The sequence below is a fragment of the Cricetulus griseus genome, unplaced genomic scaffold (genome assembly GCF_003668045.3).
Source record: "Cricetulus griseus strain 17A/GY unplaced genomic scaffold, alternate assembly CriGri-PICRH-1.0 unplaced_scaffold_14, whole genome shotgun sequence".
In the NCBI taxonomy this organism is placed as follows: domain Eukaryota; kingdom Metazoa; phylum Chordata; class Mammalia; order Rodentia; family Cricetidae; genus Cricetulus; species Cricetulus griseus.
The window spans coordinates 101,270-173,358 of NW_023276853.1; the positions used below are offsets into that span (position 1 = coordinate 101,270).

A 72,089-nucleotide genomic window follows, 5' to 3' on the forward strand; every position below is an offset into this window, starting at 1 on the left:
TAAGGGTCATTAAAATTGGAGACTCCACAGATCTCTTGTATCTGTTTTTAAGAGTATTTTTTTTATTGAAAATAGATTTTCTCATACAATACACCCTGATTATAACTGTCCTCCGTTTACCCCTCCCAGTTCCTCCCAACCCCAGATCAACTGTCTTTCTGTCTCTTATTAGAAAAGAACAGGCTTCTAAGAGATAAAAACAAACCCTATCAAGATAAAATATAATAAGACAAAACAAAAAACATCCTATTGAATTTTCACAGCCAAGCCACTAGATAACAAAAAGAGCTCCCAGAGAAGGTAAAGGTACTGATACCCACTCATTTATGTATTCAGGGTTCCCATAAAAGCAATATGCTATATATATATATATATATATATATATATATATATATATATATGAGTTCATGTGCCCCTTACTTAGTTGATTCAGAGGGTCTTGTTCTCCAGTTGTTCTTTATGCTCTCTGACTCTTAACAACATTTATGTCTTCTCTTCCACAGGATACCTTGAGCTCTGAGGTGACGGAGTTGATGGAGACCTCCAATGTAGACTCTCTCTCAGCATAATGTTTGGGTGTGAGTCTCTCCATCTTTCTCCATCTGCTGTTGGAGGAACCCTCTCCTGTAATGCCTGGATCAGGCACTGAATTATGAATATAACAGTATTATGAGGGACCATTTTAATGATTTTTTTAGACCCATAGTGTTTGTTTTTTTTCTTAAGATTGTGGGCTGTCTAGGCTTTGGTTCTTGGTTTCCTAAGCAGGCTCATCAGTTTCAGGTGTGTGTTCTTTGTCATGGAGTGGACCTTCAGTCAAATCAGATGTTGATTGGCTATTCACAGACGGTCTGTGCCACCCTTGCCCTAGCATATTTTGGAGGCAGGGCAGATTGTAGGTCAAAGGTTTTGTGACATGGTTGGTGTCCACATTTCTGTTTTGGAAACCTGCAGAGTACCTTTCCACCCAAGGAGACTAGAATGTAGGGCTTAAGGCTCCAATTAGGCACCAGGATGCCTATCCATGTTCAATGAGTTGTGTGGGTGTGGTCCTTGGCAATGAGCTCCCACTGTCACTTTTTGAAGAGCAACAACTCTTTGTGTTAACAACAGCCTGGGTTGTTTGGGAATTTCCACAGGACCCCCTTGGCCAACAACTCAACTGAATTTTACCCAGTTCTGCCACTGGAAGCCTCTACTGGGTACAATAGAGGTCCTGTTGAGACTCCACATTTTCTGTTACTTGGAGTCCTTATTAGGACCACCTTCATAAATTCTATAAAGTTTCAACTGCACTAGATTTCTACACCACCACCCAAATACCTCCCAATTCCAGCTGTTTCTCTCCACACTCTCTCCCTCCATCCATCTCACCCCCAATCCAGTACCCCCTCACTCCTGTTCTACCCTCTCCTATTCCACCTGAAAAAACTATTTTATTGCCCCTTTGCAGAGAGATCCATGTATCACCCCTTTGGCCCCTTCTCTTTACCTGGTATCTCTGGGCTGACAGATTGTAGTTTGGTTATAATTTACTTAGTGGCTAAGAGCCACTCATTAGTGAATACACGCCATGTTTGTCTTTCCGTGCCTGAGTTACCTCAGGATGATTTTTTTCCTGCTTCATCAATTTGCCTGCATATTTCATGCTATTGTTTTATTGCTGCTGTGTAATAATCTATTGTGTAGATGTACCTCATTTTCTTTACCAATTCTTCTGTTGAGGGATATCTAAGTTGTTTCTTTTTCTGGCTATTGTGAATAAATAAAACATGTGACTAAATAAAACCATTGAGTTCTTAGAATTTGAGTTTTCTCAGAGGAAATCAACAAACACAAACACTGACATATACACAAAGATGAAACATAAATGTGCACTTACAGACACACACACACTCATACCACACAAACATACACACAGACTCATACCACACACACACACACACACACACACACACACACACACACACACACCATACACTCCACACACACAGAGGCCCATACATAATACAGCCACAGTCATTCACACATATGTATACAGACACATGCATTCAAATAAACACTCAGACACAGAAACACACACAGGCACATATAGACACAAAACACACACAGCGACACACAGATACAAACATCCACAAAGACAAGCTTGCTTATATCTGCAGGAACACACACCGGAAAGATATAAGACATGGTCATACACACACACACACACACACACACACACACACACACACACACACACACACGCACGCACGCATGCACGCACGCACGCACACATGCACACAAAAACATATATAGACACTCACAAAGAGGCAATCCACATACACAAAACATAATACAAAGAGACACAGAATATCAGATACACACATACTCACATACACAAGTCACAGGCAGGTATTGAACTAAGTCTCAGCATTAATTCCTGTGCTATTACTCTCAGAGAATGAGAGTAAGATCCTCAGAGCCGAGGGTTTGGTCCGAGTCAGCTAAGTATACTTATATAAACCATCTTCCATAGCTAGAGGCCATCACAATATGACAATTAAAAAAAAGTCATGCTAGGAGGTGGTGGTGCACACCTTTAATCCCAGGACTCAGGAGGCTGAGGCAGATGGATCTCTATGAGTTCCAGGCCTAGCCTGGTCTACTGAGTGAGTTCCAGGACAGACTCCAAATCTACAGAGAAACTGTATCTAAAAAAGAAAACAATGTCACAGCTAGGGGTAGGAGCACAGTCATTTAACACCAGCAGCACTCAGGAGGCAGAGATGGGTAGAACTCTGATTTTAAGGTGAATTTCTACATAGTGTGTTTCAGGTCAGCCAGAGCTACACAGTGAAACCCTGTCCCCCAAACAAGATAAAAGAACAAGTCTCATCTTGGAAGGATTTTATGAAAAAATACTGATTCATTTTGCAATATTGGGATAGGTCTGACCATGTTGAGGTCATATGTAATAAAACCACTCAACTTGTCCATTTTGTTCATATTATCACTCCTCCCCCTCTCATGCTGGGCACATGGGAGCTCTGTGCAGTGCTTAGCTGTGGATCTCTGCATCTTCCTCAATCAGTTGCTGGATGAAGGATCTATCATGATAATTCAGGCAGTCATCAATCTGATTACAGGGAAAGGCTAATTCAGACACCATCTCCAATAATGCTTGGGGTCTTACTTGTGGATTGCGGGAATTTCCTTAGGGTCAGGTTTTGCACTGGCCCCATAATGACTCCCTCAGTCAAAATATCTCTTTCCTTTCTCTCCCTCACTGAACTTCCTCCATCTCCACCATCCAGGTCCCTCATGTCCTTCTCCCCCTTTCCCAATCCTCACTCTCCCCTTCTGCCTTCTCTCCCTCTCCCTCCCCCCCCTCTCTCTCTCTCTCTCTCTGTGTGTGTGTGTGTGTGTGTGTGTGTGTGTGTGTGTAGCTTTGGGCCTATTGTAGAACTTGCAGTGTAGACCAGGCTGGCTTTGAACTCACAGAGATCAAACTGCCTCTGTATCCAGAAGGATGGGATTAAATATATGCACCACCACTGCCTGGCACAAGACTTACTCTTAAGACATGAGAATGGCCATCTTCTGTCCTTCCCTGTTTCAAAGGAGAGTCTCAGTCTTTCTCCATTTGATGTAATGCTGGACATAGGTTTTTCTATTTAGCCTTCATCCCACTGAGGTATTTTCCTTTTATCCCTAGTGTTACAGGGATACTGTAGATTTCCAGATGCCTTGACTGCATCTTTTGAGATGATCATGTAGATTCTTCCCTTGTCTATTAAAGCTTCCTCTAACACTCACTGACTTTTTTTGTTAAACCATCTTTCCAAATCTGTATGAAAGTTACCTAGTCCATGGTGAATGATCTTGGTGATACTCGAATTAGGTTTTCATGTAATTTCTTGGTTCAGGTTCATCAGTGATATTTGAATATAAATTTCTCTTCCTCTTTTCTTGCTTTGATGACTTCTTATCTGGTTTTGGTGTCAGGGGAATACTGACTTTCTAAAATGTCATTGTTTGTTTTACCTTTCTTTGTAATTTTGAGATTGTTTGAATTGTTTGAATGAGGTTCTTTTTGTTTTTTTTTTGTTTTTCCTGAATATATCTGGTAAAAAAATTAAACAAAAATGCACAGGCAAATGGATGGAATTAGAAGAAACCATTCTGAGCAAGGTAACTCAGTCACAAAAAAGACAAACATGGTATGTACTCACTCATATATGGACTTTAGACATAGAGCAAAGGATTACCAGCCTACAATCCACACCGCCAGAGAAGCTAGGAAACAAGGACTCGAAGAGGGATAAACATGGTCTCCCAGAGAACGGGAAAGGGACAAGATCTCCTGAGAAAATTGGGAGCATGGGGGAGGGGTGAGGGAGCTAGGAGAATGAGAAGAAGAAAAGAGGAGGGGTGAGGAGGACACAAGGGAGCAGGAAGGTTGAGTTGGGGAAAGAATAGAGGAGAGCAAGATAAGAGATACCATGATAGAGGGAGACATTATAGGTTTAAAGAGAAATCAGGCACTAGGGAAATGTCTGGAGATCTACAAAGACGACACCACTAATAATCTAAGCAACAGAGGAGAGGCTACCTTAAATGCCCTCCCCTGATAATGAGATTGATGACTAACTTATATGCCATCCTATAGCCTTCATCCAGCAGCTAATGGAAGTAGAAGCAGACACCCACAGCTAAACACTGAACTGGAATCCAGTTGCCGAGAAGGAGGAGGGATGAGTAAAGGGGTCTAGACCAGGCTGGTGAAACCCACAAAAACAGCTGACCTGAACAAGAGAGAGCTCTTGGTCCCCAGACTGAAAGCTGGGAAACCAGCATGGGACTGATTGACACCCCATGAATGTGGGTGTCAGTGAGGAGGCCTTGGAAATCTATGAGGCCTCTTGTAGTGGATCAGTACATATCACTAGCATAGGTGTGGACTTTGGGAGCCCATTCCCCATAGAGGGATACTCCCTGAGCCTAGACACATGGGGGAGGGCCTAGGCCCTGTCCTATATGATGTGACAGACTTTGAAGATCCCCCATGGAAAACCTCACCCTCCCTGGGGAGTAGAGGGTGATGGGATGAGGGATTGGTGGGGTGCATGGCAGGATGTTAGGAAGAGGGAACTGGGACTGATATGTAAAATAAGATTTTTCTAATTTAAATAAAAAAGGAAAAAATAATTGGGAAACAGAAAGAGGTTAACCATACTTAGTAATAAGATAGAGCAATAATGATAGTGAGTATAAGAAAATCTACTTAAACAATGACAAAACATAAAGTACATTAAAATTTGTAAGAGAGAAAAAAAAAAAACTCAAGTCACGTGTAGAGGAAAACTCACCAAAATAGTAATTAATTTCTCAGTGTAAACAACGAGAGATGGAAGAGCCTGGAGCAAAGCACTCCAAGTGACTCCTAAAAGGAAATACTCAATAAAACGATCTTCCCTCTTCATCCCCCAACTCAATATTCCTGCTCCTCCATTTTTTCTCCCCCACTCCTCTTCTCCTGCTCTCAATCTGGCAGCTCCCTCTCCCCTACCCTCATGCTTCCAATTAGCTCAGGAGTTCCTGCCTCTTCTCAGTCCTGGGGTCCATTCCTTTTTCCCTTAGAGTCCTTCATGTTTCCTAGTTTCTTTGGAGAGCAGGACGAGAGATACCATATTAGAGGGAGCCACTGTAGGTTCGAGGAGAGATCTGGCACTAGGGAGATTTCCAGAGACCTACAAGGATGACACGAACTGACAATGTAGGCAATGGTGTAGAGGATAACCTAAATGCCCTTCCCCTAAAATGAGATTGATGACTACTTTTTATGCCATCCTAGAGTCCTCATCCAGTGGCTGATGGAAGCAGAGGCAGACACCCACAGATATACTCTCATCTGAACTCTGGAACTTAGTTGAAGAGAGGGAGGGATGAAGAATGAAGGGGTCAGTACCAGGTTGGAGAAACCCACAGAAACAGCTGGCCTGAACAAGGGGGAACACATCAACCCCAGATGCTGTGGGGGAGGCCAGTACAGGACTGATCCAGACCCCTGAACATGGATGTCAATAAGGAGGCCTCTGCACTCCAGGGGGCCCCTGGTGGTGGATTAGTATTTTTCCCTGGTGTAAGAAGGGACTTTGAGAGCCCATCCCACGTGAAGGGTTACACTCTGGCCCAGCCCAGGATGATGTGGTGGACTTTGCAGAGCCCCCATTGAGGGTCCTACCCTGCCTGGGGAATGGTGGGTGGATGGGGTGGGGATAGGTAGGGGGTGGGGGAGGAGGGATGGGGCTGAGTGGAGGGAGAGGGAGAAGGGATCAACATGTGAAACAAGATTGTTCCTAATTTGAACTAATAAAATAAAATAACAAAGAAAAAAAACTATCTTCATGTTGAAAGAGAAACAAGTGATTCCACAGTATAAACACCATTTTAGAAAGTTTTGTCCAAACCTAAAGAAATACAGGCTGGATTATATGGAACTGAGTAGAAAAATGAGCATAGTAAAGAGACTGTGGAAAGAAACATGGAGCCACAGCTAGTAAAACAGGCAATACCACTGAGAATACATACAAAAACACCAAAATTCAACAACAGGATGACCACAATTAATGCACACATTTCAATAATGCCTATAAATATCAATAGCCTCAATTGCCCAAGCAAAAGACACAGACTGACCTAGTAAATCAAGAAATGAATCTATCTCTTTTCTATAAAGAAAAAAAAACAACATAGTGTAAAAGATAGACCTGGTCTTAGATTAAAAGGACAGACAAATGTGCCCCAATATAATGGGGCCAGGAAGCAAGCCTGAAAGAACAGTCTAATAGCTGACAAAATAGATTTCAAACTAAACTAAGCCGAAAAGAAAAACAGGGATACTTCATTCTAAACAAAGGAAGTTAGCCTAGAAGACATCGCTATCCTACACATGTATATAGCAAACCCAGGGGTACCCAATTTCATTTAATTCAAGCTACTGCTTGAATTAAAGACACGGATTAACAATATTCTACTAATAATAGGCCCCTTCATTACCCCCACTCTTTCCAATAAACATGCTATCAAGACAATAAATAAGAAGAGAAACATTAGACTTCATTGATATCATACTTCAAATATACTTAATAGATACTATGGTGGTTTGAATAAAAATGGCACCCACAGGCTCATAGGGAGTGGCCCTATCATGAGGCATGTCCCTGTTGAAATAAGAGTGGCCTTGTTGGATGGAATGTGACACTTGGGAAAGGCTTTATGATTTTTTTAAAATCAAGCCATGCCCAATGGCTCACCCTCTGTTCCTGCTGCCTGCCAATCCAGATGTAGAACTCCCAGCTACCTCTCTAGCACCATTCTGCATGCCTGTGATGATAATGGACTAAACCTCTGAACTGTAAGCCACCCTAATTAGATGTATTCCTTTGTAAGAGTTGTTGAAGTCATGGTGTCTCATCATGGCACTAAAAACCCTAACAGGTGCTGACAGAATATTCTACACAAACACCAAAGAGTACACATTGTACTCAGGAATACATGAAAGCATTTGTAACACAGAGCACATCCGGAGGCACAAAACAAACCTTTCCAAATACAAAAAGATTGAAATCACTCCATGTATTTTCTTTCACCACAATGTAATAAAACTTAAAATATACAGGAAAAGGATTCTAGTAAATACATCAGTTCATGGCAAATTAAGCCACTCTTTACACAATGATGAATGAATTACAGAACAAATTCAGAATAAAAAAAAAAACCAGATTTTTGGAACTTAATAAACATGAAAAATACCTCAGTAAAACCTTTGGGACACACTAGAAAGTAGTTTTGGGAATGAAATTAATAGCTCTAAGTGCCCACATTTAAAAATCAGAAACAATGAAAATGACAGGCTTGGGGATGCTACTCAAAACGTAGTGAAAACAAGAAGCACGTGTTGTGGAATATCACTTTAACTATACAAAGTGTGTAACATTTTTTGTGCTGCTTTTGTTTAATGATGTAAGGATGTGTGTTCAATTACGTAAAGATGTGTTGCCTTTGTTTCGCCTTGCCTACCTAAGGCACCTGATTGGTCTAAAAAAAGGGTTGAATGGCCAATAGTTAGGTATAAAAAGGATAGGTGGGGCCACCATGCAGAATGAATAAATAGGAGGACGAATCTAGGACATGAAGAAGAACAAGAAGGAGAAGAGTGAAAAGAGAATGAGGAGAAAGAGGGTGACACTCCCGAGGAAAAAAGATAGGCAGGTGCCAGCTAGTCTAACTGCACAAGCAGTGAAAATAAGATATACAGAAGGAAAGAAAAGTAAAAAGGCCCAAAACAAAGGGTAGAAAAACAAGTGAATTTCAGTTAAAAGAGCTAGCCATAAGTGAACCTAAGCTAGGCTGAGCATTCAAAACCCAAAGAAGTATCTGTGTCATGATTTGGGAGCTGGTTTGTGGCCCAAAAGAAAAAGTTTGATGCAACAAACCAAATGGAAACACAGTGGACAGCAATAAATTGGAATCAGAGCAGAACTCAACAGAATAGAAACAATGGGAATAATCCAAAGAACAAACAAATTTAAAACTTGGCTGTTTGAGAAGATAAAAAAAAATTGACAGACCCTTGGCCAAACCAAGCAAAAGAAAGGGGGAGCAAATTGAGAGTCTGAAATGATCAGGGAACCAGCACAACAGACACCAAGGAAAATCAAAATACTATAATGGAATATTTTTATAACCTGCACTCCATTAATCTGGGAAACCTAAAACATGGATAAATTTCTAGATTTAGTCAAACCATAAGAATTAAACATAAAAATAATAAAAAACCCAAGCAGATCCTTAACAAATGAAGAGATTGATATAGTAAGAAAAACTTTTCCAATTAGGATGATTTGAGGAGCAGATGGATTCATAGCAGAATCCTTCCAGACATTCAGAGAAGTTCTATACCAGTACTTCTTAAAATTCAAAAGATAAAAACAGAAGAAACACACCCCAAACTCCTTCAACAAGATCTATAACACTCTAAACCCAAAAGAACAGCCATAACAAAGGAATACAGTCAAATATCCCTGATGAACAAAGACTCAAAAAATCCAATAAAATATTTGCAGTTACAATACAGACATACATCAAAAAGATAATACACTATGATCAAGCTGACTTTATTCATGAAATACAAGGATGGCTCAACATATGCAGGCAATAAATGTAATAAACCACATAAACAAAACTTCAAAAACAAAAATCATATACCCATCAAATACATACAGAAAAATTCTTTGACAAAATCCCACAAGCCTTCATAAAAACAGTCTTAGAGAATGTAGAGCTATAAGAAACAACTCCACATAATACAAGTTACATATGAGAAACCCAAGGACAACCTCATCACAAATGGAAAAAAATGAAGCAATGCCACTGGAGTCAGAAACAAGACAGAGATGGGCACAAACAGAGAAAGAAGAAGTCAAACTATCCATGTTTGGGCATGAATGATATTATACATTAGAGATACCAACAGTTTTACGGAAAAATATAGAAATACTAAGCTAATTGAGCAATTTTGGCAGATAGAGAATTAACTTGTTCAAATAAATATCTTTTCTACATCAATAACAAATCCATAGAGAAGAAATTCATAAACATACTGTAATTCACAATAGTCTCAAAAACTATCTAGTAATAAACCTAACCTAACCAAAGAAATGAAGAAACTCTATAATGAAAACTTTAAACCTCTTAAGAGACAGACAAATACAGCAGAAAATAGAAAGACATTCCATGCCCATAGATTAGTGAATTTAACATTGTGAAAATTACCATTTTAGCAAAAGCTATTTTGTTTCTGCAATTCCAATCAAAATTCCTATCTTCTTCTTCAGAGAAATAGAAAACAATTATCCTAAAATTCATGTGGAATCGCAAAAGACACCAGAGAGCCCAAATATCCCAGAACAATGAGAACAAGACTGAGGTGATTATATTCCAGATATTAAAATAAATTACAGAGCCATAGTAATAAAGACATTATTCAATGGCATGAAAACAGATCTCAAAAACAAAAAAAAAATGGAGAAAAGAAAATATCTTCAACTAATGTAGCTTGGAAACTGGATGTCCATATGCAGAAGAGTGAAATTCAACTAGTATCTGTCACCTTCCACAAAAACAAACTCCAAACTGATTAGAGACCTAAACCTGAAACTGGTAGAAGGAATGACAGTTCCCCACATGATACTCATGGAAGAAAGGCCTTTCTGGATAGGCCTCCATTTGCCCAAGATTTATAGCCAACAGCTGACAAGTGGGATTTCATAAAACTAAAGCTTCTGCATTGCTAAAGGAACAACCCACGCAAGAAAAAGAGGCCCGCAGTATGGCAGAGCATCTTTGTTGGCTGTACAGCTAACAGAGGATTTAATATCCAGAATGTACAAAGAACCCAAGAAACAATGAGTTAAAACAACAACAACAACAAAAAACCCCAAATGACCAATTCAAAAAAGTGGGCCAATCACCTGTACAGAGAGTTTTTAAAATAATAATGAAAAAATGGTCAGGAACTCTCCAAAAGAAATCATCATTGTAGGCTAGGCAACCAAATCAATTAAATGCAAATGCAAATTAATGAAATGCAAATCAAAAGAATTTTGGTCATTCATTCTATCTCAGTCAGAATGGCAAAGATTAGAAAACAAAGACAAACAAATGTTAGGGATTGTGCAACACTATTCAAGCCATGGCGTCCTCAGGGAGTGGAGGTAGGCTTTGAGAGGGGCTCCTGCAGCCATTAAGGTAGAGGAGGGCAGGAAGGATAGTGAAAGTCACCTGTGACCTAGTCCAGTAATACTGATTCAACACTGTCAAGGAGAAGCCATTATTTACACAAATATTCCCAGTCTATGTTGTACATAATTTTCATTGCAGTCACTGTAGGTTAACATGCATCATCCTTGATGTTAACATGCATCATGGCTACAGTGTCATACAGCAGAGTCACTGACTTAATCCATCTGGGTGCTTTTGGAAACAAAAGCCCTGCTCCTGACAGTTTTACTCATTTCTAAGGTATTATATTTCTTAGTGACACTATGTTCTCAAACATAAATAACTAGTGGGTGATCCCAGGTTCTAAGATTGGGTGGTATCATGAGAGTTCAGTGGTTCATGATGAATAAAAGAATATTGCAGAACGTCAAAAGTTCAGGTTCAAACACTTTATGCATTAGCATGAAGTTGATCATTTGGAAATCAACACAGCAGAGCTGTTAGCTTCAACAGAGAGAGACACAAGCTCTTTAGAGGGGGGCCTGGGCACAATATTGGCGTTCAGACACACATCTGTAGAAAAAGATTCTGTGACTCAAGGAGACCCTGGAAAACAAAACTGGGACAAATAGTCTCTAGTTCTACAGAACATGGTGTCTGCTGATGTGACTTTACCAGGCCTGGCACGGGCCATTTTTGGTCTTTTCCCCTTTTATGTACTATGACATCATCTGGGGTAACAAGTTTGTATCATCATGAATGATTTTCCCATGTGTAGTTTCTTGGTTCACACTTGTGGCCAAATACACTAAGAGGGATTTACATCTTGGGGCTTGTTCTCTATGGTCTTGGATGAAATCATACTGCCTGTGGCTAGAGAAGATACTAAGAAAATCTCTTGTCATACATATTGTTTGTTATTCTGAATGCAAGGCCTCAGATTCAAAGCCTGAGGGAAGAAATTATTGGATAGTTCCCCAGGGGAGTGAAGAATCCTGTCAGAAAGAACTCGGGATGATTCAAGGGATAGCTCCAGTCACCAATAAAACTAGAAACAAGCATGCACACACATGAGCTATGGATATCCATGCTGGACCCTGCAGAGTCCACCTTGTCATACTCATGGATGGACAGATACTTTGTTAACATGCTGTTCTCTTGGTTATTTATCTCTTGCTTTCCACAGATTACTATTCCTACGCCGTCCTACAGGAGCAGCGAGTGCTTAGTCAGAATGCAATACCGTTTAAATGGTAAAGGAAACATGGCAATTGTTGGGTTTTTCCCTGCTTATACTGCCTACCCACTCAACAAAACAACTGATTGGAGAATGGCTAAATTCACCAGAGATTTTATGGTCGAGTAAGTCCTTCATTCACTTGTTCCTTTCCAAGGTTGGCATTCATATGCCCTAGGGGAAGTACAGATTCAAGCATTATTTTTCCCTTTATTCCATTAAGACACTTCCTATCTTCCTTTCCTAGATCTTTCTGCAGTGATTCATCTGGTATTTTCAAAAGGGCAGAAGGAATTTGGGGTTCATTTGTTTTCATTTCTGCAGTAGACACTCGGAATTTCCCCCGTATCCTCTGCCATGCTGGTACTCCTCAGAATGTGGATGTTTTTAATGTTAGCTCTGTAAGAGAAAGATTACATAATAAAGGTTTGACATAATATCTGAGGGGATTCTAGAGGTCTAGCTGTGCTCCCGTGAGAGGGGTTAATGCCACTCAAGTTAGTGGCCAGCAATTTCCTTGTACAAGGCTGAAGTGACCAATATTGTCTGTGCTCGCTGCTGAAGATTGGGGTGCAGGGATGTCAGAATCAGACACTGGGACCTACTCTCTGCTTTAGGAATGCCTTCATTTGTCTCAGATTCTTTTTTCTGACTTTTAACATTTGTATTCTTTGATGGGTTGCCAAGTTTACCTGTTTGCTGCATATATAGCCAGTGTGTGTTTGTTCTTTGTTATGAATGTGTTTCTGTGCACACATTGATTGTGACGGGTCCTCTGAAAGATGTTTGTAGGCATTCGTGAAGTTGCAAGATTAGTACATAGTGTCAGAGAAGTCCGTTTGAGTATCTTAGGTCCTGTTAAAGAGAAACAAGCTTATATGTTAGGCTTTAAAAGAAGTCAGGTGTATTCTATCCCTCGCTGACATGACCATAGCTGTAGGTAATCACACAGTGAGTACCTGATAATGAGAAGTGTAGCTTGCACTCAGGTCTGAACTCAACAGGGGCAGCATGAAAGGCTCAGTCAGGAATTAGACTGTTGGCAATGGGTGGAAAATCACCTAAAATAAACATAGGACTGATGGGTTGTTGTCTGTGTGGCATCACTGTGTCTGCCAAAATGTGACTATGGAGTAAGTCATCAACTCAGCAGTGGAAGAGGGGAAATGTTCATCGTTTGACTGAGGGACAATGACAGAGATTTAGGCTGAAATGGACATGATGAATGCAGCTGGGGAGATACAAAAATTGGCGTCTAGATAGCATATTCTGTGGAAGTCTACTGGCTCCGAGGATCATTGCTGACTTTAAGTACAGTTACAAAGTCGCATGGTCTACCAGACACTTGACCTTGCATGCTAGAGGAGACTCTTGTGCCCTACAGGAGATGGTGTCCCTGTCCTCCCTTCTCCTGCTCTTCTCTGTTTTCCAGTCTCAGCAGCTCAGCCATGACTGAGCAGCAGCCTGTCCAGGTTGTAAAGAGCAACCCCATGCCTGCAAAGATCACACTTGTGGTTACATGAGCTCTCTGTGGCTGCCTTATCTAATGTGTACAAGAAGAGAGAGCTGTGTCAGTGTGATTTGGGATCTTCTGAAGTAAAAAATGAAACTAAAAGAAACTTCTACAAGTTATAAGCAATTCTCATATTTGATTTTTACAAGGCATTTTGAAATTATACTTTTTATAGAGAGTGAGGAACTTGGGAGCATATGCACTTCAAGGCTCACAACCACTTTCAAGCTTTAGATTTTTTTTTTTACACAAGTTTGGGAAACTATGTATATAATTTGAAAGAGAAATTGTCCTGTCTTTCGGCAGTTAAATTTTCTCTTTGTGGCTACATAAACATATTCATCTTAATTACCGTAACCACAAAAGACTGTAAGTTGTGCAGTTAGCATTATTTTATATGACACTAATTTTGTGTGGTCTAATTTTCTAATTGGATTTTACTTTCTTATCAAAATTAGGAAGCTGGGAAGTGAACATTTGATAGGTACAGAGCAATATCTAATAGGTACAAAATGTGTCTACCACCTCACTAAAGCAGATTAATCTATATAAGCAGTGTTTATGCACACTATAGAATCTTTTATGCATGGTGGTTAATTTACCTGCAAAGCAACATCAGACAGTTTCTCTCACTGTGTATGGGAGTGTTTTTCCTTAACACTAACTTAAAAATATGGCTGACTTTGTATGTCCAAGCTTCATTGTATCAGTTATGTGAGCATATGTACATTAATAACTTAAGACAACTTTTGTATTAGAAGAATATGAAAAATCAGATTTTTAAGATTTTTTTACTGTTGATATTTCTCATTTTTTAGTTTTTTCAAAGTAAAATGCCTGCTTACTAGTTATTTGAAAAAAATTTGTACAATGTAAGGTTTATTTTAAATATTTTAATGTGTCATACAGCACGTGTAAAATAACACAAACTTTAAGTTTTGCAAGGTATATTTATCAGTTATCAAAACTGTATTTTTTAGAAATGGCACAGCTTACCTGCTTTCTTCTAAAACTATTTGCACTAATTTCTTTAAGTTTTGCATTGCCATAGTTATTAGTCATGTTTATACATGTTCATTTATCATCATGGCATCAGTATCTGTTTATAGGGTAATGGATGATAATTCATCCTATGTAAAATTGTACTGTGATTAAGCTATAGAATCTAACATGCCCTCCTTTTCAACTCTAATCATATTAATTGTCCATTTTATAACAACTCATGTGTTACTAGAACCAAGCATCTTATCGGGTACTGGGGTGGTGCATGCCTTGAAACTGAGTATTTCTAGTGCTCAGGCAGAAAATCCTATGTTTTCAAGGCATGCATGGCCTATGTAGAAATTCTGGAGTGTGCAAATAAATGGACTGGGTATGTTTTTTGAAATATATTTTTATGTTCTCTAACTTTATAAGTAGAACTAGTAAACTAACATAGTTTGTAAATACCTCTTAGTGAAAAATTCATAAGTAATACTATTTGGGGAAGATATATGCACATCTTGAGCTGCCCACAGTGTGTTTGTGTCTTGGTTCCCAGGAGAACAAAATGCCAAGCTCTAAGCCTGTGCGCTCACAATGAGAAGGAAAACCATTGTCCCATTTAGTTTTGCAGTGTGTGTACACAGTGCATATAAACATATGGAGTCCTTATTTGCACCATCTGCTCTTTGTAGATAAAAAAAGGTATTTAAACTAGTATATTTTGTATTAAAATTGTCTGCTCAGGATTTTGAGCATCATAGCCCATTGGCTGGTGGAAAATAGAAAGTTCTGGTTCAGAATGCTCAGGTGTTGAAGATATTTTGAAACCATTGCTTCATGTGGGTGGGTTATTGAAGGCAGCTGTGTGCATGGAAGACAAACAGTGCTTTCTGTAAACTTGTCTTCTCTCTAGAGGTTTACAGTTGCACGGGTGTGTTAAATGTAGAGGTTAAAAATGGCTTATGATGACACTTAACTTCATAATTTCTCTATTTGCTTTTTTTTCCATGTCTCCAGTTTGTTGATGAAAATGGGTTATTGGAGTCACCCACCGTCTCTGTGCTGGGGTGGATTGTGCTTTTAAACCTAAGACATTTGATTTAGTGAACTCGGGGACTCCTGTATTTGATGTCTACATGATTAGGACTGTAATAGCACAATGTTGGATTTTTTCCTTTAATGAGTAAAAATCACACTTCACTCTCTCTTCTGAATAGGTTTTGTTGGCTGTCTGCATTGAATCCTGGATGTTAGCTGATTTGCTATTGAATAGCATGGCCTCAGTGGGGACTGTCCCCTAGTTTGCATCTCTACAGGACTACGCATTTGAATAGGCCTGCACCTGGGTGGAGGGCAAGGTGTGCAGGACAAGTCCTCACTTGTCAGCTAACATCCAGAATTCAATGCTGACCCAAGCTCCCGGTTACTGGAACCACTGGAAATTTCCTAATGGAATTTTCTTGGTCCCCAACAGGGTGTCTGCCTCTGCTTCCATCAGTCACTGGATGAAGGCTCTAGGATGGCATATAGGGTAGTCATCAGTCTCATTATAGGGGAAGGGCATTTAATGTAGCCTCTCCACCATTGCTTAGATTGTCAGTTGGTGTCATCCTTGTAGATCTCTGGGAATCTCCCCACTGCCAGATCTCTCCTTGAACCTATCATGGCTCCCTCTATTATGGTATCTCTCATCCTGCTCTCCTCTATTCTTCCTCTGACTCAACTTTCCTGTTCCACCATTTCCTCCTTTCCTGTCCTCTTCTCCCCCTCTCATTCTCTTAGCTCCCTGTTCCCTACCCTCATGCTCCCAATTAGCTCAGCAGATCCCTCCCATTCCTCTTCTCCCGGGTCCATGCATTCTTCTTGTAGAGTCCTTGTTTCCTAGCTCCTTTGGTAATGTGGAATTGTAGGCTGGTAATCCTTTGCTCTATGTCTAAAATTCATATATGAGTGAGTACATACCATGTTTGTCTTTTTGTGACGGGGTTACCTCACTCAGGATGCTTTCTTCTAGTTCCATCCATTTGCCTCCTAATTTCAAGATTCAATTATTTTTTCCACTAAGTAGTACTCCATTGTGTAAATTTACCACATTTTCTCTATCCATTCTTCAGCTGAGGGGCATCTAGGTTGCTTCCAGGTTTCAGCTATTACAAACAACGCTGCTATGAACATAGTTGAATGTATGTCCTTGTTGTGTGAATGTACATTCTTTGGATATATGCCCAAGAGAGGAATTGCTGGATCTTGAGGTAGACTGATTCCCATTTTCCTGAGAAACTGCCATACTGATTTCCAAAGTGGTATTACAGGTTTGCACTCCCACCAGCAATGGAGGAGTGTTCCTTTTTCTCCACATCCTCTCTGGCAAAGACTATCATTGGTACTTTTGATTTTAGCCATTCTGGCCATTGTAAGATGGTATCTCAGAGTTTTTTTGATTTGCATTTCCCTGATGGCTAAGGATTTTGAACACTTTCTTATGTGTCTTTCAGCTATTTTACATTCCTCCATTGAGAATTCTCTGTTTAGTTCTGCACCCCACTTTTTAATTGCATTGTTTAGTGTTTTGGTGTCTAGCTTCTTGAATTCATTGTGTATTTTGGAGATCAGATCTCTGTCAGATGAGGGGTTGTTGAAGATCTTTTCCCATTCTGTGAGCTGTCATTTTGTCTTGCTGAATGTTCCTTTACCTTACAGAATCTTCTCAGTTTCAGGAGGTCCCATTTATTAATTGTTGATCTCAGTGTCTGTGCTACTGGTGTTATGTTCAGGAAGCAGTCTCCTGTACCAATTCATTCAAGGGCATCTCCCACTTTCTCTTCTAAGAGGTTAAGTGTGGCTGGATTTATGTTGAGGTCTTTGATCTATTTGGACTTAAGTTTTGTGCATGGTGATAGATTTGCAGTCTTCTACATGTCTGAATCAAGTTATGCCAGTACCATTTGTTGAGGATGCTTTCTTTTTCCCATTGTATAAATTTAGCTTCTTTGTCAAAATCAGGTGTTCATAGGTGTGTGGGTTAATATCAGGGTTTTCAATTTGATTCCATTGGTCTACCTGTCTACTTTTGTGTTAGTACCAAGCTGTTTTCATGACTATGGCTCTTTAATAGAGCTTGAAGTCAGGGATGGTGATGCCTCCAGAAGTTCCTTTATTGTACAAGGTTGTTTTTGGCTATCCTGGGTTTTTTGTTTTTCCATATAAAGTTGAGTATTGTTATTTCAAGGTCTGTGAAGAGCTGTGTTGGGATTTTGATGGGGATTGCATTGAATCTGTAGATTGCTTTTGGCAAGATTGCCATTTTTACTCTATTGATCCTACCTGTCCAAGAACATGAGAGATCTTTCCATTTTCTGGTATCTTCTTCAATTTATTCCTTTAAAGACTCAAGGTTCTTACTGTACAGGTCTTTCACTTTTTTGGCTAGCATTACCCCAAGATATTTTATGTTGTTTGTAGCTATTGTGAAGGGCGATGTTTCTGTGATTTCTTTCTCATTGTGTTTATCATCTGTATATAGTAGGACTACTAAACTAATTTTTTTAGTTAATTTTGTATTCTGCTACTTTGCTGAAGGTGTTTATCAGCTGTGGGAATTCCCTGGTAGAGTTTTTTGGGTCATTTATGTAGATTATCATATTATCTGCAAATAGTGAAAGTTTGACTTCTTCCTTTCCGATTTGTATCTCCTTTTGTTATCTAATTGCTCTAGCTAGAACTTCATGTACAATATTGAAGAGGTATGGAATATCTTCTGTAAGTTCCTTCCCTCCGGGCTCAGGGAAACCTTCAGAAGAGAAGGTGCAAACATTATCAGAGCCAGAGAAAGTGGAAAACTCTGAGGAAAAAGACCTTCTAATCATAGCAGGAATGCTGTACATAGGAAGCTTCAAAGACTCTAGAAGGATGCACAGGGCCAGGACCACACTGAGACAGATGGGTGCCAGCATTGAGAGGGGAAGAGGACACCAGCCGCTTCTTTAATTCAGAAGTTATCTCTACGCTATCATAAGTTCCCATCCCTAACCTAGCTGCAAATACAAAAATTAGTTTTCTTTAAGGGTATACAGGCAATTCTTTAGGGCAGGTCCCATGCTCAATAGTAGATGGAAAACAAGAAAAATAACTCCGTGGCATGTTTGGAGGTGAATTCTTGAATATCGCATGTCTTTTGTGTACAATTATGGTTTCTGAGTTTTGATTTTTATGGTTTCCTGTGTATGGAAACACAAGTGTCTATATCTATATGCTTCTTGTACTTTTTCTTTTGGCTCTTTGTTAGTTTGTCTGGCTTCTTTGTTTTTATTTTAATTTATTATTACTTTTAGATACCTGTTTGGTCTCTAATAAGAGGGAGGAAGAGCAGGAGTGGACTTGGGTGGGAGCAGAGGTGGGGAGGACCTGGAAGGAGATCGTGGAACAAAATGAACTAGAATATACCACATGAAAAATAAATCTACTTTCAATTTCTAAAATGAGAAAATGAAATAGTTACTTATATTCCCTTGCCAGCAAGTGCTAGGAAGACACATCAACATGGATTTTTGGAAACAGAAGCATCCAAATTGTGAAAGCCATTGCACTAAACATGCGCTTCTGTCATGATTTGTGTGGTGTGAGTCTTCCTCCTAAATATTGTTCTACCTTCTGTGCAGGTTTAAGCTGAGGAACTACCAATGTATTTTGGCCATGATGTTTGCCATTGAGGAGATCAACAACAATCCTTATCTTTTACCCAACACATCCCTGGGATTCGAGGTCTACAATGTCCCGCATGATCAAAGGCACACTCTGGCCAATGTTTTTGTCTCATTTTCAGGCACTGGCTATGGCATCAGTAACTACAGATGTGCAAGCGAAAGCACGCCAGCTGCTGTTCTCACGGGCCCATCATGGGCTCTATCTGAACACATAGGGACACTGCTGGGTCTTTACAAATTCCCACAGGTGAGAGAGGATGATGAGATCGGACATGATGTCAGCTCTGCTTGGTGACATTTCAGCTGTCTGTGAGGAAAAGGGGGAACCTTGAGGAACTCTTCATAGATAGGGAAGTGATGCGGACAGAGTTGATGACGCATCTGTATTTTTGTACCTTAGAACAGATAGAAGGGGAAGAATGAGGCATAGACACCACACTATTAAACCTCTGAATGTTTTCTGCATCAGGGTGTTCGATCACATTGGGAACCTTAAATTTCTGTTTGCACTAACTAAATAAAATCAACCTTGGTTCAGGGGGTGAAGCTTGCAACTAGTTAACTGGAATTAGCCAGAGAGATTCCGGATGATCCAGGAATACAGATAGAGAGATGCCCAGGAAAGGATAGGGCAGAACTTGGCGTTTGGTGCTTTCTTTCTGGTTTGGTATGAGGGAAGAGACGTGTCTCTTGCTACATGTCTTTAGCCACAGGCATATCTGTGGCTAAAAAGGAAGGTCAGCTGCTTGTTTCTTGGCCTCTCTGATCTAACAGGTTTTCATCCCTGTGCCTGACTTCTGAGTCTTTGTTGGTAAATAGAACAATAGATAGTTATTTTAAACCTACATAAAGCAGCCATAGCAAAGCCAGACCTTGAGACCTGAAGTTCTTCAGGCTGCATCCTGGGTGGCTGTTGAGGTGCTGACTGTGGGAAGCACCCCAATGGGGTGGGGTGAGGGACTGCAGGCTGTAATATAAACGTCAGCAGATTCAGGTGTCTCTGCTAAGGCAAAAGAAAATCATCAGTCTACTTTTCTGACAAATCCATAGGGAGACAGATTTGACCTTCAAAGCAGGACTGTCTAAAGGCTTCAAACCATCGCTGGAGAACTGAGTGGAGTTTTATGACAATGTTCTTGTTTCTGGTTGTTTTTCCCTACAGCTTACATTTGGGCCTTTTGACAGTGCCCTGAGTGAACGAAGACGGTTTTCTTCCCTGTACCAGGTGGCCCCCAAGGACACATCTCTGACAGTTGGCATTGGATCTTTGATGGTCCATTTCCGTTGGATCTGGGTCGGACTGATCATCATGGATGATGACAAAGGTGCCCAGATTCTGTCAGATTTGAGAAGTGAGCTGGAGAAAATTGGAGTCTGCATAGCATTTGTGGAAATGACCCTGGTCAGCAGGGGTTCTTTTCTCACCACATCCTGGAAAAATCAGGTGCAGATCCTGAAATCCTCAGCCAATGTGATTATTATTTATGGGGACACTGATTCTCTATTGAGCTTAATAGTAAATCTAAAGCAGAAGTTACTTATGTGGAAAGTCTGGGTCCTGAACTCACACTGGGACTATTCCAGCTTTGATAACTATTTGCTGTTGGATGCATTGCATGGAGCCCTTATTTTTTCACACCATAATGAGAAGATTATCAATTTCACAAACTTTATACAGACAGCCAATCCTTCCAAATACCCAGAAGACACTTATCTTCATGTATTGTGGCATTCATTCTTCAATTGCTCATTTTTGAGGAAAGATTGTAAAATTGCGGATAACTGTCTGCCGAATGCCTCCTTGGAGTTCTTGCCAGGGAATATATTTGACATGGCCACAAGTGAAGAGAGTTACAATGTGTACAGTGCGGTGTATGATGTGGCCAAAAGTCTGCATGAGATGACTCTCCAACAAGTACAATTGCAAACTCCTGGAAAAGGAAAAGACACAGTGTTCTTCCCCTGGCAGGTAACCCCACTTCTGTAGTATTATAACATCAACAGCATGAAACTCTGAGGGTTTACAAATGCACTAAAACTAGGAAATTCATAGTTTAGATCTTTTTTTTTTCCAAAAATTTACAGGAGAGACAATGCAAGGAGGAATCTGTTTTAAGTCACTGTATAGTTAGTTGTATTTCAAAGGTAATACAATTCTTTCAAGGGTAAAAAATTCAATATAAAAGTCCATCTAAAGTCAACAACTAACCATTGAGCCAAGCTTCTGGAGGACAACTGAAGCAAGGGAAGAGCACTAACATGAAAAAGGAGTCAAGACCGCCATGGGGAAACCCACAGAATCAGCTGACCCAAGCTAGTGAGAAATCACAGACTCAGGTCTGACTAATAGGGAGCCTGCATAAGACCAAAGTAGACTCCCTTAATTTAGGTGACAATGGGGTGACTGGGATAATATATGAGGCCACTGGTAGTGGGTCCCAAATCTAACTCTAATGCACAAACTGGCCTAGTGGAGCCCACTCTATGTGGAGAGACACCTTCCTCAGCCTAGACACAGGGGTGGGAGGGTGGACAGGTGCCTCAATGAGATGATGGAACAGACTTAGTAGACTTCCTAGGGGAGGACTTGGGCTCTCTTAGGAGCAGAGGGGAGGTGGGGGGAAGTGTGGGAGGGGGAGGAGAGAAGGGAAGCATACTGGGATTGGAATGAAAAAAATTAATTAATAAGAATAGTCCATTTACCCCGGAGATTTCATACAACAGAAAAGGCAGAGACAGACAATTATCACAATGAACTTGAACACTTCTAAAATGCTTGTGTCTTATAAATGGACACTATAAAATCATTCATTTTACATAACGAAACTAAATAATTTCAAACTTAATTGTGTATGTCTGTATTTTCAAAGAAGGTGAGAGATTTTCCCATGCACAATTATTATTTAGGGAGACTTGGTTCTAAGTTATCTAATGGGACTGTTTGGAATATTTTAGAACATAACGATGCTTCCATCATCCTTGGGTATCGTTTGATTAATGTGATATATTAAGGGTGCTTTTCACATCACGATTAAAGTCAAGAAGAGATGTTCCCTGATTCTGACTCTGTTGTACTTCTCTGGAGTTTATGTAACATAAAAGCATGCATCTCTTTTAGCTTCACCCTTTTCTAAAGAACACACAGATCATCAGTCACGATGGAGACAAGGAGGTTCTGGATTGGAAAAGGAAATCACATGCAGACTATGACATCCTCAACTTTTGGAATTTCCCCAAAGGTCTTGGGCTAAATGTGAAAGTAGGAACATTTTCTCCAAATGCTCCAGACGGTCAGAAATTGTCCTTATCATCTCACATGATACAGTGGTCCACAGGATTGACAGAGGTGGGTTGCATCTTACATCAATATTTTGACATGTATGTAAATTTCAAAAATATATTTCTGTGTGTCATGACCATTCATTACTCACAGAGGTCTATTCATAGACACATAATGACCAAGAATATAAAGAATTGACTTACATTTTGGTTTGAGGAATTTGTAGAGAAACTACTGGAGGGGAAAGCCTGAGCCTCAGACCCAGAGCAGGGTCAGAGGAAGCCTGAGTCACAGACCCAGGAACAGGGAGTGACCACTGGCTGAGATGACAGCAGCAGTTTCCATAAGCAGTTGTAGAGAAGAAGTGGTGAGCAAAGGGGTCAAGACCAGGCTGGAGAAATCCACAGAAATATCTAACCTGAGCAAGTGGGAGCTCATGGACCCCAGGCAGACAGCTGGGGAACCAGCATAGGAATGAACCAGGCATCCTGAATGTGGGTGTCACTTAGGACTCCTGGACAATCTATGGGGTCTCTGGCAGTGGAACCAGTATTTATCCCTAGTGCAAGAATGGACTTTGGGAACTCATTCCCCATGGAGGGACACTCTCTCAGCCTAGATACATGGAGGAGGGCCTAGGGCCTGCCATAAATGATGTGACAGACATTGATGATCCCCCATGGAAGGCCTAACCCTCCTTGGGGCGGGGATGGGTGTGGGATGGGGGGAGTCAGTGTGGTTATGGAGGAAGAGGAAAATGAGACTGATATGTAAAATAAGATTGTTTCTAATTTAAATAAAAATTTGTAATATATATTTTAAAAAATGGAGAAAAAGACAAAGAAAAAATGGGAAGAAATAGACAAATCCCTTAAAGAAAACAAAGAAAAAGCTATTAAACAAGTGAAAGAAACAAATGAAGACTTGAAATCTGAAATAGAGGCAATAACAAAAACAAAAACCAAGGAAATTATGGAAATGGAAAATCTTGGTAAACAATCAGGAACCACAAATGCAAGCATAAACATAATAAAAGAGATGGAAGAGTGAGTTTCAGGCATTGAAAATATCATAGAGGAAATAGATTTATCAGTCAAAAAATGTTAACTACAACAAATCTTTAACAAAAAATGCAGGAAATCTGGGACACCATGAAAAGACTAAACCTAAGAATAATAGAGATAGAAGAAGAAGTCCAACTCAAAGGCACAGTAAATATTTTCAACGAAATCATAGAAGAAAACTTTCCCAACCTAAAGAAGGATGTGCCTATGAAAGTACAAGAAGCTTACAGAACACCAAGTACACTGGACCAAAAAAAGTACCTTACTATGTAATAATCAAAACAATAAACATAGAAAATAATGAAAGAATAGTAAGAGCTGCAAGGGAGAAAGGCCAGGTATCATACAAAGGCAGACCTATCAGAATTACATGTGACTTCTCAATGGAAACAAGGAAAGCCAGAAGGTCCTGGACAGATATTATGCAGACACTAAAGAGCCATGGATGCCAGCCCAGACTACTTTAACCAGCAAAGCTTTCAATAGCCATGTATGTAGAAAACAAGATATTCCATGACAAAACCAAATTTAAACAATTCCTATCCACAAACCCGCCCTACAGAAGCTATTAGAAGGAAAATGTCAACCTAAGAGGTCAGCTCCATCCACAAGAACCCAAGCAACAGTTGAGCTTACAGCAGCAAATCCCAAAGTAGAGAATTGAACACAGAATGCCATCACGAACAACAAAAAGAAAAATAACAAAAACTAGCAAACACTGGTCATTAATATCCATTAATATAAATGGTCTTGATTCACTTTTAAAAGGGCATAGGCTAACAGATGGCTATGAAAACAGAATCCATCCCTCTGCTGCATAAAAGAAGCACACCTGAACCTCACAGAGGAAAGCGTTGGGAAAAAATTTAAAATCAAACTGACCTAAGAAACAAGCTGGTGTAGCTATCTATCCTAATATCTAACAAAATAGACTTCAAACTAAAACCAGTCACAATGGATAAAAAAGGACATTTCATATTCATCCCAGGGAAAATCCACCAATAGGAAATCTCAGTTCAGAACACCTATGCCTCAAACACAGAAGCACCCACATTTGCAAAAGAATCATTAATAAAGCTCAAATCACATCAAAACTCCAAAAACTAATATTGGGGGACTTCAACACCCCACTCTTACCACTGGACAGGTCTGCCAGACAGAAGCTTAACAGAGAGACAAGGGAACTTACAGATGTTATGACTCAAATGGACTTAGCAGACACCTATAGAATATCCCACCCAAATACAAAACAATATTCTTTGCTTTTCAGCATTTCTTGCAACCTTCTCAAAAACAGACCACATACTCATTAACAAAACAAAAATCAACAGACAGAAAAAAAATGGAATAACCATAACTGCTTCCAGTTTCTGGCTATTACAAATAGTGCTGCTATGAACATCTCTGAACAGATGTCCTTGTTATATGAATGTGCTTCTTTTGGGTATATGCCTAGGAGTGGAATTGCTGGATCTTGTGGTAGACTCATTCCCATTTTCTTGAAGAGTTGCCATACTGATTTCCAAAGTGGCTGTACAAGTTGGCACTCCCACCAGCAGTGGAGAAGTGTTCCTCTTTCTCCATGTCCTCTCCAGCATAAACTGTCATTGGTATATAGTAGGTAATTACCAATACGGAGTCAGGTAGAAATATAAGGGTATTTAATAGGGAAAAGCCTTACTTACAGAGCGAACCAGCCAGCCGGTGGTAGTCTGTACAGCAAGAAGCAAAGAGAAACCGAAACCGAAAACGCAGTCCCCCTACTCACTCTGACCACGCCCTCACAAGCCCTCAGGTACTCTTGTAGCCAGCCCCTAAGAAGGCGTGGCTACAGCTTCCCCTACAATTCCCCTTTTAGTCTAAAAGAGGATTAAAACTTAACAGTATAAAGGTAAAATATAAGAAGATAACTATCTATTTTAACTAAACCCTAAAGTCATAAACAATAGGAAGCTATTCCTAACTAGGTATATACATTATCCTAAGTGACAACAATGGGGAAAGGGGGCGTAGCATTTTTCAAGTTATTGTAGGGGAAGCTGTAGCCACGCCTTCTTAGGGGCTGGCTACAGCTTCCCCTACATTGGTATTTTTGATTTTAGCCATTCTGACAGGAGTAAGATGGTATCTCAGAGTTGTTTTGATTTGCATTTTCCTGATGGCTAAGGATGTTGAACACTTTCTTATGTGTCTTTCAGCCATTTTAGATTCCTCCATTAAGAATTGTCTATTTAGTTCTGTACCCCACTTTTTAATTGGATTGTTTGATGTTTTGGAGACTAGCTTCTTGAGTTCTTTGTATATTTTGGAGATCAGTCCTTTGTCAGATGTGGGGTGAATATCTTTTCCAGTCTGTGGGCTGCCATTTTTGTCTTGCTGACTGTGTCCTTTGCCTTACAGAATCTTCTCAGTTTCAGGAGGTCCCATTTATCAATTGTTGATTTCAGTGTCTGTGCTACTGGTGTAATGTTCAGGAATCGGTCTCCTGTACCAATTAATTCAAGGGTATTTCCTACTTTGTCTTCTAATAGGTTCAGTGTGGCTGGGTTTATGTTGAAGTCTCTGATCCATTTTGACTTAAGTTTTGTACATGGCGATAGGCTTGGGTCTATTTGCAGTCATTTACATATCTGCATCCAGTTATGCCAGCACCATTTTTTGAAGATGTTCTCTTTGTTCCATTGTATAAATTTGGATTGTTTGTCAAAAATCAGGTATTCGTAGGTGTGTGGGTTAATATCAGTGTTTTCAGCTCTATTCCTTTGGTCTATCTGTCCATTTTTGTGCCAATACCACGCTGTTTTCAGGACTATAGATCTGTAATAGAGCTTAAAATCAGGGATGGTGATGCTTCCAGAAGTACCTTTATTGTACAGGATTGTTTTGGCTAACCTAGGTCTTTTGTTTCTCCATATAAAGCTGAGAATTGTTCTTTCAAGGTCTGTGAAGAATTGTGTTGGGGAAACAATAGCTTTTACAATAGCCAAAAAATAACATAAAATATCTTGGAGTGACTAACCAAATAAGGGAAAGACCTATATGACAAGAATGTTCAGTCATTAAAGAAAGAAAGTAAAATAGTCATCAGAAAATGGAAAGGTCTCCCATGTTCTTAGATAGCTAGAATCAACATACTAAAGAATCACCATCTTTCCAAAAGCAATCTACAGATTCAATGCAATCTCCACCAAAATCTCAGCACAATTATTCACAGACATTGAACGAAAAATACTCAACTTCATATGGAAAAACAAAAAAATTCCAGGGTATCCAAAATGTCCTGTGCAATAAAGAATCATCTGGGGGCATCACCATCCCTGACTTCAAGCTCTACCATAGAGCCACAGTAATGAATACAACTTGGTATTGGCATAAAAACAGACAGGTGACCCAATGGAATCGAATTTGAGGTCATGGTATCAACACACACACACACACACCTATGAACACCTGATTTTTGACAAAGAATCTAAAAATATAAAATGGAAAAAAAGAAAGCATTTTCAACAAATGGTGCTGGTACAACTGGCTCTCAACATGTAGAAGAATGCAAATAGATCCATATCTATCACCAGGCACAAACCTCAAGTCGAACTGGATCATATACCTCAATATAAATCCATCCACACTGAACCTGAAGAGAAACTGGGAGCTACCCTTGAATGCATAGGCACAGAAGTCCATTTCCTAAACAGGACATTAGCAGTTCACACACTCAGATCAACAACTAATAAATGGGACCTCCTTAAACTGAGAAACTTCTGTAAAGCAGAGAACAAGGTAAACAAGACAAAATGGCTCCATACAGACTAGGAAAAGATCTCCAACAACCCCAGATCTGACAGAAGACTGATCTCCAAAATACACAAAGAACTCAAGAAACTAGACACCAGACTACCAAATAATCCAATATGAAAAATGGGTATAGATCTAAACAGAGAATTCTTAATAGGACCACCTCAAATGGCAGAAAAACATTTAAGGAAATGTTCAACGTCCTTTTTCATCAGGGAAATGCAGTTAAAAAAACTGTGAGATAGCATCTTACACCAATCAGAATATCTAAGATTAAAAACACCAATGACAGCTAATGGTGGAGAAGAAGATGTGGGCAAAGGGGAACACTCCTCCATTGCTGGTGGGAGTGCAAACTTGCACAGACACTGGAGAAATCAGTATGCCCAAATTCTCAGAAAATTAGGAATGAGCCTGTCTCAAGGCCCTGCAGTACCACTTTAGGGCATATACCTGAAGGAGGCACATTCACACCACAAGGACATTTGCTCAACTCTGTTCATTGCAACTTTACTTGTAATAGGCAGATCTTGGGAACAACCTAGATGCCCCTCCAATGGAGAATGGATAAAGACAATGTAGTGTATTTACACGAGGGGGCACACCTCACGGTAAGAAGCAATGACATCCTAAAATTGACCACATGGGCCTGCTAATGACTCACCATAATAGTAAAGAAAAATCCCTTATCTGTATTTAGAGATAGTAACAGAAGCCAATTAAGGTTTCTATGTTGAAAACACTATTTATTGCAGATTCCATAAAACCTGACCATTTGCTAACCTTCACTTTATTCTCAGACTCCTCAGTCTGTATGCAGTGAGAGCTGTCCTCCGGGATTCAGGAAAACCCACCGAGAGGGTGAGGCTGCCTGTTGCTTTGACTGCACACCTTGCCCGGAGAATGAGATCTCCAATGAGACAGGTAAACAGTGGTCATGCAGAAAACATCTCCAGCTGTCCATGTTGTAAAGAGGGAGGAGGGATGAGCAAAGGAGCCAAGACAGTGCTGGAGAAACCCACAGAAGCAGTAGAGCTGACCGAGTGAGAGCACAGAGACCCTAGTGGTAAAACTGGGGAATGTGGGTGCCAGTTAGGAGGCCTGGGAAGTCTATGGGACCTCTAACAGTGGAACCAATGTTTATCTAACAGTGGAACCAATGTTTATCCCTAGTGCACAAATGGATCTTGGGAGCCCATTCCCCATGGAGGGATAATATTACAGCCCAGATACAGGAAGTAGGTACTTTGATGGTCCCCCGTGGAGGACCTCACTATCCTTGGGGAGTGGGTGGGCGGTTGGTTGGGGAAGTCATTGGGGGACACGGGAGGATGGGAGGGCAAGGAAATGAATGGATTCTTACGTAAAATAAGATTATTTCTAAAATAAAAACGATTAATAATTAAAAAAATTCCTTATTGGCCAGTAGCCAGGCAGGAAATACAGGTGGGACTACAAGATAGAGATAATTCTGGGGAGAGGATGTAGAGAGAAGCTTCCAGAGAAATACCATGTAGTTGCCAGGAAGATATGATGCTGGGCATTCTCCAGTAAGATAAGACCATGTTGAAATAATATATTAATAGTTATGGGTTCATAATTAGGAGAGAGCTAAGCAGTAAGAAGTATAAGCCACCAGTCAAACAGCTTATAATTAATACAAGCCTCTGTTATTTATTTGGAACTAAATGAGTGTGGGACCAGGCAGAACAGAAACTCCATCTTCAATGTCTCTTCACAGCAATAGAACTCTAACTAAGACAGCCTGAGAACAGGAACAGTTGAAAGCTTACTTGCTGATCCATAAGCAGGAGACAGAGTAGACACCCCAAATGGCAAGATCCTTACAATGCTTCCACAGCAACACACCTCTCCCAAAGGGGCCACATCTCCTAATCCTTTACAAATAACCCCACCCACAAGGGGCAAGACATACAAATAAATCATGTAAGGGGGGCAATCTCATTCAAACAACCACATTTTGCTTGCTGACATCCATAGTATTGTGAGCACAACACAGTTTTATTTTTACTTTAGTTTTATGATAATTCTATATACTATACAATACATCCCTACCACAGCCTCCCTTCCCTTCCAGCCAGACACCCCTCTACCTCCCTTTCTTCCTCAGATCCACTGCTTTTCCAGTTCCCTTGAGAAAATGGCAGGCCTCCCAGTGATATCAAATGGACATTGCATAGTAAGATGTAATAAGACTAAACACAAACCATCATATGAAGGTTGGACGAGGCAACCCAAATAGGAGGAGAAGAGCCCCCAAAACAGCAAAAGATTCAGGGATACCCTCACTTCCACTGTTAGGAGCCCCACAAAACCTCAAGCTGAAAAACCACAGCATGAATTCACAAGGTCTAGACCAGACCCATGCAAGCTCTGTGATTGTTGCTTCAGTCTTCTGTGAGCCACTATGGGCCATGCTTAGTTGATTCTTTGGGCCATGCTCTCCTGGTGACCTCAACCACCACGGCTCCTAAAATCCTTCCTCCTTCTCTTCTGTGGGGTTCACCAATAATGTTTGGCCGTGGATCTCTGCATCTGCTGCTGGAGTAAGACTTCCTGATGATGACTGGGCTAGACCCCAATCTATGAGTACAGCAAAATATGATTAGGAATCACAACAATGAAGTTTTTCCTTTTCTTCTTTTTCCTTTTTTGATAGTAGCATTTGGTTCTACTTTAGATTTTGGAGCATCCAGCTTTACATTCCTGGCCATCCATCCAGTGTCAGGCCTGGGCTTTTTCTCATGGGTTGGGGTTGAGACAGGTCAGTCACTGGTTGGCCACCCCCATTAGCTCCGAGCCCCTATTACCCTAGGCATCTTTCTGGCAGCACAGGTTGTGAGTCGAATGTCTTGTGGCTGGGTTGGTGTCCTGGTCCCAGCACTGAGAGCCTATCCTGGTGTAAGAAGATGGCTGGTTTAGGCTCTGCATCCTCCAGTACTTGGAATCCTCTCATGGGTCACCCATGTAAGTTCCAGGAAGCATTACTGTACTAGGGTTCCACATAGCTCTCTATCTGTCCACCTGTTCCAGGTCTCTCCCCATACTCTTTCCCTGTGTCCCTCCCACCCCACCTGCTCCCTCCAGTTCTCATCCCCTCCTGACCTCAGTACACCCACAATAGTCTATTTTCCTTCCCCAGGAAGATCCATTTGTCACCCCTAAAGCCCTTCTTGTTTCTTAGCCTCTCTGTGTCTGTGGATTGTAGTATGGCTATCCTTTACTTAATGCTAATATTCACTTATATGTGACTATATATCATGCTTGTCTTTCTAGGTCTGGGTTACTTCACTTAGGATGGTTTTTCTCTAGTTCCATCCATTTGCCAGCAATTTCCATAATGTCCATTTTTCTAACAGCTGAATAATACTCCATTGTGTAAATACACCACATTTTTGTTATCCATTCTGCAGTTGAGAAACATCCAGAGTGCTTCCAGTTTCTGGCCATTCTGAATAATGAGGTTGTGAAAAGAGTTGACCAAGTGTCCTTGTGGTCAGATGGAAGGTCCTTTGAGTATATGCCCAAGAGTGGTATAGCTGGGTCTTGATGTAGGTCAATTCCCACTTTTCTGAGGAACCACCATATTGATTTCCATAGTGACTGTACAATTTCCCTCTAGGAATGGAGGAGAGCTGTCCTCGCTTCACATCTTCACCCACATAAGTAGTCACGTGTGTCGTTGGTCTCGGCCATTCTGACTGGTGTATGAAGGAATCTCACAATCCTTTTGATTTGCATTTCCCTGATGGCTAAGGATGTTGACCATTTCTTTAAGTGCTTCATTGGCCACCTGAGAATTCTGTTTAGATATGAAATCCATTTTTTATTAAATTGTGTCGCTTGTTGATATCTAGTTTCTCAAGCTCTTTATGCATTTTTGGATATTGCCCCTCTTTCTGATGTGGAGTTAGTGAAGTTTTTTCCCATTCTCTGTGCTGTCATTTTGTCCTATTGTCCTATCTGTCCTTTGCCTGACAGAAGCTTTTCAGTTTCATGAGGTCTGACTTTTGAGTTGTTGATTTTAGTGCTTTCCTATGGGGACTCTGTTCAGGAAGTCATCTCCTGTGCAAATGCGATCAGCGCAACTCTCCACTTTATCTTCCGCTAAGTTCATTGAGTCTGTTTTTGTGTTGATGTCTTTGATCCACTTGGATGTGAGTTTTATGTAGGATGATGACTATGGATCTATCTGCATTCTTCTACATGCAGACATCCAGTAAGATGAGTACCATTTATGGGAGATGCTTTCTTTTTTCCATTGTGTCTTTTTGGCTTCTTTACAAAACCATGTTCCATAGATGTGTGGATTTATGTCTGGGATTTTGATTGGGTTCCACTGATCAACCTATCTGTTTTTATGTCAACACCATATGGTTTTTATTACTATTCTTGTGTACTACAGCTTTAAATCAGGGATAGTAATACATCCAGAAATTCTTTTGTTATACAATATTTTTAACTATACTGGGCTTTTTGCTTTGCAGTATGAAATTGTGCATTGTCCTTTCAATTCCATGAAGAATGGAATTATGCTGCAATTTTGATGTGGATTACATTGAATCTGTAGATTTCTTTTGGTAGAATTGCCATATTTTATTATGTTGAACCTACATATCCATGAACATAGGAGATCTTGCCATCTTCTGATATATTCTTCAATTTTTTAAAACTGAAGTCCTTTGCACGAGCCACAAGTACTCTTATATTCTTCATTTTTTTTTATTTCACACACTTGAAGTTTTTGTTATGCCAGTTTTCACTTGCTTGGTTAAGGTTGCCCCAAGAGATATTATATTGTTTGTGACTATTGTGAAGTGTGTTGTTTTCCTGATTTCTCTCTCAAACCATTTGTAATTTGTATAGAAGAGGGTTACTGAATATTTTAGTTAATCTTGTACACAGCCACATTGCTTGGAAAGTCCTTTTCCAACCCTTTTCTCTGAGGTAATATCTATATTTGGTGTTGAGTTGTATTTGTTATATGCAGCAAAATTATGGATCCTGTTTTCATACCCATTCTGTTAGCCTGTGTCTTTATATTGGTGAATTAAGTTCATTGATATTAAGAGATATTAATCACCAATGATTGTTAATTCCCATTATTTTTGTTGTTGTTGTTGTTGTTGGTGTGTGTGTGTGTGTGTGTGTGTGTGTGTGTGTGTGTGTGTGTGTTTATGTGTGTGTCTTTCCCTTCTTTGGGTTTTGTTGGTATGAGATTATCTATTTCCTGTATTTTAGTGGGTATAATTAAACTCCTTGGGTTGGAGTTTTCCTCCTAGTGCCTTTATGTTGCTAATTGTGTTCTTACACTGGGGTTTAGGCATCTAGGTTTGTAATGATTTTATACCTAGGAGTTGGTTCCTGAGTTGTCTTTGTTGAATGGGTGTTTTTATTTCTTGGGTTTCTATTTACTCTCTGGTTGCTAAGTGGTCAGGGATTCTAGTGACTATCCAGTTTATAGGTCCAGTAGGGTGTCTCCAATGGAGGTTTTGTGGACCACCACAAGACCTCTGGGTTTTTTTATGCCAACTTTGCCACTGTAGTTCAAAGAACCTGTGTGGCCTTGGGTGGTCTGGTTTCGTGCTTGGTGTCTGGGATTCCTAGTACAGCATAGCCTCCAGTAAAGCAGAAGTTTCCTGCCAAAGTTGTGGACTAGGACATGGAAGATTGGGGAAGAGGTACCATTGGGGGCTATTGGGACAGCTTTGGGGTGAGTTGGCTTGCAGTCTGAAGTTCCTTACCTAGAACCAACCTGGCCTAGGATAATGCAGATATTTTATGCCAAAGGTTTGGGCCAGAATATGGAACCCATGGGAGGAATACAGTCTGGGGCTGTTGGGTAGGCTTGAAGCAGTATTGGCAGGTCACATGGTGTCTTCTTTTTTAAAGAAAGAGAGAAAGGAAGGGTGAGGAGTTGGGTGAGCATAGAGGTGGGAACTATCTGGGAGAAGGAGTTGAGGGAGGGCAAAATCAGCATCAGAGTGCATTTTTTGGAAATATGAATGGTAATGTGGTGATATAAAGAGAATTAAATATATAAAATTAAAAAAGGTATATGGATATTATAAATATATTGAAAATATGGCAGAAAAGTCCATAAACCTACATCATAATCTAAGAGTAAATAGAGAAGATATCAAGAACAGAGTGTTCAAACACTATTCCATGAAGGCTGTAAACATGAGAATTTCTGTTCTGAATAATATCTATTCATTACCTAGATATTATTGTACAGAGTTAGGAGAACACTGGCACTGATGAAGTGTTTCAAGTCTCCACGAATTTAAGAATATTAATTCACTCAGGCTCCTCCAGAGAATGAGGAAATAAAGAAGACCAGGGACTTTACCAATGTAGGTACATTTGGGGTACACATAAGAGAACATCACTCCAAGATAAGGATCATTCTCTCAATCACACCGAAGTCCCATGCCCTCTTAAGAATGGAGGTATGTTAACAAAAAAGTGTCATAGCCAGATTAGGTTCATGCAGTGAATATCAGTACTATAATGACTTGCAAATAAGATACAACACTGTCACTAAAGACAGGGACACCATGAGTAACAACAGAGGAAGCATTTGGACTGTGTGGTTTGTTTCAGCATGAAGTAGAAGGCCAATCGGGTGTAATCCCTCTGTATGTGTATCTGAAAAAAGCAAGATGATTCAGATAGCATTGAGAGGTGCTAGAGCTGGGAAGCGGCTTAGCATAAAAGGAGAGACCAGAGTATGCATTCATGGTCACCTGCAATTCTGCCAGATGCAGATCAGTGTGTGAAGTGTCCAGAAACTCACTATGCAAATACAGAGAAGAGCCACTGCCGACATAAGACTGTGACCTTCCTGGCCTATGATGACCCCTTGGGGAAGACACTCGGATTCATCTCCCTGGGCTTCACCTCTCTCACAGTTGCTGTTCTCTGGGTGTTTCTGAAACACAGAGACACTCCCATTGTCAAGGCCAATAACAGGACTCTCAGTTACACCCTGCTCATCACTCTGACCCTGTGTTTCCTCTGTCCTTTGCTCTTCATTGGCCGGCCTAGCACAGTCACCTGTATCCTGCAGCAGAACACATTTGGACTGCTGTTCACTGTGGCTCTTTCCACTGTGCTGGCCAAAACTCTCACTGTACTTATAGCCTTCAGGGTCACCACTCCAGGGAGAATGAGGAGGTGGCTGCTGACATCCAGGGCCCCTAATTTCATCGTTCCCATCTGCACCCTGCTGCAAGTTGTTCTCTCTGGAGTTTGGCTGGCAACCTCTCCTCCATTTATTGACAAAGATGCTCACTCAGAACATGGACATATCATTATCATTTGCAACAAAGGCTCAGCTGTTGCCTTCTACTGCATCCTGGGATACCTGGGATCACTGGCCCTAGGAAGCTACCTGATGGCATTCTTGTCCAGGAATCTGCCTGACACATTCAATGAAGCCAAGTTCCTGGCTTTCAGCATGCTGGTGTTCTGCAGTGTCTGGGTGAGCTTCCTCCCTGTCTATCATAGCACCAAGGGGAAGATCATGGTGGCTATGGAAGTCCTCTCTATCTTGGCTTCCAGTACATCACTCTTAGGCATCATCTTTGCCCCAAAGTGCTACATCATACTCTTAAGGCCAGAAAGGAACTCACTCCATCACATTAGAGACAAGACGTAGGCTGGGTGGAAAAATCCTTCTTAAAACCTAACTCCAGTGTTTCTTAAATCAAAGAGCTTTGAAGCATGATTGTTCCTCACCATCTGAACACTCACACATGAGGTTGTTATTTGGCATTTGATGCAATAGGCTGTTAGTTCTTTAGGCAAACTGAATTCTGCATCCGTCCTTTTTTTCCATGTTGAAATATATGCTGCATTTTGAATCCTCCTGTTGCATTCACTATTAATTTTGTGTGATTGATTGATAATGACTTGTGGGTTCTTCCACCTGTGTCATTCCCATATTCACTAATTTGACAACAACATTGCACAACGATTGTTTCCTATGTCAATTAAATAGGCTGATGGACAGATTCAAGAGTCATATATGTAAATATTCTTAAACATTTTGTAAAAAAAATCTCATCATGGAAACTACAGTGAGACACAGTGTAGAGTCACACCATGAACACCTTTGTCCATTTACCTGTACTTGCAAGTGTTCATTGCAAAGAGTCATTGGCCTGGTTTCTACTACCCTGTCAATGTTGGGCCTTTTCTAGGGCTCCTCCTGGATATCCTCTTGTTGCCCTGTGGTGTGGAGATCCTACAGCTTTGGGTCTGCAGGTCAGGGGCTTTCACATGCCCCAGCAGATCATAGGTGGGGTGGTAGGTGGGGCAGGCCAAGTCATATCCTTGAGTCTGAGCTAAAAAAAGAAACAAATAAAAATCAGAATTCTCCAACAACAGGAAAAAAGTTTTCTTTTTGTTTTCAATGCTATCCTCAGTTAGATAATATGTTGGCTTTTTGGTTATTGGAGACAGAGTTTCTCTGTGTAGCTTTTGGAGCCTATCCTGGCAATCATTCTGTAGACCAGGGTGGCCTCAAACTCACAGAGATCTGCCTTCGTCTGCCTCCCAAGTGCTGGGATTAAAGGGGTGAGCCACCAGTGCCCGGCTTTGCTTCCTTCTTTTGAGACAGTGTTTTACATGTAACCTTGGCTGCCCTGGAACCTTTATTGTGGACTTTGCTGAGGCACATGAGTGGTTCCTCTAAAAACTAAAGCAGGGAGTGGTGACCTCACCCTTAATCCTGGCATTTGTGAAACTTAGGCAGCCCCCCTTTAATGCCACCATTCCTGCCTCCCCAACCTGATGACTTGAGTTCAAAGCCTGGGTGGAAAGAGAGATGTGGCGACTCCTGCATGTTGTCCTCTGACCTCCAAACAGAGGACATTTTAGTCCCATGCCCATATGCTGATGTTCCCTAGTCTCAGAAGTGCACACACACACACACACACACACACACACACACACACACACACACGAAGCAAAGATGGTAAAGGTAATTACTAAATGAATTACCAAAATCCTCCTCCTCCTCCTCCTCCTCCTCCTCCTCCTCCTCCTCTTTTTTTTAAATATTATGATTTTATTTACAAAGCTTTTCCTTGTTACAGAAAGTGAAAATGTTGTTACAATCTCAGTGTAACTGGCAGCCAGGACGGTCAACTCACCCATCACAGCCGTCACGATACAGCAAGAGTCTTACATGAAAACCTAACATCGTTTACAATTTTGTTGGCGTGGCTGTCCCAGGCTTGGCGATGGATTTCCAAGGGGCTAAAGGGAGGAAGGAAGAATGTCTTGGGAACTATTCTTTGGCTGTTTGGGTGGAGGTGTCCTGGGCCTTGTATCACAGCTACCTTTTTAACACAGCTAAGAAATCCATGAGCAGTGCAACCAACACTCAACAGTTCTGTTTCTTGCAGGTTGTTTCGGGTCTTAATCATCATCTCCTTCATCATCTGTTTCTCTCTTTCTCTTTTCACCTTTTCCACTGTCTTCCTCCTCTTCATCCGCATCCTCTTTGTCTTCATCACCGTCTCCATCATTTCCTAACTCTTCTTCCTCCCCAGTGACGTCATCTTCATCGTCTCCTTCTACATCTTTGTCTTCACCATCCTCATCCTCATCTCCGTCTTCATCCCCTTTCTCTTTGTCTACACCATCCAACTCAGCATCAGAATCTAGGGCTTCCTCTACAGCATCCACCTCCACATCTGAGTCCCGTGCTTCCTGGTCCTCCCGGTCACAGCCACCCAGATAGGACAGCTGGGCAGGAGCTTGAAGACACTCTCTCGGTAATCATTCACATGAGTGATCTCACAGCCAAACAGACCCAGGCTTTTCAGACAATCCAACTTTTTCAAAGGCCCCAAGGTGCTGATATCTTTCAGCTGATTTCCACTTAAGTTCAGGTGTGTGAGACTTGGAAGTTCTTCTGCTAGTCTGTCTAGACCGCCAAAGAATCTATTATCGCTGAGCTCAACTATTTTCAATTTAAGTAGCTTGGAGAGATCTGACACTGAAAATCAGCCTGCATTTGTTAAACCGGGCATCTCTAGATTCACAAATTCATCTGTTAACCTGACAATTTTTCTATCATTCGCTTGGCAGTTGTCCAAGACAAGTTTTCAAACAGCTGCTGGGGTTGGTCCCTCAGCTCCAGGTGGATCCTTTGCTTCATGTTCATGTTCCCCAATCCCTCCTCTTCAAACTTAACTTTCTGCAGCATTGGCGGAGGCAGGCGAGGAGACCCGCTCTGCTCAGAGAAGGCTGTCAGAAGCAAACACTACCTTACATCACATGGATGTGTTTTGCCTTCAAGTGGGTTTGTGTACAACATGCATAGGTCCTTGGTGCCCTTGGAAGCCATGAGGAGATTTTGGACCTTATGGGTCCCAAGATCTTTGTAAGAGCAGCAAGTGCTCTAAATCATTGAGCCATCTCTCCACCTTTTAATTTTAATTTGTTTCCAGACAGGGTTTCTCTGTGTAGTTGTTCAGGTTTTTTCTTTGTTTTTTGAGAGGATCTGTAGGTCTACTGGCCTGGAACTGACTATGTAAAAAGCCTGGTCTTGAATTTACAACAATCCTTTCGCTTCTGTCCCCAAATGCTAAGATTATGCCTGGTTCCAAACCACCATTCTTCTTTTCTTTTTTTCTTTTTTGAGACAGGGTATTTGGAAGCAACTTGGTTGGCCCAGAGCTTTCAATGTAGACCTTGGTGAGCTAGAATTCATAGAAATTTGCCCCCCTGTGCCTCACCCTGTCAAGTCCCCTGCCCCCTCCCCATGCAAGGCTTGATAGAAAAGATATTAGGCCAAGGTAATTGGCAACATTGAGGTCTCTTGAGGGTGGGACAAGCTTTTTCTTATTGCCAATCATTAACTAGCTAGGATCATTCGATATCCATCAACTTAATCTAGAAGTGGGAAGTGTGTACCACTAAATCAGTTGAAAGCTGGGGTGTTTAAGTGTCCCAACACTTAGAAGACCAAGGTATCAGGATCATCTTCGATTCAAAGGGACATCTAAGCTAGCCTGAGGTACGTAAGACTTCTCAAACCTCTTGTCAATGGCAGCATCCCCAAACAAAGCAAACAAACATATAAACCCCAGATGCAACAAAACTCAGAAAAGCCAGGTTGGTGACACAGATATGATGCCCCCATTCTTTGGCAGATGAAGTTGAGTCTGGTCCGGGACATATACACATACAAAGATCCTCCTGATAAGGGTTAGCTGGTAAAAGTGTTTTCCAAAGTCTGATCATCTGACTTCCAGCTCCAGGACTCCCAGAAATTGGTCTGTGATTTAAACACCATGTATGCACTTTCCAATACCCCTCCAATATGTACAATAAGGAAATAATTGTAATAATTTTTTGAACCAGGCATGGCAGTGACTAGCCTCTAGCCCCAGCAATTAGGAGGTAGATACAAGCATTTAACTGCCAGTAAGAGGCCAACCTTGTTCTACAAAGCAAGTTTCAGGCCAACTAGGGTTACACATTGAGACCATGTCTCAAAAAGAAAAACAGTTTCAGAGATGGACATGAGAGTTCTGTTGGGTGGTATCCAGTAGAGAAGACTGCTTAGTCATGGGTTTAAGCCAATAGAGAGTCATTATTAGATGGCCAGTGACTGATTACACTGGGTATTTAGGATCCCAGTAGAGCACCAAGCCTTTCTCAAGGTGAGCTTTTAAGCATACACACACAAAAACAGATTCTGGGTTTACTTAAGTTACCATGAACTGATAGTGAGCGACAGGCAAAATTCCAGAAATAACAAAGGAATATCAGTACATTAAGAAACTTTGCCAGATCTATGGACTTTGATGGACTAGGTCTTTGTTTTTATTTCAGCAGATGGTACTGTCTCTGTGTTGAGTTTTACAGCCTCAATGGAACTTCCAACATGGAGTCAATTGTGCTAAATCTGGGGTTCCTTACATTCCCCTCACCCACTCCTCGGTGTACAAGGTTGCCAATTGAGGAACCCAAAATTCAAATAAATAAAAGTTAAAAGACTTTGGCCCTGAAAAGGGAATGTCTAATGGTAAAGGAATATTTAACTCCTTAAATCTTGAGTGCTGTGGCTGGGGCCTGATCCCCTGCTCTCAGAGAAGGGAAGGTAACTGTCCACCACTCTTGTTAACATTCCTTTGCTAATTTCTGGTCATAAAGATCCCCCAACCCAGGGGATAACTGACAGACTCTGTGACCCTGTAACCCTACAAGGGCATGGCCTGTTTTATCTCAGTGAAATGTATCTCACTTAAAATATATAGCTACTGCTTTACTCTGTATGACCTGAAGTGACCAAGGAAACTCTGTAACTTGTGGCCTTCAACCTTATGGTCTGCCCCTTTAAAAGCTTCTCTTTTTGGCTGGTTGGCATCTCATTTACCCGCCATACAGTGAGATCCTAGCTGACCAGCTTGAAATGAAAAGAAACCTTTTGCTTTTGCATCAGAGTATGGGTTAGTCTCTGGGCTCTGCAAACCTGGCACAACACCAATGAAGTCACCTCGGAGGAAGGAGGGGTTGGATTCCCGTTTTAGGGCTTCCTTATGAAGCAGACAGATCTCCTTTTAACTCCTCATGTATGCCTTGAAGGGGATGTCTTCTGATCTCATAGGCAACCAAAGAGCCCGTGGAAGCACGAGGCATTCCTCTTGGTTTTTAATTTCTTTCCAGAAGCAGTCAAGAGCCATCCTTCTTTGTAGTTTTCTCAATGTGAATGTGCTATAGCCATGGCCTATGACCTGCCAGGGTGGGTCTTGAGGACTTGCCTTGCGTCATTTGAATGCATGCTATCAGTTCTGGGAACATGTTCCCAAGTCAGTAATCAAGCATTTGCTTAGAACGTACAAGGCCTTGGTTCAATCTTATTTATCAGACACAAAAAAACTCCAACAAACACTGAATGACAAATACAACGTCAAGAAGCTGACATTGAAGGAGTGATAAGAAACAGATAATGAGTACATGAAGTCAATTTTATGCAGTAAATTCTTCTTTTGTGCTAACATATGAGACAAAATTACAGAATTCAGTTAGCACTGTTCAGTTGGCATTATTTAAAGCAGAAACAGGTCAATCCATGAAATTCATTATATAATATGTAAATGATATAATATGTGACATTAAATGTCTGATGTTATTAAAATGAAAATTTGGGCAGGTGGGGTGGAATCCACCTTTCTTTCTAGAATTCCTGAGGCAGAGGCAGCAGCTATCCACCAGCTCAAGGCTGGCCTGGTCTACACAGGGAGTTTCCGGCCAGTCAGGGCTACAAGGTGAGAACCTGTCCCAAACCTAACAATTCCCACCCCAAAAATGATAGGAAATAAATCTCCTAAAATATAGCAGTGTTCCATAAAATTAAAACTATCTATCAAATCTATCAAAGCAAGAATTGCCTTTCTTTTGGTAACAAAATTTCACTTGTTTAAAAATTAACACTATTTCATTATAACCAGTTATGTAACTAGCATTAAATTTTAAAAAATCTGAAAATATCTAGATACAGCACAAGTGCGTTAAGAGAAGGAAATAATGAAAACTGACATGTTTCCAATAGATACATAAGCTTTTTAAAAAATTTCTTTTAATTTAAATCATTAGAAAACAATACATGTTTATTTACAGCAACATTGTCACAAGATTTTTTTTTAAGAATTTACTTATTTATTATGTGTACAACATTCTGCTTCCATGTCTATCTGCACACCAGAAGAGGGCCCCAGATCTCATAACAGATGGTTGTGAGCCACCATGTGGTTGCTGGGAATTGAACTCAGGACCTCTGGAAGAGCAGTCGGTGCTCTTAACCTCTGAGCCATCTCTCCAGCCCGATACAGAAGCTTTTTGAGACAGGTTCTATGAAGGCACTGTTACTTTGGTCTCATGTTAGAGTCACAGGTTAAATGGGTCTGTAGGACTGTCAGTCTTCCTGCCTGAGGACCCTGCAAATGTCTTAAGTCACTTTTCAATGACAGTTTTGTTACATTTTTGAAAAGGTTCATTTATCATCATCACATGGGTCCTAGGAAGTTTCTTTCCATAGAAACACCATCAGCGGTGTCATAAGGTTCACCTTGCTCCCCAGAGCCAGTAAGAAAGGAGTGGGGGATGTTTGGATGTCCGGATGTTACAGGTGATGCTCAGAGGTGAGTTCTCAGATCTAGGACAGCATGGTACTACAGGGTTGTAAATCTCCTGGCCACTTGCCGGCTGAACAAAGTAGATCATTTCAACCCAATAGTCCCTGGCTACTTCTGAGCAATTTTGTTACTACGTGTCTCAAAGAGGTTGCATGTTCATACTGTATTCTTAAAGATCTCCAAAGAAACCAATCTGTCTGAAAAGAAGCAGACAAGTTGCCAAGTATGTTCCCTGGGGGAGTAGTCCCTTGGTCACACTCAGAGCCTGTGCACAGGGGGGTGTTTCATCCCTGAGATAGAAGTTTGGCTCACAGTGAGGCCACCCTGTTGGGAGGTGATTATTATTTCACCCTTTAGTGCAGTGACAGTGACTGCATGGAGATCAGAGTCATCTCAGAAAAACACCTGCACCGTTTTTTCAAATTGCTGAAATAATTAGAATTATTCGGGACATATCAGGTCAGGGTAGAGGGAATGCAGATGATAACACCATCAGAGATGGCTGAAAACACCAGGTGTTAAGTGACAAGGGCACTGAGGTCTCAGAAGTGAGAATTAAGTTTCGCTGTGTATATTGCCAACTTGAGGGCTTTACTTCTTGGGTGGTTATTTTTGCATCCTCAGAAATTTACACCATAGATACCTAGAAATGGGAGGATGAGGACCCGGTAGGAGTGAACTGCTGGGCCTAACATTTGATCTTCACCAAAAGGACAAGGATTGATGGCCTGACTGTCAATAATGAATTTGGAGGAACTGCCATTCACAGATTCTCATGTGTGTTGCTTGTTATTTCTGGTATATGGGATGCATCAAGAAAAGACTAAAGGCAGAGAGATGGCTGAGCTTGTGAAGACATTGCTGTCAAGTGCTATAACCTGAGTTTGATTGCTGGGATTTATACAGTGGAAGGAAAAAACTGAGTCCCCAAGTTTTCCTTTGGCCAGTACATATGTTGTAGGTATACACACACACACACACACACACACACACACACACACACACACACACACACACAAATTCACAAATAAATAAGAGAAACCCTGTCTTGAAAAATCAAAAGTAAATCAATCAGTCAATAAATAATTTTAAAAATTAGAAGAAGATTGGCAAAGAATCCCTCCTGTCAATATTATTGTGCTGGAAGCTAGAGTCATCTGAAAGCAGGCAACCCTAAGTGAGAAAATGCCTCCATAAGATCCAGCTGTAGGGCATTTTCTTAATTAGTGATTGATAGGGCAGGGCCTAGCCCATTTTGGTTTGTTCCCTCCTTAGGTTGGTGATCTTAGGTTCTATATAAAAGCAGGTTGAGCAAGCCGTGGGAAGCAAGCCAGTAAGCAGCACCCTTCATGGCCTCTACGTCAGCTCCTGCCTCCAGGATCCTGCCCTGTTTCATCCTGTGCTGACTTCCTCCAATGATGGACTATAATCTGGTAGTGAAAGCCGAATAAATAAACCCTTTCCTCCCCAACTTGGTGTTTGGTCAAATTGTTTCATTACAGCAATAGAAATCCTAACTAAGACAGTTATAGTCAAGAAAGATGGACAGCAACAAATAAAAAACACTCCATATGCTACAGGACGGTGTTTTACAAGAGAGATTTGTGCCAGGTGTGTGTGTGTGTGTGTGTGTGTGTGTGTGTGGTAAGCAGACAACGGAGGGATCCTGAAAAACAAAACAAAACAAAACAAAACAAAACTGGATGGCGATGAGGCAGCTCTTTGACGGGAAGATCTTTCAGATAAAACCTAAAAAATGTATAAGGTGTATGTTTAAAAGCTTATTAGCTGAACTCTTGGAGTCCAGTGGTAGAGAGGGAGGAGCAATAATATGAGCAAGGGGGTCAAGACCATGTTGGGAAAACCCACAGAAACAGCTGACCCGAGCAAGTGGGAGCTCACTGACTCCAGACTGATATCTGGGGAACAAGTATAAGACTGAACTAGGCCCTCTAAACGTGGGTGTCAGTTGGGGGCTTGGGCAAGTCTATGGGGCCCCTAGGAGTGGAACCAGTATTTATCCCTAGTGCATGAACTGGCCATTGGGAGCCCATTCCCGATGGAGGGATACTCTCTCAGCCTGGATACATGCGGAGGACCTAGGTCCTGCCCCAAAAGATGTGGCAGACTTTGGTGATTCTCCATGGGAGGACTCACCCTCTCTGAGGGGTAGATGGGGGATGGGGTAGGGAGATGATGGGGAGAGTGGGAGAAAGGGAGAGAGAGGGAACTGGGATTGGTATTAAAATAAAATTGTTTAAAAGCAAAAAAATTTACTAATTGCCATGAAAGGAGTCATATCACTGTTTCTGCTGATTCTCAGAAAACACTATTCTGCTCCTTAGTTTCTGTGGATTTTCCTAGTCTGGATACTTTGTTAAAATGGAACCATCTATGTCACCTTTTGTATGTGGCTACTTTCAGTTGATAGGATATTTATGTGAGTCAGAAATATTTTGACATATATGAATACTTAATTAGTGGTTTATTTCCACCTATGACTTATGGTGAAAGATCCGATTAACCCACCTATGCAAGTTTTAACTAAATATCCACTGATATTATCTGAATGTTTCTGCCCTCTCAAATTCATGCGTTGAAATTTAATCCCCAAGTTTAATATTGGAGTGTTGTAAGAAATGCACCGTTTGATAATTTCATCCTTCTGTGAGTATGGTAGTGTGCCAAAAAAGTATGGGTTGCTCACTCAATATGGCCTTTGGATGTAATTAAAGACACAGTGTCTTTAATTCAGCTTCTGCTGGTGAAATACAGCAGGCTGATTTACATAAGCTTCTTATACAAATGGGTATATTCATTCAAATCATAATGTAATATAATTGTAATCATAATGTACAGTCAATGTATAAGCAAGCAAGAATAGTCATTTGTTATCATAGTCAAATATTAACTGCCATATACAAGATGCATAATTGTATATTTTAAGGCCTTGTTAGTGCAGTGGGTTTTGTGCCAACATCACCCAAACACATGAATCACCATGTGGGGTGCTTGGGACACCACTAGATTACTAGAGTAATATTTCAATATCTCTACAATCTGATGATAATACTGCTGTGACTTCAGTGTGTCCTTCCCAAGGAATCATCATGCAGAACAGGATAATTACCCCTATAAAAGAGAAAATGAGTTAGAATATGACTTTATCTGATGGAGACACATCCAGAAAGTGTGTCTATAAGCAATGGGCACTTAGCAAATACCAGCACAATTCTTCACAGACCTTGAAAGAACAATACTCAACTTTATATGGAAAAACAAAAAACTCAGGATAGCCAAAACAACCCTGTACAATAAAGGAACTTCTAGAGGCATCACCATCTCTGACTTCAACATCTATTATAGAGCTATAGTCCTGAAAACAGCTTGGTATTGGCACAAAAATAGACAGGTAGACCAATGGAATCGAATTGAAGATCCAGATATTAACTCACACACCTATGAACACCTGATTTTTGACAAAGAAGCTAAAATTATACAACGGAAAAAAGAAAGCATCTTCAACAAATGGTGCTGGCATAACTGGATGCTGACATGTAGAAAGAAGACTTCAGATAGATCCATATCTATCGCCACGCACAAAACTTAAGTCCAAATGGATCAAAGACCTCAACATCAACCCAGCTGCACCGAACCTCTTAGAAGAGAAAGTGGGAAAATTCTTAACTGACAAAAAATTTCACATCCTCAGCAGAGACTAAGGGAATAAGCATGTATGATGATGAAGGTGGATATTTTCTCTGCTAAGAGCTGCTGTGGGAAAACCTCCTCATAGAGTATATGATGTAATAAATGTGTAGATGTGCCCACTGAAAGTGTGGCTTGTCTTAATCTTATTGCAGTGCTAGAATCTCTCTCTCTCTCTCTCTCTCTCTCTCTCTCTCTCTCTGTCTCTCAGTGTGTGTGTGTGTGTGTGTTTTGTTAAGCTTTATATATGCATGTATGTGTGGATGTATGTGTTTCTCACGTGCATGTAAGAAAGTGCCTCACAAGCATGCCTGGGTGCCTGCAAAGTCTAGTAGGGTGCATTAATCCCTTCAACTGGAGTTATAAAGTGGTTGTTGGTGCTGGGAACTGAGCCTTGGTCCTCTGTAAGAGTGGCAAGTGCTCTTAACCACTAAGCCATTTCTCTGGCCTCTGAATCTGTCTTCTTTAGGAAGTTAACGTCACAATTTGGCAATTTTCACAGGACAATTATGTGCCTTGTTTTGTTCAAGGAACTTGTAATTTCCTATTTAATGGGTGGAATAATATAGGTCTAAAAGTAAACACGGAAATAATTTAGTAAAGATAACCCCATCTACCTGACATAGTTTCTTCTGTGGAGAGGTTCAGAAAAAGTTGTCCTGTGCAAGGTAGAACAATTTCCAAGGATGGAGATATCATGAAAACAAGGGAAGGCTCTTGTTTTCCTGTGGGTGTTTCTTAAGATTTTATGGCTCATAAGAATATTCCGGGGGCAGGCCAAGAGGAGAACAGTGTGGGGGTGGGGTCAAAAATATTCTGTACAAATAGTGTATTTGTTGTTGTTTTGCTACAGCTGCTGGTGATGAACCATGAACCTCAAAACTCAACAAAACCTACAAGGAGTTTATTGGGGGAAAGGAGCAAAGGGAGGGATAGGTGTTGACCAACCAGGTACAGAGATGGAAAGGGAAAGGGAAAGGGGAAGAAGAATGAAGGGGAAAGAAGGGAGAAGACGTGGCAAACAGGTGGGAGGTGCTCCCTTAAATGGGAAAGCTTGCACATGCCTACAGTGTCCTTAATGCAGCCACGTAACGCATGACGTAGCCAGACAACACAGGGCTCTTTGAGCTGTCTAAGTATCTGCCTGAATGGCAGTGTGTGTGTATCCTGCCCATTGTCAGGGGCTGGGGTCAGCATAATGCCTGGAATCTTTACAGTATGTTCGAAGCATGGATGCATTCATTCTCTCTCTGCTCTTGACTGTCGGTGTGCTTAGCTCCTTCAGGTTCATGCTTTGAATTCCCCTCAATGTTGGACCATAAACTGGAATTAGTGATAAGATCTCCACTTAAGAGACTAAGCATCTGGCTGGAGCTTGGGACGGGAATTTTGCCATTGGCTGGTTAAAGAAAAAGGGATGGACTATCTGTGTTGTTACATCTGAGTCCAGGCTTCAGAGGACTGATGAAGTGTCACTATGTAACTGAACACATCCCGTCTCTGCGTCTCTGCAAAGCAGACTAAGAAAACAGCCACTAGCTCTTATCAACACTGCCCACGCACTCAAGACCCCCTGGAAACTGGGACAGTGGTTCTGAAATATTGAACCAAACTCTCAGAGAACTAAAGTCCCAGATTTCTTTCAAAACAAAACAAAACAAAACAAAACTTGTGAAAGGAGTGTTTGCCTGCATGTCTGTATGTGTATCATGTGTGTGCAGGTGCCCGAGGAGACAAGGGAAGGTGTTAGTTCCCCTTGGAACCTTAGTGACAGATGGTTGTGAACTGCCGTTTGGGTACTGGAAACTAAACCCAGGCTTCTGCCAGAGCAGCCAGTGCCCTTAACTGTTGAATTTTCTCCCCAGGCCCCAAGGACAAATATTTTAACAATTATTACATTGTACTTCATAAAACCAAGAGTTAAGTTGCATAAGCATAACCTTATGAATTATTAGGACAATATACCAGGCAACATCTGACAATGAATTCCAATTTATGTTTTAATTTTAATTTTATGAGTATGCATGTTTGTGCATCGTTTTTTAGGCCTGGTGCTTGCAGAGGCCAGAAGAGGGAATCAGACCCTCTGACACTGGAGCAGCAGCAAGTTGTGAGGCACCGTGTCGGTACTTGAAATTGAACCTGGTTACTCTGCAAGAGTGGTGGATGCTCTTCAATGAGCCATCTCTCCAGCCTCAAATCCCAATTTCCTGACGTAATTGTATTTAGGGTAGACACAGTGGGTATGTAAATTCTTTTTTTTTAACTTTTAAAAAATTTTTAATTAGAAAGAAGATTATTTTACACGTTAATCCCAGGTCCCTCTCCCTCCCCTCCTCCCCTGCCCACCCAACTAACACCCTACCTATCCCATACCCTATCTGCTCCCCAGGGAGGGTGAGGCCTTCTGTAGGGAGTCTTCAGAGTCTGTCATATCCTTTGGGATAGGGCCTAGGCCAACCCCCGTGTGTCTAGGCTCAGGGAGTCTCCCTCCATGTGTGATGGGCTCCCAGAGTGCATTCCTATGCTAGGGATAAGTACTGATCTACTGCAAGAGGCCCCATAGATTTCTGAGGTCTCCTCACTGACACCCACATTCAGGGGGTCTGGGTCAGTCCCATGCTGGTTTCCCAGTTATCCGTCTGGGAGGCCAGTACAGGACTGATCCAGACCCCTGAACATGGATATCAATGAGGAGGCCTCTGCACTCCAGGGAGCCCCTGGTAGTGGATTAGTATTTTTCCCTGGTGTAAGAAGGGACTTTGAGAGCCCAACCCACGTGAAGGGATGCACTCTTGGTCTGGACACATGGGGGAGGGCCTAGGCCCGGCCCAGGATGATATGGTGGACTTTGGGGAGCCCCCATCAAGGGCCCTACTCTGCCTGGGGAGTGGAGGGTGGATGGAGTGGGGGGTTAGTCGGGGGTGAGGGTGAGGGGTGGGGGGAGGGGAAGGAGAGGGAGAAGGGATTGACATGTGAAACAAGCTTGTTCCTAATTTGAACTAATAAAAAAAAAAATGTCCATTATAACACCAATACACACACACACACACACACACACACACACACAGTCTAAATTACTCTATGGAGTATGTGGAGTATGTCCATTTGAATCCGTTTCCAAAAAACCTCTTGATGCCCAACGAGCTTCATGTTTTCTGAAATGTTACCAACCATAGAGATGAGCCGGCCTTACAAAAGATCCCAGAAACCCGGGAACAGCTTCATTTAAGTATCTGCCCGTTTTCTCTCGAAGTTGTAGTCACCAACTCCCAGCAGCACGCCTGATTTCTTTGAAATTAAGTCCACAGGGGTCCAGATGGGGTGTGTGTGTTGGGGGGGGGGTGGCTGCCTGGGAAGCCGTGGAAACTACATTTCCCGGGATGCAATAGGCACGCGAGATGTCGGGGGGCCGAGTCGAGCCAATGAAAATCTGGCATGTATTTTTATTTTTATTTTGTGCGGTGAGTGGGTGCGCGCGCCTGTGGTTTGTTCCTGGAGCCGGACTTCCGGCGTGATCTTCCTCTTGGCAGTTTTATTATTATTATTATTGCTTCTTATGCTTTGGCGTTTCTGGGGTTTGTTGACCCTGCTGGAAGCTCGGGGAGGGGTGAGCGATCCCGCAGGCGGAGCGCAGCGAGCTGCTGCCCTGCGGGACGGGAGGAGGCCCCGCTGCGGCCCTGCGACTCCGCCCACGTGACCCGCTCCAGGCCGGGCAGGGGGACCTCGGGGACCCGGTCCTTGCTCCCGCTGCAGAGTCCCGATGGCTGTGTCCCCATCCAGGGACCCGGCACTGGTAAGTGCTGCGTGCTGCGGGTCTCACCCTCACCCCAGGGCGCTGGAGCACGGAGAGAGGCCCCCACCCTGATCCTGCAGTCAGTTCACAGCCGATGTCCCCGGGCAGAAGATGCTGTGGGTGGGGCGGGGAGCCCCCATTCGTAGACGTCTGGTACCCAGGGATTTGTGCATGTTGCACTGTGCAAAGGCCTGTTAGGGGCGGCTGGGCGCAGAAGATAGGGAGCAGTAGTGTCCCAAGGGTCTGCAGAAACAGTTGTGGGCCCGCGTTGCACCTGAGGTTTTTGAATGGCATTCTTAGGACACCAGAGCCAGTGAGGATTGTGGAACAGGGACCGTGTCCGGAAATAGAATTGTCATATTTCCCAGCAGTTACTCAGAGGAAGGACAGACAGGAAGAGAGACACGATAGGCGGGAGAGAGAGTAGAGAGTGCTTGTCACAGGTGTCCCCGTCTCACAACTGAGATTTAGCACTGGGGACCGCAGCATAGGCAATCTGCAGCCATCCCAAGCCCGCTAGGCCCAGGGTGGGCAGGGGCACTGAGTGACTGGAGCCTGTGAAACCTGCCTGTGGTTGCCAGATTCTCACAGCCTCCTTCCTTTTCTCAGGTTCTCTTGTCTTCAGAACCAGTTATGAGGCCAGGCCTGGTAAGTGGAACCTGCCATTACCCTCATCCTACTTACATAGATTTTTAGGTTAGCAGTGTCCCCGGTCTGTTGTCATCGCTCCCCAGGATGAGTCTTGCAGTCTCACACAGGTTAGGTACACAACCCAGGGTTTTGTGTGTAGGCTGAGGGTTGTATGAAATTGTTGGCCAAAGGGGGTAGACGGTTGCTTCTCTCACATGTGCCGGTATGTGCCTCAGCCTGAAGGGGGGGATTGAATTAGTTCAGGCACGTGCAGATCAGCTTTCTCCTTGGAATAGGGATCAGTGGGGTACAGCAGTCACACCCGGAATATGTCAGTGAAAAAACAAAACAAATGAAACAGAATGTGTACTTTGTAAGTGACTATGGAGACGGGAGATTTGCGTGTGAAGGAAGCTGGCAAGCTAACCCACTCTCCTCAGGCTCGCTGTGGCTGCTGCACGAGAAATGGAATAAGGGAGACAGACAGTGCTGTGTTGACACTAATCCTGTGGAGACCTGAACAGATGTCTACGGATGCCGCCAAAGTCCAACTGGGTGAACCAGTGAGGTTATTAGGGTTACTTACAGGAGTTGAAATGATTAACTGTGTCAACAAAAGGTCATCCCAGCATGGGTTGATGACTCATGAAATCTGGAACCCTTGAGCGCTCTGCACAACTTGCAGGTAGCATGCCAGGTTGTAGCGTCTATTCCAGGCATCACAGCTGGGCTGGTTTCTTGAGCAGTCTTTACTGTTTCTATGGCCTTGGGCTGAAGGGGGCCTACCGTGTCACTATGCAGCCCAAGCTGGCTTTGAACTTGTGGCAGTCTTTCTGCCCCAGTTTCCCAAGGGGCATGAGCCAACATACCTGGCTTTGCCAGTGATGGTTGGTGGGTAAGTTTGAACCAAGGGATAGCATAAAGTAGGGTGTCATCAAAACAGGGTTAGGGCTGCTTTGTAGTAGGGTCTGTGAGAGGTTTCGGGGGTATGTTGGATCCTGTTTGAATCTCCTAAGGACTCTCTGGATCCCACGTGCTGAGTAACCGGTGGGTAGGCGAAGGAGAGGCACTCCGCGTGTAGCCGTGTTTGTGAGCAAGGATAGAGACATGTGTGTGACAGAGTCCTATGCACTTGGAATGGCCCTAGAGTCCACACTGAGGAAATAGGAATGAAGGTTGCAAATCCGTGTTTGGTTGCAAATAGGATGAAGCATGTGGAGGACTGCAGGCCAATTCTCTGTAAGTAAAGCATGCAGCTCTGTATGCCAGGGCCAGAGTTAGACGGTACTTATTGCCCTTCTACATATTGGTGCCGTTCGTGGGTAGTCAGTGATCATTGAGACTTGGAGTAAGTGGTACCCAGGCCTGATATTCCCTTGTGGGATGATGGGATTGGATGGGAGATGTACATTACCTTGGTGTCTTCGGAAGGAAACAGATCATAAATGTTTTTCCTATCATACAGGACTATACGATGTTCAAGGTTGTAGCTGTGGGAATATGATCATACAGGGAAAATATGATTCAAAGTGCTGGGTATGGTACTGGGAAGACAGCTCAGTGGGTAAAGTGCTTACTTGTTTTGTTTTTATTTTTGAAGATTAATTTACTTATCATGTATACAGTGTTCCGTCTGCATGCACGCCAGAAGAGGGCATCAGGGCTCATTATAGATGGTGTTTTTAATGCCCAAGGACCTGAGTTCAGATTTCCAGCACCCATATAGAGGGTGCGTGTGCTGGGTGGGTGTGTGGGGTAGGAGGCCTCTGGGACTGAGGATGGGGAACAGAAACAGGCAGATATCTGGAGTTCACTGGCTTGGCCAGTCTGGTTCAACTGGTGAGTTCCAGGTTCAGTGAGGAGGCTTGTCTCAAAACATAATAAGGCAGAGGGTAATTGAATGTGACACCCAACATTGACCTCTAGCCTCCACAAATGGGTGTATACTTTTGTACATACATGTACACACACACACACACACACACACACACACACACACACACACACAGAGAGAGAGAGAGAGAGAGAGAGCGAGCAAAGATAGAACGAACTGATTGCCTCAGGAGCAGTAAAGAGTCATAGGATAAAGAGGGAGCCCATGTTCCTTGCGTCTGGAGCACTTTTAGGGTCCTCAGGCATCTTGTGTGAGAAAACAAAATTCAGGGTAACCTATCATCTCTATGACCTATTATCTTGCTAACCAGTATCGGTGACAGACAGCCACAGCATTGGCAAGAAGGGGATAGTGGCCTTCATCCTCGGCCTAGAGGTTAGATTTCAGCTACCCTTCATCTCCCCCTGTTTCTGTGGAAGGGCGTGATACCAGTGAGCAGGGAGAGACCGGGCAGCAGTGGCATTGGGATGCTGTGAGATGAAAAACATAGTAAGCAAGTGGTGTGTTTTGGGTCAGCTGGGTGTCCTTGGAGTTCTTCTGAAAGAGACGCTGACCATATGATGAATTCTGTTCCCATTGTGATAGGCTGTGACCTTTGAGGATGTGGCCATTTACTTCTCCCAGGAAGAGTGGGCGCTCCTTGATAAGGCCCAGAGGTTCCTGTACTGCACTGTGATGCTGGAGAACCTTGCACTTGTGGCATCTCTGGGTAAGGTCCTTGCATCCCTCCCAGTGTCCTCAGTGGTTTCTACCATTGCTTTTTACCTGAGAGTGGCTGCTGTCTCTGGAGTCATAACAAGTCTCAAAAGTTCTCCCTATTAGGGTGACTGTCCACATCTATAGTATGCTATGCCTGGTTCCCCCCAACACCTGTAGTTGTCTTTCTTTTCTTTTTGTTTCTATCCCTCCCTCCCTCCCTCCCTCTCCCTCCTCTCCCTCCCTCTCTCCTTCTTTTTGAGTCAGGGTCTCTCTTTATACTTCTGGATATACTAGAACTCACTAGGTAGACCAAGCTGTCCTTGAACTCCTCATAGAGATTTGCCTGCCTCCGCCTCCCAAGTACTGGAATTAAAGCACCAGGCTTAGTTGTAATTTCTCTATGACTGTCTTGGTGAGGAATTGCCAGCATTGTTATGTTTATTTTTAAATGAACCGTGGGCCAGTCTTGAAGGACCCTTAAGTGTTTAGTTCTGTTTTCTTCTCATATACTATTTTCTGTTAAGTTGCTGTGAATTAGTATTGGTCACTCATTTGCTGTTTCTTTTCTTCTTATTATTTTTTAGTATTTGTAATTTTTGTTTCTCATGTGGTTAGGGCTACAGGAGGGGTCTTAGTGGCTTCGTAGAGGTGACATGAGGCAAGACTGTCTTAGAAGAGACCTGACCTGGTCATAGGCACCCAGGGAAAGGCATGGTCCTTCCCATCATGTCAGGAACCAATAAAGTGCCCCACAGTGTTTTAATAAAGGAGTCACCCATCATGCCTTATTTCTATCTTTACTTCTCTATGTTCAATACTTTGCCAACCTGTGATTTCACCCGTGCCTTCTGGCTCTTGGCTACCTTGATGCCATTGCACTCTTAGTGTTGATAAATGGTTCCATGAGGCACTTACATAGCTGTAATTAACCCTTGCTCGCTCCCTGCTTAGTTTCACTGCTTTTGCTCAGTGTAGAAACATCCCAGTAGAAAAGGTCCTACTAGACCCCCTGAAGGAGGAGGTCAATTTGGATGTCTGGACAATCTATGGGGCCACTGGTAGTGGATCAGTATTTACCCCTAGTATGAAAATGGACTTTGGGAGCCCTCTTCACGTAGAAGGATGCTCTCTCAGCCTAGACACACTGAGGAGGGTCTAGGCCCTGCTCCAAATGATATGACAGACTTTGAAGATCCCCCATGTTCATGCCTCACCCCCTTGGGAAGCAGAAAGGGGTTGGAATAGGGGGTTGGTGAGGGGTAGGGGAGGAGGGGAGGGAGAGGAACTGAGATTGACATGCAAAAGATGCTTGTTTCTAATTTAAATAAAAAACAGCTAAAGGCTGTTACCTGAGGAGTTGCTTGGATACCCTGTTCCTCCTTTCCTGCATCCCATCCTGTGTCCTTTGTCTGGTGTAATGTACCCTGTTCTATATTTGAAACAGCTCCCTTAGCCTTTCTACAGCTATTTTGTTCTTAGAACAGTCCAGTGGTTTCATTGTTTCTTTTCCTTTTTGGGGGGGAGGATTGGGTGGGTGATAAGCTCTTGGCTGTGTAGCACAAGCTAGCCTCAAACTTACAAGCCCACAGCATCTTGCTTTAGATTCTCAAGTGCTTAGAGTACCAGTGTAAAATCCTGAGTCCAGCCGTGTCATCGTTTTCTGTGGCTAACTTCTCTTTGTGATGGTCTTTTCTCTTTCCGAGGATGTTAGCATCATTTCCTTAGCATTTCAACATGTATTTCTCTGATTTCAGGTTCCTGTCCTGGAATGCAGGGTGAAGAGATAACTTATGCTGTGCCTTCAGAAGGGGTGCTGTCTAAGACAAGTCCATCTACCCAGGTGACTAATCGCTTTGAGACACCTGCCCCTGCTTTGGAAGAAGTTTTGCACCAGGCTGAATTCCCAAGCTCACACACTATGCAGCCGCTGTACTTGGCCGGAGCACGTGTGGAAAGCTCTGGTTTCAATGAAGACATTAACCAGCGCCAGAAGAGTTCCGCTGGAGAAAAGCCCTGTGAAGGGGATGCTGACAGGGCTTCATTTATGTCAAGCTGCAGGCCCCAGGCGTTGATGAAGCCATTCATCTTTGGGAAGGATGGGGAGAAGTCCCTCGCCTCCCCAGGCTGTCTTCAGCAGCAGGCCGTTTGTGGCAGTGAACAGTCTCACAGTAGCGGTGAGTGCGGGGAAGCACTTTTGAGCGGAGATGAACTTAGGTACAGTGAATGCCAGAAAGGTTCGAGCCACAAACACACACGTGCTCAGCATCAGAGTGCCTCCCCTGCAACAAGGCCTCAGGAGTGTAGCAAGTATGAGAAAGCCTTCTCCTGCAAGTACAAACTTGCTCAGCACCAGGACAGCCACACGGGACAAAGGACCTATGAGCACACTCAGCATGAAACGTCCTTTAGCCAAAAGTGTCGCCTCGTTGCACACGACAGAAATCGCCCTCAAGAAAGACCCTATAAATGCACTGAGTGTGGAAAAGCCTTCGTCTACAAATCTGAACTCATTTACCATCAGAGACACCACAGTGGTAGGGCCCATTATGAGTGTGTGGAATGTAGAAAATCCTTCACCTACAAGTCCAATCTCACCGAACACCAGAGAATCCACACGGGAGAGAGGCCTTATCAGTGTGATCAGTGTGGGAAGTCCTTCCGACAAAACTCGAGCCTCTTTCGACACCACAGAATTCACACTGGGGAAAGGCCTTACGAGTGCTATGACTGCGGCAAGTCCTTCAGACAGATCTTCAATCTCCTCAGGCACAGAAGAGTCCACACTGGAGAGATGCCCCATCAGTGCAGTGACTGCGGGAAAGCCTTCAGCTGCAAAGCCGAGCTCACCCAGCACGAGCGAATCCACAGCGGGGAAAGGCCGTATGCGTGTGGCGAGTGCGGGAAATGCTTCAGGCAGTTCTCTAACCTCATCCGACACCGGAGGGTGCACACCGGGGACCGGCCTTACAAGTGCAGCGACTGTGGGAAGTCCTTCAGTCGCAAGTTCATCCTCATCCAGCACCAGAGGGTTCACACGGGAGAGAGGCCTTACACGTGTGGGGACTGTGGCGCCTCCTTCACCAGGAAGTCTGACCTCATGCAGCACCAGAGGATACACACTGGCACGAGGCCTTACGAGTGTGAAGAGTGTGGGAAGGCGTTCAGACAGTGCTCCAGCCTCATTCAGCACCGGAGGGTTCACACGGGAGAGAAGCCTTATGAGTGTGTGGAGTGTGGCAAGGCCTTCAGTCAGAGTGCCAGCCTGATTCAGCACCAGCGACTGCACACGGGGGAGAGGCCCTACGAGTGTAGTGAATGTGGCAAGTCCTTCAGCCAGAGTGCGAGCCTCATTCAACACCAGAGGAGCCACAGCGGCGAGAAGCCCTACGAATGTAGCCAGTGTGGCAAAGTCTTCACCCACAAGTCTGACCTTATTCAGCACCAAAGGGTCCACACGGGAGAGAGGCCTTATGATTGCAGTGACTGTGAGAAATCCTTCAGCCGTCGATCTAATCTCGTTCGGCACCAGAGAGTTCACACCTGAGAAACTTCCAGATCGTGTAAGAAATATGGGGTTTAGTGAGTTACTGAGGTAACACTGGAGGAGACCGGCAGCCCTCTCTTGGCTTTAAAAGTGGGGGTTAGCCGGGCGTTGGTGGCGCACGCCTTTAATCCCAGCACTCAGGAGGCAGAGGCAGGCAGATCTCTGGGAGTTGGAGGCCAGCCTGGTCTCCAGAGCAAGTGCCAGGATAGGCTCCAAAGCTACACAGGGAAACCCTGTCTTGAAACCCCCCCAAAAAAATATGGGGGTCATTTCAGATATGTGGGAAACGTTGAGGAGATTCAGTTTTTAGCGTGCCCATATCCTGAGTTATGCCCTTGGCAGTGTCTATGGTAGAAGCCCTGTTGCCATTGTCACCTGGAAGAGTAATATTGTGAGGATGAGTATCCCTCCTGCCTGTAAACGTTCTGCAGGGCCTTGCCCTGGAGACCCCTCATTCCCTTTTAGGGCAAGAATCGTGTTTGGAAGTTGTGGTCTGAGTTGTGCTGTTAACTTTGCTAAGAACGATTACCTTGTTTAGGTGGAAGTTTTGTTTTCACACTGTGCTTGTGGTGAGTATTTCCAGGTTTGAACTCACCGACTGGGGAAATGCTTGCTGGGTAGCATCTCTGATTCAATTTTTTGGAAAGATGGTTTGCTTATGCACCTTTAACCTCGAAGGTTCTCTTCATTCTGTGGCGTGACTTATCAACTGACCCATGATGTCAGCGTGTGACAGGGTAGACCAGTTTCATAGATGGCCTCCTTTTTTGTGTTTCAGAAGTTACAGGAAGTAGCTGTATGGAGTGTTGGTCTGATTTTCATGGCTGCCCCTGCGCTCACAGGTAAGACCGCCAGGTTTTGTGTTCCTGACTTACTGAAGGTGCCGTGATTTTTGTGAGCTAAGAAGTCCCGGTGAAGAGGAGAGTTATGGCAATCCCAGATGCTTCTGGAAACCACGTGAACAATTACATTCACATTTCCTCTGGGATGTCATGTAATTCCTAGCATTGTTAAGGGTAATCTCTTCTGTGGGCCTTGCGTCGGAGCCATTTGCTATACTGTGTTGACAAGTGTGCAAGGCAGAAATTTGTGACTGGGACAGGAACCGAGTTAATAGATACAGAAATAAACTCACATTTTCTTTACTGTGCACGTATGTGTGTTGGAGTGCACGCACCATGTCACGTGTGTGGAGGTCAGAAGGCAGCCTTTTTGTTTGTTTGCTTTTTCGAGACAGGGTTTCTCTGTGGCTTTGGAGCCTGTCCTGGCACTCACTCTGTAGACCAGGCTGGCCTCGAACTCAGAGAGCCGCCTGCCTCTGCCTCCTGAGTGCTGGGATTACAGGCGTGCGCCACCAATGCCCGGCTAGAAAGCAGCTTTTTGAGATGATTCTGTTCTACCATTTGTGTTCCTGAGATTGACTTCAGATCATCAGGCTTTTGGCAAGTGCTTTTACTTGCTGAGCCATCTCTCTGGCCCTGGAACACGCTTCTACTAAAAATTCATTCATGGATGTTCTCAAGATCTGTATGGCTATTTTTGTGAATTTCTTTATTTTTCTTTCTCGGCCTTGGGCCAAAAGCTATACAGGCCGGAAAACAAGAGGGGAAAGATGGCTTTGAAGGGTAGGGTATAATTCTGACCTATGTGTGATCCAAGAGGCCGTCACTTTTATTACTTACCAAGATTGGCTGCCAGTGGAGCGAGGCTGCCCCTCTCAGGTTCCGAGAAGAACAATGGTGGGATCCATATTAGGTTGTGGAAAAAAAATTGAGAACAGTGGGACATCCAGGCATATTATTTCGAGATGGTTTTGATAGCTTCATTTATTTGTATAAGTGACATTTAACAAGGTACATGGCGTGGCACTGTGGCTTGTGCTTGTAGTTCCAGTTTCTAGGAAGAGTGAGGAGTTGGTGGGCCCCGGAGTTTGTGGCTCAGGGAGGGCAACACAGTGTAACCCTAGCTCCAAAAACAAAACCCCACTTGGCAAAGTCTTGAAATCATTATGGTTGTAAAAACAAATTTATTTGTCTTGCGTATGTTTGTGACATGCCCATTTATTGTCTGAGATTTCCTACCTAATCTGGCAAACCAATGATTTTTTTTTAATTTTATTTTATATATATGTGTGTTTTTCCCGCATGCGTGTTTGTACACTGTATGCATGCTTAGTACCAGTGGAGGCAAGAAGAGGGATTAGGCTCTTTTGGGGCTGGCATTACAGATGGTTGTGAGCCACCGTGTGGTTGCTGGGAACTGAACCCAGGTTCTCTGGAAGAGCATCTAGTGCTCTTAAACTGCTGAGCTGTCTCTGCAGGCCCTGAGTTTTCTGAAACAGGTTCGTTTATATTTTGGAATTTTCAACGACTGTCATTAGAACATGGATGCTGTGTGTGTGTGTGTGTGTGTGTGTGTGTGTGTGTGTAGATGTTGTATAATTCCTTCAGGATTCAACAGTGATTCTTGTATGAAACATTGTTATTGTTATCGTTGCTGAACAGTATGTTGTGTGGATCAGCTGTTTGTCCATTAATTTATTTAGAAAATTTCTTTCTCGATTTTACAGATCACAAATAAAGCTGCTGTTAGTATTTCAGGTTTCACACGGCCGTGCGTTTTAGTCACTTTGTGTTAATAACTTAAATTGTAACACTAGCGTTACAGAAGAGTTTAGGTAATGCCAACTCTGATGTGTCTGCTCTCCAGTGCATTCTCGCTAGCTGTATGTGAAAGTGGCTGTTGCTTTCCATCCTGGCGTGTACACGATATGGCCAGTCCTTTAAGATTTTACTCTGCTTAGTGTATTGTGACATTTCACTGTGGATTTCCCTGCATTTCCTTAGGCATTTGGAAATAAAACACTCATTTTGTGGGCTCAATTGTCACTTGTACATCTCTAATAAAATGACTATTCATATATTTTTATTTTCCTTCAGTGAATTTGTTGTTGTTATTATTATTGTTGTTATTATATTATTTTGAGACAGGGTCCTTCTATGTAGTCCTGGCTATCCTGGAGCTTCCTATATAGATTGGGCTGGCCTAGAACTCACAAAGATCTGCCACCTTGCCGTCCTGCTTCCTAACTGCTGGGATTAATGGCTTGTGTGACCATGCCAGGCCTAAATTTATTTGAACAGATGTGACAGAGTATAACCACAGCAGGATTTTGCTCATACTTCAGTGTTAGGGACAGTATTTTGTCATGTAGAATACCTGCTTCTCAGTACTGGAAGAAAACATTGTCCCCTAAGGTTTTTGTCGTATGTATGTGACCCCTGTAGAACATACATTTATAAGTTTAACGTGCATTTTAAATATATCACCCGACAGTTTCTTTAAGTTTAAGCATTCAGTAATATGTGAAGTGTCAAGCCCAGTTTTGTAGACTTTGCCAATTGTGTCAATTCTCTTGAGGTCAGTTTTCTTCTGCTGAGATGTCACTGCATGTGGACTCTGGAAGGGTATGTAGTATAACCTTTTTTTGTGATAATCTTCTTTATATTCAGTTTCCAGTATCCTGATTGAATAGCTGCAGATGACCCCATGAACACAGATACTGATTAAATATAGTGGTTATGAGTAGTAGATTTTTTTTTTTTACAGAAATCTAATAATCAAGGAAGAAAACAGGTAGGCATTTGTAGTTAAACTAAATTAATCTCACAGACAATCTATAAGATGAGAAATCTAAGCTAAATGTATCATCGAACATCATTTTCCTATAGTCAACATGGAAACATAAAAATTATTGATAAAATTTGGCCGTAATGTAGTTGCAGCTTGGTGATAAACAATAATTTATTGATTATCTATATTTACATATATTTACAATTCTGTATATTTACAAATTTGACTGGACTAATTGGCTTCCACACATTTAAAATATAAATGCATACAGTAATAATTTTAGCAAATATTTTTGGATATTTGTTTTATGTATTTAAATATCCTGAAAATGTTTCAAAGTTCATGTATTTGTACAAGTGTGTGCTTTATAATCACCATGAACAATGCATCAGTTTGTTTTTATGAATAAGAATTAATTTATAAAATATATTAAATGACAAAAAGTGAGATAAAAAATGAATGGTGGATCTTAAATATTTGTTTTTAAAATAATTGTGATGTAATCTACTAAACCTTTGTGCATTTAAAATGCTCTTTGACATCTTTATACATGCTTATGTCCTGAAACCAAATGTCCTTTCTTCCTTTCTGCTCTCTTAAATATATTTTTCCCAGTGGATACAATTACTGATTAAAGGACCCATTTAAAAATATTTGAAAAAATCAGAGAGTTCCTTACTTGTATACAATGTACTGTGAGCACCCCCCCCCATTGCCTTCTCTTATCCTTCCCCGTCCTGGTGGTCACCTTCTTCCCAGCTAGTCCTGATTTTGCATGCAAGCATGTGCGTGCGAGCGCGCGCGCGCGCGTGTGTGTGTGTGTGTGTGTGTGTGTGTGTGTGTGTGTGTGTGTTGAATGTCTTCTTCTAGCACACTACACTTTAGTTTTTGAGACAGTGTCTCTCGATGCACATAATGAATTTTGATTATATTCACTCCCCCTCCCCCTAACTCTTCCCAGATCTACTCTCTGCCTCTCCACCCTTTCCCAATTTTCCTGTTCTTTCTGTCTGCCTGTCTGTCTCCCTCCTTCCCCACCTCCACAGTCCAATTAGTGCTTCCCATTTATGCATGGGTGTGGGAACACCCACAGGAGCGTGATCAATCAACCTGTCATGGGCCACAACCTTAAAGAAAAGGGACTCCTCCCAGCACCCATCAGCTGTCAATAGCTCTTCATCTAGGAGCTATTGAGCCCTTCTCCTCTCCCTTCTGGAAGGTTCACTGGCTTGATCTCTTGCATGCAGGTCTTATGCAGGCAACCGTAGCCTGCATAACCTGCATAACCGTGAGTTCGTGGGTGGGGCAGTCTTGTCATGTCTAGAAGACGATGAAAGTTTACAAACTCCCAGGGCTGGAAAGATGGTTGAGCAGTTAAGAGTGCTTGCTGCTCTTACAGAGCACTAGGGTTTGGTTCCCAACACCCATGTCAGGCAGCTGCTCCTAACTCCAGCTCCAGTGGGCTCTGACTTCCTCTTTTGGTGTTTGAGGGGATTCACAAAAGTACCCCATCCCCACAAACACACACACCCACAGAATCAATGATAAATAAGAAACTGAAAATGGTGCTATCTGAACCACACACAATAGTTACACAATACATCAGAACAGTGGACAAGTACCTGATAGACCTTTTATGAAAATAAGTGTTTTTGAGGCAGAATCATAATTGTTAGCTTTGTAATTTTCAGAAAAAAAATGCATTTTATTACAGAAAAAGATACGTTTATAAACAAAGTTGGAAATATTTAAAAAATTTGGATAGTGAAGAGTGTACAAGGGTGTTGAAGGAGGAAACACCTCAGCCACTGCTGTTGGAAGTGTAGATGGTTGTTGCCATTTTGGAAAGTGGCTTGCCTTTATTTTGAGAAAGAAAGATCCAGTCCATTACCTAGAAATTCTGCAACCATGTGTGTACCAGGACCTATTTACGAGAGGGTTCAGATCACATCTTCTTAATAGTGACAAAGCCAAGCACATCAATTGTTCATAAGAGTTGCTGCTTTGACTTAACAATATAGAGAACATTTCTTTAAAACTGGTGGATACTGAAGGAAACATGCTGTTATCTTCATATTGTTTGTACTTTTGCATTGAGACCTGTGCCTGTGGAGTTTTTTGTTGTTGTTGGGTACGTGTCTGATGTGGACACAGGAAACTGGGCTGAACACGGCATGTGCTTCTTGTTCCAAGCCTGGCAGCTGGGAAGGGACTCACCAGCCTGTGCCAGTGGATTGGGTGTTCAACTCAGGTGGTGAGGAAAGTTTCCACCCTGCCAGCCTGGTCCCACAACCTGTTCAGCCCCAAATAAACACACACAGACTTATATTATAAAACTGTTGGTCAGTGACTAGGGCTTTGTATTAACTAGCTCTGTCTAAATTATTAACCCATTTCTATTAATCTAAGAATTTCCATACAGCCTTATCTTACCAGAGAAGGGTTCGGACCTCTAACTCCTTTGGCGGCTCACATGGCGACTGTTCTGGCGAGCCTTCTCTGCCTACCATTCCCAGAATTCTCTTTGTCTCTTAGTCCCACCTATCTTACTGCCTCATTGACTGAACAGTGTTTTATTCATTAACCAATAAGAGAAACATATACACAGGAGAACAACGCCCTCCACTCAGGCTTGTCTGAGGGTTGGGCTGAGTGCAGGATGCTTTGGGAGAAGATGACTGAGTCAAGAGGCTGGCTGGAGCACAGGGTATGCTTGCCTGGTTGGACCTAGAAAATGGCTATGGCCTAGGAGAAGGTTATATGCTCTGGCAGTGGAGAAGGGAATTTATATTTAGAAATGTAAGTATAATTAGGGCTCGCCTAGAGCTCACTATGTAGTTGAGAATTGTCATGAACATCTGAAACTCCTGCCTCTACTTCCTAAGGGCTGAGATTACAGGGATGTTCCGTTACATCAGCCAATGTGGTATGCAGTTCAAGCTCTGTGCTTATATGGTATGCACTCAGCCTACCAACTGAGCCATATCCCTACTTAAAAAGTGCCAAAAATCAGTGACTCTGTAATGATCTGTCACAAAAGGGACATCTATATCACCCTCCTCACTGCAAGATTCAAGTGACATCATGGAAAAAGGGATGGAAAGACTTCAAGAACCAAATGTCAGGGGGATCCGTATCTGTTGTCTATGATAGGACCACTGCACTCACGAACTCACAACAACTTGGTGACCTGCATGGGACCTGTCCAAGACCAGGTTACTCAACATTCTAGCATAGGCTGGCATTCCTGAGAGCCCAGCTCTGACTGAGGAGCTATGGATGGACAGTTCATGGCTTCTGGGCTGAGAGAATTAGTTTTTCTTAAGGGTATGGCCCCCTAGTAGATCAAACAAACTCAGTGGATGGCCTTACACACCAATGAGTATATGGAGAGCAGAAATTGGATTTGGTAGATTATAAAATACGGAGGACATGAAATTGGGAGAGGTTGGAATGTTGGGATAAATCTCGAGGATTTAGGAGTAAAGGTAAGGTGGTGAACATGATCAAAGTACATTTTATGTATATATAATATTCTCAAAGAATTAATAAAAATTACTCCAATAACCATAATGTGTTCTGAAGTTTGTACTAGCAAATGTATGCATGTATGCAGTACCTTCCACTTACAAGGAAGTTCAGGACAAAACAACTCTGAATGAGAGGCTACACATTTAACTATCCATATGTTACTTTATAAACATGGAAAGTACAGTATATTTTGTAAACAAAAAAACAAATGACAACTTCACAGCAAAAATTAATCTATCTTTTAGAAAATGTAATTTAGAGAAGGGAGACCAAGACTATCTACTGCATCTCCTTTCTTTCATGCCTATTCATTCAGTTGTTCTTCCAAGTTTAGAAAATCTCCAAGGATGTCTGGGCATTGAAAAAAATTTCTCACCTTGTCCCATATTCATCAAGGCCATGTAATCAACTTCATTTTGTTAGCATCAGCCCTCTGTGCCTTCTGCATCCCTCTTGTAACACTGAGGGATCACACTGATGTTTTCTTTCTAATTACTCCTAATTGATTCATTGGATTTGCTCCAGTGATGTGGACACCAGGCACTGACATGTAATTGGTGGAAAGTCATTTAAAAAGTTTTCTCAACTCCCTTTACAGATGATGTTATGGATCTAGAGTTGAGTTGATAATCACTCTTGTAGAAGGAAAGGAAACAAGGGGATAATAAACGTATAAATCAGAGCCCAGAGTCTCATCTTAAAAATCAGAACAGACTCAGCCTTTCAGCTCAGCACCTGCTACTGTGGCATCACACAGCAAGCAGATGAGAATTACTTTCATGTCAAGCAATGGATAATTGTAAACTTGAGACTTCCATGGGTAGGGGGAATTGACTATGTTGCTGTGATTAGAACTGGGACTTGAAGTATTTAACAAGAATTGGAGGTTCTGTGCTATTGGGTACAGAAGAACCTGTTCTCCACCTCTACCTGTAAAAAAATCAATTCCACAAGATCCCAAAGGTTGTCCCTCATTAAGTTGGAATTCTTTTCTTTATTCTTTCTTTCCTTTTTCTGTTTATTCATTGCTTCCTTTCTTCTTGCAGTTTCATTCTACGGTTGATGAAAATTTCTGAAATTTCTACCCATAAACAAGAAGCAATTTATAATTGAAATCTGCTAGGAAAAAAAGATCAGTTTTCTTCAATGAATTGACAACTTTGTATATTAACCACACTCAAGGTCAGGCTTCATATCACGCATAGTTGGCCAACACAGATTAGACTATTGTTCTAGTGACTTTTTCTCATTTGCTTTTTCTTTGCTTTTGTTGTTCTTAAGAAGAAGAAAGAAAATAAAACTCCATGGACATGGACTAGGAGAGGATTAGAAATGATTTGGGGAATGTGGAAGACTGTAAGAGAAGGCTTCTGGGAGGTTGGGAATAGATCTACGTCAAGATCCAGGATTCCTACTTGTGACCATGTACTCACAGGAGTATCATCTGACAAAATACTTGCTCAATAATGTTCATCGTGGCTTTAATTATAATAGCCAGAAACTGGAAACAACCTAGTTCTCCTTCAACAGAAGAATAGATGCAAAAAATGTGGTATATTACATAATGGTATATTACGAAGCAGTTTAAAAAAATCACATCAAGAAATTTGCAAGAAAATGGATGGAACTAGAAAAAAAACAAGAGTGAAGTAACCCAAACCCAAAATGAAAAATATGTTATTCCCTTATAAGTGGGCATTAGCCTTTAATAAACAATAACCAAGCTACAATTCATACACATCGAGATGCTAGGAAAAGAGGAGGAATCTAGGAGTGGCACATGAATCTTCCTGGGAGGGAGAAATAAAATAGATTTGGTAGGCAGACTGGGTAGATGGGCACAAGAGTGGGGTAAATCAAGTGGGAATGGAGATGGGGTGAGGGGAGAGAGTTCAGGGAGAAACTTGAAGATGAGGTTTCTATTCCGCCTGGTCCCACAGCTGATTCACCCCAAACAAACATACGGATGCTGTATAAATTATAAAACTGTTGGCTGATGTCTAGAGCTTTTTACTGCCTGGCTCTGTCTTAATTATTAACCCATAACTACTAATCTATGTATTTCTAAATGGCCTTGTCAGAGAATTCCTGGCACGTCCTATCTTCTTGGTCTCTGCATATCATCTTTTTTTGGCCTCTCTTTGCCTTCCTTTCTCCAGCCTTTTCCTTGTCTGCTCGCCCTGCCTATGCTATTGGCCAAACAGTGTTTTATTTATCAACCAATAAGAGAAGCATATATACAGAAGAACATCCCCCATAGAAACTGCTGGAATTGCTGGGCATTTGGTGGTGATATGGATAACAAGTACAATAGAAACATACTGGAATTTATATGCAAGGAGTCCTTTGAGGACTCCAAGTAATGGGGGATTCAGAGTCTCAACTGACCATCTGTAGGGAGACTCTAGCCCCGCCCTGGGTGTCTCCCTACAACCATCCATCACCAGGCACGGCTTCCAGTGCCAGGGCTGGGTTGTATTTAATTGAGTTGTTGGCCAAGGAGGTCCCATAGAAATCCTCAAACAACCCAGGATGGGGCTAACACAAAGGGTTGCTCTTTGCAAACTGACTTTGGGGCCCCAGTGCTGAGGACAACACCCACACAAATCATTGAACATGGAGAAGGAAAGATGGTGCCTACTTGGAGCCTTCACCCCTACATTCTAATTTCTTTGGTACAGGAAGGTACTCTGAAGGACATCAAAAGAGAAATGTGGACACCAACCCAGTCACAAAACTTTTGACTTATAATCTCTCCTGCCTGCAAAAAAATGCTAGGATGATTGTGGCACAAACTTGTGGGAATAGCCAATCAATACCTGATTTGATGTAAGGCACACTCCATGAGAAGAAGCCCACACCCAACACTGCTTGAGTAAGCAAGAACGAGAGACTAAGTGGCCAGAGATCTAGGGTAAAACCAAGAACCACTGGTTAAGGAAAAAAGGGTAGCTATACAAAAAGGGTAGGTATACAAATATCTAGTGATAATCTGTTCTTCTCATGGAGATTTCAAAACTCAAAATTTTCAGTAATGTGATTTTAGAGAACTTAAGACTTCAGAATTTTTAATCACTAAACTTCCAGTCTTCTTTGGGATTATGGGATTTAGGGCTCTGTTTTTTTGTGCTGAGGTCCAGGAGATTTTTTTGTTGTTGTTGTTGTTTTACTTTGTGTTTTGAAATCATACCACAGTCTTTGTGGTTAAAACCTCAACATATTAATTTCAGGCCATACAATTCAACATAACAAATAGAGTACTTGTAAAAAAAAAAAAAAAAAAAAAAACAGTCATGGTGGTTGTGATAGCTTGAATATACTTGGCCCCCACAATCTCACAGGGAGTGGCACTATTAGATATGGCTTTGTTGGAGTGGGGGTGGCCTTGTTCTTCCAGTGGGTGCAGGTGGTGTCTCTTCCTCTCCTGGTGTGTATGGGCCCAAGGTTCTCTTCCGGTGAGTGAAAGAGGGTCCAATACTCTGGTAAGTCTCAAGGTGGGTGCAGGCACTCACTCTACAGGTGGGTGGTGGCGGGACTAGCACAGAGCTGTCAGCAGACTCTGGGTTGCTGTGGGTCCCTGTATACCAGAACGACTAGATAATCTCCACACATGCTGGTCAAAGCTAGAGACTCTACAGAAACCTCAAACCTTACAAATTCGAGGAATATCCCAGAATTTTCAAATATTCCTGAAACCTTTGAGCCCACCAGAGAAGACACAGCAATGAGATGCCATTTGTCTGACCCATTTGTCAGAAAGTCGTCTGACCAGTCTCAGACCTCTGAGTTCACGAAGTCATACACAAACCAGAGAAGTCTTTCACATGCAGCACATGTAGAAGATGAGGAAGGTCCTTCAGCCACAAAACCAACCTGAAGGCTCATGAGAGGATTCACATAGTAGAGAAGCCCTGCAACTGCTCCCTGTAACCATAGCTTCTTCCAGTCATCCACATACCACCGGCACAGGAGGAATTGTCACAAATCAGACTGAACTGTGTCCCTTCCTCAGCAGAGGTTAGCTGTGTTACAGCCTCAGTGTCTTATCTACACATGAAGAAGCATGTAGCGTTTAACTAACATTTAGCCAGTGCAGATTCGTCATTTAACTGCCAGATTGTTCCTACTATCTGTTGTCCCATGCCCCTGGTATGTGAGGATAAAGAAGACGAGTAATTTGACAGTTATCTTAATTCTCATTAGTAAATAAATGTTGATGCTCCTGTGTTTCTTCTGTGTGTTGTGTTCCATGTGTGTTCATGTGTTCTATACGTTAGTGGGTGCCTCTGTGTAGGGCTGTTGGGCCTTACCTTCCACCTTATTTGAGACAGACTGTTGTTCTACAATTTGAATTCCAGTTGAGATGTCTCTGTAGCTCATAGAGATCCTCTTGTCTGCATCTCCAAGTCTCTTTGGAGTTGATAGGACAGATGTCACTGCCACTGGATATGACTTTCAAATTATTTTATTTTATTTTATGTGGGCATGCCTGAATATATATATATATATATATATATATATATATATATATATATATGAAGAAGCCCTTGCATGTCAGTTGGGACATCAGATCCCCTGGATCTGGAATTACAGGCTCTTGTGAGCTGTCATATATGAGCTGGGAACTGAACCTTGGTCATCTGCAAAAGTGGTAAGGGCTCTTAACCACTGAGCCATCACTCAACCCTTGGATCTGTGTTCTAACTCTGTTCTTTAGATATAAACCCAGCTCATCAGGTTTCTACATCAAGCACTTTTAGCTACTGAAATATTGTCTCATCTCTTGAATGTTTCTGCTCTGATGCGTTAATAGGCTCCTCAGGTAGGCATTTTTCTTGTGTGTCTTTGGGACCTAACAGTTTTGAGAAGTTGATTCTATTTAGGTTGCAGGGTGATAGGAAAAGTCCCTCCAGAGACAATGCCATGCAACTAACCTATACTTTAATAGTGACGGAGCTCTCTTCCTTCTGCATGCCTCTCTGCTCAAAGGACTGACAGAAAAGTTTCCCTTCTAAATCCTAATTGTGCTCTTGGAGTTGCTCTTTTTGTTTTGCTTTTGTGAGAGGAGCTTGGGACCAGGTTGTTTAAAAGTTACTTCAGATCCTTGTGGAGATGCTGTCATCATGGGTATAGAACTGAGGTGAAATTCACCAATCTTCTGGGAAACAATACCAAGAGATCATGAACCTTTAAATCTGGGCAAGTGTCCCAACACAGCTATAGCAGATTCTCACTTCTCCTGGCAACACCCACCACCACGGTGTCATTGAGGACTAAGGTGAGTGACCAGAGGATAGGAGTAGCAAGAACTAAAGACATTAGAAAGGACTTGTAGAAGACATGCTTGTGTTATTTGTTACATCCTTATTTTCTTCCTAAATGCCTCTCTTAATCATAGTTATATTAAAAAATCTATATTAAAGATTTCTTTCAGCAGCTCTGCTGAAAGGAATGAGAGAAGGAGGGGAGGAAGGAAGGAAGGAAGAAAGGAAGGAAGAAAAAGAAAGAATGAATAGGCGGGGTACGGAAAACTCTGGTATTGGTTTAGAAACAGGGAATGTGAGTGGGTTTTTGGATGAAATCAGGGCTATTTCCAACTCAGGACAGTGTCATCTGTCTCCAGTCCTCCCTAAGGTGTGTGAACACCATTCCTCCCATAAGCTGGTACTTATATAAGTAGAAATATCTGAGTAAAATATCTCTTAGTGATATCAACTCATTTTTATCTTCCTAGCTTCACTTGGTCAGTCTCTTTCTCTTTCTCTATATCTCCTCTCTGTCTTCATGTCCCCCAGCCCCTCTCTCTCTTTCTGTATGTCTCTTCCTATTATTAAGTTTTTAAAAAGAAGATATATTTGGATTCTTCTTGTTTACTGATGATACTGGAGAATCACACCCAGGGAGCTGTACCAACTGGACAAGTCATGAGCTATTTCCCCATTTCATCTTGTTCACTTGAATTGCTTCTATTCTTTTCATCCCTCCTACTCATAAATTTATTTATTTTTATTTTATTTGGCTTGGGATGGTATCTTTATGAGCTTTTTAATAAAATATGTAATTAGATACATTGGTGTGTCAGAAGCCAGACACTGTTGCTGAGAAACTTCTGTGTAACTCAGATGTAGAGAAGAGAAATCAAAATAAAACTTCAATACATGAAAGCCAATAAAAGAATAATAGCCAAGGAAATGAGAGGAAGAAAGATTAGCAAAGATAAAAATAGACATTAATGAAATAAAGTAATAATATAATAAAACATGTTGAGATGATCAATGGAAAAGAAAAGCTTGTTCTTTGAAAAGATCAATAGCAGCTACTCATCAATTTATGTGTTTCTGGAAAAGGCAATATTTATTTTTGTGTCTGAATAGCTATATTATTGAAATGGGTGTGATAGAATATTGATACTAGTAATTAAGATTTTTATTATTGGTACAATGTTAGGGTGATTATTCTACTAGGAAAGTTGAATTATATGCCGCTTGAGGATTAAGAGTTAAAATGGAATGAATTATAAGTGAGGAATAAATCCATACTAGAAATATGATTTATTTCTTGGTACTTCATCTATTCTAAAATATGGCAGATGTTTTCCTGATTCTATTTCTATGTTTCCGTAAATATACTCCAAAATTGGTTGTTGTATGGTTCCAGCTCACCTGTAATCTGCAAGAACAGACTGGTACAGTGCTCTTCTCATGTGAAGAGTTAGACCTGGTCCCTGCTGTGTGGATATTCCATCCATGCAGCGGGCAGAACTCGTGCGGCTGGCGGAGACCACCCATGTGGCAGTAGGGCCCAGGCAGCTTTGGCAGAAAGATTTATCGTAACATAGGGTAATGTACATTTATGCCATGTTATTCAAGGAAAGCTGCAGGGAAACAAACAAGACTGTTGTCCTCAAATGATTCCATGCACAACATGACAACATAGACATTGAAACATCAAGAAATAAGCACGACCCAATATGTGGGATATGCAATAACACTCCAATTGGAACTTGCTAACAATTTTCAAATATTGTTCAAAAGAAACAATACCAATTTGTAGAGCTTCTACAACATTCTACTTTTCTATAAAGTAGACACATGGGTTCTTATTTCACATATGCTCAGAAGCTTTAACTCCTGCTTTTTATGTGAATTTGCTCTGATTATTACCTCTTTATACTGTAAGTGATGATGGCTCAATTATTGGTGATGTTGAGCCTGTTTTTACACACATTTTGGAGTTTTCTGAACTGTTTATAAGGAATTTATACAAGTCTATAACCCACATCACAATTGTTTCATATTTTCCTTTTTTCCCAAAATTAAATACTCTTTTAAGAGTAGAGAGATAAGACAGTGTTCCAGAGTGCACACTGCTCTTACTTTGAATCTGAGTCCAGTTACTAGCTCCTGCAAGTGGCTCACAACCATCCACAAATTTAGCTCTAGGAGAGCTCATACTTCTGGGCCCTGCTTGCCCCCGCCACATACATGCAGCACACACATAATTAAAAATAAAATAGATCTAAAAACAAAATATTCTCATATTTAACCACTCATTCTAAATATGATTTTTGTACATTTCTGCTGTTTTTCTTGATGAATTTTGAGTTTTGTTCTTGTGAAACTCAGAAATAATGGCATTTTAAAATTTTTGTTGTTTCTTGTTTTATTGGATTTTTGTTTGTTTGTTTTGTGGGTTTTTTTTTTTTTGGTTTTTGGTTTTTCGAGGCAGGGTTTCTCTATGTATCTTTGTAGACCAGGCTGGCCTTGAACTCACAGAGATCTACCTGCCTCTGCCTCCCAAGTACTGAGATTAAAGGCATCTGCCACCACCACCTGGCCAATAATGGCATGTTTTAAAAATTCTTTGAAAATTGATGATAAATCACTGTGTTTAATTAAAGCAATGGAGACATTAATCTTTGGGGGAGGGCTTTTTGACACAGACTTTTGCCTTGTGTAGCCATGACTGTCTTGGAACTAACTCTGTAGATCAGGTGAGTCTCAAATTCATATGGCTGGCTGCTTCTATCGCTTAATTTCTCTTTGAAGGTCATGTAGTATCTCATCAAGTGGAAACATTAATCTACAGTAAACATATCCAAAATTTTCCCTTTAAATAATGCAGAATATATACTTCAATAAAGAACAAAGTTTTAGATGCTCTTCTTCAATGAGGGAGCTATGTAATAAAGTGATAAATACATTATTTTAGCTAACATCATGAAATAATGCACAACCATAATATATTTCCAGGTTCTATTGACCGCAATAAATCTATTTACATTTTTAGTAGGAATGAAAATGGCTTCTGACAACTTGGCGGTGGGAATTTTCCTCTTCTCCGAGATTGCCGTGGGCATGCTTGGAAATTCCTTAATATTATTTTATCATATAATTTCGATAGTCACTGGAAAACATTTAATGAAAAAAGACCTGATCATAGAGCACTTGACTTTTGCCAACTGTTTGTCTATCATTTCAAGAGGAATTCCACAGACAATGTCAGATTTTGGATTTAAGTATTTCCTAGATGACACTGGATGTAAATTGATAATGTACATTTACCGACTATCAAGGGGGGTGTCCCTGTATGCCATGTGCCTACTAAGTTGCTTCCAAGCTATCACAATCAGCCCCAGTAACTCCAGGTGGATGAAGCTTAAACTCAGAGCCAACAAGTTCATTGGTCCCTCCTGCTCACTCAGCTGGCTTGTGAGCCTCCTTCTAAACATCTCAACTCCAGCAAGAGTGTCAGGCCCCATTTACAATAAAAATGCAACTAGTAGGATGAGTTATGGATACTGTTCATGGTTTGCTTCTGGTAATGTGGTAACGGCATTGTATATGTTCTTACTGTGCTTCACGGATGGTCTGTGTCTGGGTCTCATGGCCTGCTCAAGTGTCTCCATGGTGACAATCCTCTACAGACACAAGAGACAAGTCAAGCATATCCATAGTGCTCAACACTGTCTAAAAGTTTCACCTGAGGACAGAGCTGCCCAAACTATCCTCACCCTGGTGTGCATATTTGTCATCTCTTATTCATTCTCTTCCATTTTGGTCATCTTTACTACCTACTCCAAAGTTCCAATGCTATGGGCAGTAAGTATATCTCTAGCTCTAGAAATATGC

At 41.9% G+C, this 72,089-nt stretch overlaps 3 protein-coding genes and 1 pseudogene across 5 annotated transcripts in view; 3 read left to right on the forward strand and 1 right to left on the reverse strand.

Moving 5' to 3' along the window:
- The first annotated feature begins 11,914 nt into the window (after nt 1-11,914).
- On the forward strand, nt 11,915-35,027 carry LOC100766652 (vomeronasal type-2 receptor 116). The gene is made up of 6 exons (XM_027434053.1): nt 11,915-12,129; nt 19,160-19,451; nt 20,367-21,173; nt 22,323-22,550; nt 28,144-28,267; nt 34,129-35,027. The coding sequence occupies exons 1-6, from the start codon at nt 11,915-11,917 to the stop codon at nt 35,025-35,027; spliced, it is 2,565 nt and encodes an 854-aa protein (XP_027289854.1).
- Nucleotides 35,028-36,748: 1,721 nt separating this feature from the next.
- On the reverse strand, nt 36,749-37,544 carry LOC100766360 (annotated as a pseudogene).
- An 11,296-nt stretch (nt 37,545-48,840) lies between these two features.
- On the forward strand, nt 48,841-60,080 carry LOC113838273 (zinc finger protein 551-like). 3 transcript variants are annotated; one of them, XR_003488641.2, is made up of 7 exons: nt 48,841-49,027; nt 49,637-49,675; nt 50,098-50,220; nt 52,137-52,260; nt 54,005-55,810; nt 56,573-56,636; nt 58,364-60,080. XR_003488641.2 is itself a non-coding variant. In XM_027434054.2 (6 exons), exons 1-5 carry the CDS (start codon nt 48,995-48,997, stop codon nt 55,792-55,794), a joined length of 2,109 nt encoding a protein of 702 aa, XP_027289855.1. In that variant the 5' UTR covers nt 48,841-48,994; the 3' UTR covers nt 55,795-55,810; nt 56,573-60,080. The 3 variants fall into 3 exon arrangements, 2 of the variants coding, with proteins under 2 accessions (XP_027289855.1, XP_027289856.1); XM_027434054.2 differs by having other exon boundaries at nt 56,573-60,080; XM_027434055.2 differs by lacking the exon at nt 50,098-50,220 and having other exon boundaries at nt 56,573-60,080.
- Nucleotides 60,081-71,203: 11,123 nt separating this feature from the next.
- LOC107977344 (vomeronasal type-1 receptor 4-like) overlaps nt 71,204-72,089 on the forward strand; it is a 991-nt gene continuing 105 nt past the window's right edge. The window contains exon 1 of the mRNA XM_027434057.1: nt 71,204-72,089. This exon is cut by the window's right edge and continues 105 nt beyond it. Within this exon, the coding sequence (XP_027289858.1) occupies nt 71,253-72,089 (837 nt within the window). The 5' untranslated portion in view covers nt 71,204-71,252.

Coding starts and splice junctions, on each gene's coding strand:
- LOC100766652 (XM_027434053.1), top strand. CDS start 11,915: ATGCTGTTCTCTTGGTTATTTATCTCTTGCTTTCCACAGATTACTATT. Junction 21,174..22,322: donor CAGTGTTCTTCCCCTGGCAG/GTAACCCCACTT, acceptor CATCTCTTTTAG/CTTCACCCTTTTCTAAAGAA. Junction 22,551..28,143: donor GGTCCACAGGATTGACAGAG/GTGGGTTGCATC, acceptor CTTTATTCTCAG/ACTCCTCAGTCTGTATGCAG.
- LOC113838273 (XM_027434054.2), top strand. CDS start 48,995: ATGGCTGTGTCCCCATCCAGGGACCCGGCACTG. Junction 50,221..52,136: donor AAGTCCAACTGGGTGAACCA/GTGAGGTTATTA, acceptor CCATTGTGATAG/GCTGTGACCTTTGAGGATGT. Junction 52,261..54,004: donor TGCACTTGTGGCATCTCTGG/GTAAGGTCCTTG, acceptor CTCTGATTTCAG/GTTCCTGTCCTGGAATGCAG.